Here is a 65,917-nt window from a genome sequence, read left to right as displayed (position 1 = left end):
GTCGTTCTGTATTTTTACTTATCAAGATTTTTTTCAATTGAATCTTCCCATCATCTTAGTAGCCAATGGAATGTCATTGCATTTATTCAACAATTTCACTTTCAATTCCTCCAAATTTAAAGGATCATCAGAAAACAAGTCTCCAATTTTCACCAATTCTTGTTAGAAAATGTTATAGGAAAAAAAATCTTCATTTTATGGTTTGTTTGTTATATGTTACATACTTATCAACTACATGTATATTTTTTGTCTAAGCATTCTTAACTATCATTTGATATATGAATTCAATTAAATAAAGATATAATTTATAGGTTTGTATGTATAAATATTGCACTTAATGTAGACAAAATACTATCAGTTTATATAATCAACAACCCTGCAACATACTTTAATAGTCATCAGTTTTATAATTTTCCAAAGTGATCGTTGAAGTTGATTATCGAAGATGCTTTTCGGTAGAGTTTATAGTCGAAAGTGGTTTTTGGAGCCTGAAGTTAGTCGCATTATAACGACCCGATCCCCTAGGACTTAAGTTAAGCCGTTATTAAATACATGCATGCATGGAACTCGAAACAATACTCTGTTATGGCGAAATAAATGCTAATTAAATAAAGTAAGTTCAAAAGACTTTCATTAAATTCAAATGTTAAAACAATAGTAGGGTACTCAGAAATCATAAAGGATAGTAAATAAGTTTAAAAAACGATTCTTAAAAGTAAGTTTTAAACATCAAAACTAAAAGTTAAGAGAAACATGAAAAGAACTCTAAATTTCATGATGCGGAAGCGTAAAAACTAGTCCCAATGGCTCGATCACGAATTCCGCTTGTTCATCACCGGTGCATCTCTACCCTTACATGAAACAACAACATAATAAAAAATGAGTATAAAACACTCAATAAGTAACCCCACTACTGGGGTCAGGCTAGGCATCTATGTCCTCTAGATACCCACTTCTAGTGAAACGGTGAAACATATAAACTGCTCTAATCCTCATAGGACACATATACACACGAAACAAAAAAAGAGACTGAGTTCTATCCTACAGTAGTTAAGTATGCTCACTACCTCTGGTGAATCCCGAATGAGACACAAACTGGTGAATCCCGAATGAGACACGAACTGGTGAATCCTGAAGGAGACACGAACTAGTGAATCTTGAAGGAAACACAAAATCTAATGGGAATCTAACTAATCAGTAAGGACACTTGCACAGTCTCAACATCATAATCATCACTGTAGAATCTATGACATATATATAAACCTCAACCTCATGGCCCTACAACATACACATATACCTCAATATCATGGTTCTACAACATACATGTATACTTCAACATCATCGGATTAAATACAACCATGTGGAATCACATACCATCTCATACTAGCATTCAAGTGTCTATGTGCACAACTAAATATTCTATATCTCGTACCAGAACATACTTTGGTCATATTATACTATCAGTCTATCATGCTGTCATTCTGCCATAACATTCATTTATCATGCTAGCATACATCTAATGTCTGACCCATTGGCAGTTCCATAGATTACTTACCTTGATATTAGGTCGAACAAAAAAGCAATTGAATATTTGTGAAATTCTTGAATCCTTAATCAATCCTAAACATAAAGCAAGTTTTAAAATTAATAGTTAAGGCCAAATTCCAAACACCAAAATATTATAAAATATTTCTAGATAACCTTATCTAAGGTGTGGTCCAATTCGAATTCACCTTCCAAACCTCCAATTTTAAGCCCAAATAATTAGCAAACCAAACTCTTCTTCATCTTGAATGAAATTCTTGAATCAACCCCCTAATCATAATTTAAAATTAGACTTATATGATTAAGGCTTGAATCAGATACATATTTCACTACCAATGTCTCAAATAAATTATCCATATGTAGTTTCGTAAAAAAAAATCACTTCCAAATGACTTTACCAAAATTTCTCAACAACCAAAAATAATCCATAAGAAGGTCATCAAAGCATAAAACTTACCAAAACTCGCTAAAACAAACTCCAACTTCACTGAACAACACCTCAATACCTTCACAAACTTGAATCCAAAGTTGAAACACAATGGATATCAACCAATTGATGCCAAAAGTAAATATTTCACGGGATGGATTTCATTAACATGTCTCGACCAGAAATGGTCTTCGCAAGCATACCGCTTTCTGTTCAAGAATCGGTAGCAGTTTTAAGGAAGACTACCGAGCTCCACGAAAAGATAAGCGCCTATCATCTTTATGTGAATTCTGACTTTAGCTTTTCGTCTTTGATTAGTATTAGCGAAAGCTCGCTCGACTTAATATAATAATAGTTGTCTTACTCGACTTGCTTACTAGCTGCCTTTCTAACTAATATCATAATTGGAATTGTGAATTTCGAGTTCTAAACTGAGTACACTAGGAGAACTCTTCCTCTTGTTTCCTTTTTATGAACATGGAATGATCAGCATTCCTTCTCTGGAAACCCATCGATCTTCATCATAACCAAACTTCATATCTCGAACCAAGCCCAAGGAGCTGAGGAGAGATATATATGAGACTATATATCGCCTTTTTTCACCTGAAAACTTTCCCTTCCTCCCCCTGAGCTCGAAACCCTGGTGGAGAGTATTCAAGAATCAACCGAAAACAAACCCAAACGGCATAAATCTTACCCAAATCGATAGATCCAGTTATGGCAAAAGCGAACGACGCTTGAGCAGTGGTGGACGGAGGTCATGAAGAAGAAACTGACGTGGCGGCGTCGGACGGGCTCACGTACGTGAGGAAGAAAAGAAGGGTAGGGTTTGACTTTTTATAAAAAAAAAAAACAACAATAATAATAAAACAAAAAAAGAAATAAATATAATTACATTTAATTCCTTTTCGTTTTATACTATTAAATTCCTTTCCGTTTCAAAATAAAATTAATTTCTGCCATTAATTTCCAATTTGAATAATTTCATGCCAACAATTAAATTCCCGCACTTACACTTGAAGTCCAAAATTCCGAAAATCCCCTCCAACTAATAGCAATTACTGAAATTCCAAATACTAAAGTTACTGAAATTACATTATTACTACAAAAATGTGCGGGGTGTTACATTCTTCCCTTCTCAAAGAACTTTCATCCTCGAAAGTTCATTCTTGAAAAAAAAAAAAAAAAAACTCTAGGGGTGTTACACGCATGAAGGTGGTATTGAAGTTGGTCGCGCGAAGTTGATCGTCGAAGATAATTTTCCACAAAGTTTTATAGTCGGGGGTGGCTATCGAAGCCTGAAGTTGGTCGCATGAAGGTGGTATTAGAGTAGGTTGTTGGAGTTTGTCGTCAGAGGTAGTTGTCGAAGCCCTAAGTTGGTCGTTGGAGTTGCACGCTCAAAGATGGTTTTCGTTGGAGTTTTGTAGTCAGAGGTGGTTGTTGAAGTCTGTCAACGTTGGTCATCGAAGTTTGTTGTCGGAGCCTAAAATTGGTCGTTAGAATTGGTCACACGAAGGTGGTCGTCGAAATTGGATCATTGGAGTTATCATCGGAGGTGGTTGCTTGGAGCTCGAAATTGGTCGTGCGAAGGTTGTCGGAGTCCAAAGTTGGTCGTTGGAGGTTTTTATCGGAGGTGGTTGTCAGAGCCCAGAGTTGGTCATTGGAGTTGTCATCGAAGGTGGTTGTTGAGCATGAAGTTGATTACTGGAGTGTGATGGCGATAATCACCGATAGTGGCCGATGGGTGAAGCTATTGAAAACATTTGAAGAATGGAGAGTCGGTAAAACACACCAACTCAACTCCACCAACATTTAAAGTTGATGGGCCAAATATTGAGTTTAGACAACTGTTGGTGAACTAAACACCCTCTTAAAGATATATTGTGTTTAGAAGTATTCATTTTCCCACAAAGATTCCAGTTTATGCAAAGAATGAGAGAGTGAGTAGAGGAAAAATTATTCGTGGGCAAGGATGAATATTGTATTCTTCGTCCCCACCTTATTTTATTATTTATTTTTTTTTTTATTTAAATTATGTTATTATACTTATTTTTTTTTATTTTATTTCGAATATGTTATTATAATAAATATTGTTACATTATTATTATTATATCATATCTAAATTTCTAAGTTTCGTTGTTTAATGGCCATTGGCTACTATATACTTTCAACCAATACGTTTGAATTGAATATTTCAATTTAGATATTATATATAAATAATTCAATGGATAACTATTTCATTCTACCATTAAATTTTAGGTTCTTTTCTAGGAAAAAAAATCAAAATTTTCATGTGAAATTAATCATATAAAATCGATTAGTGAGAAATTTAACTATTTAACAAAAACTTATTGATGTTAGTTATTTAAGTTAATTGACCTTTTTTTTTCTCATTTTTTCCTTAAGTTAACAAAATGGGCGTGCCACACTTCATAGACATCTTTAATTGTGTTGATCCGAAGCAAGGTTGAGGCCCACCAATACGCCAAGGGCACCCTAAGAGTTCACATGTCGCAAAATAGTAAGTCAAAACCTAATTATTGTGTCACCGGAAATGGGTAATAACTGACCTAACTTGTAACATCAGGGGGCTACACATGCACTAACACCACTGATATTGCATACGTCCCAAGCGAATGTCAAATAATTGACTCTATAAATAGTCTAACTTTACCACTTCAAGGAGTAAGTAGTATTACATGCGATTAGATGAATTGAACACTTCGCATACAAACTTAGACATCAAAATGTACCTAGCTCGATGTCACATTGGTGCGTTCTCTTGCAAGACCACTCAGACGAAGTCCTCTGACAAGAGGAACTATGCTTGAACATGGGAGCCCTTGACGAGATAAACGCGTGAAAAAATTGTTTTCTTAAGGTATTATAATAGGACTTGTCACGAGGGAGAATTCCGCTATGGAATTTTAGGATCCCGCAAACCTAAATTATATTTTCTAAAACTATTTGTATACATTCTGTCTAAATTTAAAATAAAAATAAAAATAAAAATAAAAGAGGGAAAAAAACAAAAAGAGAGACAGAAATAGTGTTGCGTCAAGCATGATAAAATAATTATGAAACCGCTCCAAAATTATTGGAAATTATCTTTATAAACAACGAGTGGTGATGGTGAACAGCGCCACTTGTTTCTTTAGTAATATAATAAAGTCTGTTGTGCTTGATGTGCATGAAGAAAGCAAAACATTCAAGGCCAAAAATATCAATTATTATTATTATTATTTTTAGTACAGCAATAATTAATTATTATGTTAAAAAAATTGCACATAACTTGTTGAAGGAATTTCACAATTGGTATCAGAGTTGAAGGGATTCACAATTTTTGTTAAGAGGATATTTATATTAAAAAAAGTTTCATAATAATACTCCAAAATAGGAAAAACAGTCTTATATATGAATTATAACAAGCATGATTCATCTTTATTTCCAAATAAAAATAAAACGTAAGTTAATTTAAATTATATTTTTCTTGCAACAAAAAAATAAAATACAAATAACAAACAACAGGAAATAAAAAAAAAGAACATATTTTCATCACATCCTATCACATTTCCACGATTTCAGGTTATTATTTGCGCTTTTCTGAATTCTCGTTCGATTCCATCGTTGCTTTGCTCCTCAAACCCTCCTTTCGATCCATCTCAACTTGTTCGAACCCATGCAGTTTCAGATTATACTTCTAGGGTTTCGTTGAAGCGACTCTGGATCATTGTTTTTTTGTGTGGTCTCGGTGGTTTTTGAGGATCCTCGGTAGGGAGGTTCGTCCAGGGGGTTCGATTTCTGGGTTTGCAGATCTGAGTTCTGCTTGGCAATCTTTTCCCTCAATTCACCATGTTTTGGCGCATGGCCGGATTGTCCACAGCGTCTCCTGTGAGTCTTTTTGTTTTATCATCCTCCATCTATTTTGTTTACTGTAGCATTTGCTGTACTGTGGATTCTGTACTGCGAATTGTTTCAATTTCATTTTCTTTCGAGGAAGAAGAATTTATCGACAATAATATAGATTTTACACGCGGTTCAATGAGGATCACAAGAAGGAAAATGAAATTTGAGAACATGGATTTGATTTAATAGCTCCACCCATCAAATTTGCAATGCGTGGTCTTCAACCTCTCTGTTTTCCTCCATGTACAATCTGATTATCGTCCACGTGATCCGGTCGTACCCTCTCCCGTCAGCTCATATCTTGTCATGCTCCCGGCTCCTTGGTGAGACGTGCAGGAGTGGTGTAACTTATTATCGTTTTTTTATTCGTGGAATTGATAATGGATGAAGTCAGAGGTAAACCCATTTTGCAAAACATTAAGGATGATTTGCATATTTCATAATTAATAGGAGTATAATTTGTTATCTTCCCTTCTTCTTCTTCTTCTTCTTTCTTTCTTTCTTCCTTCTATTTTTTTCCCTTTTAATGAATTGACGACGAAAAGAAAGTTTAATGCATCTGTAATTCCATTGGAAACCCTTGAAACCTATCCAATAAATTCCTCCAGAGAACCATACTCCACGGGGAGAGGGCGCCAAAGGAAAAATCAATTCACCTTTTCCTCGTTTCTTTTCACATGATTCAGCAGCTAAGAAAAAGACGGCCATCTGGGTTTTCTAGACTTGATTATTCAACCTTCCAGAAAGAAGCAACCACTTGAGAAGTGGAAAATCCAATCGAGTCATTGTTGAATAGGATTACAAACCAAAAAATATTATTCTTTCAAGATACTAATTTTGAGAAAAATTTATAGGCAAATTGTGAATAAAGAGGGGAGTTTAGCTTGATGGCTGGGAGAAAACATTCCAGGCATTCACGTTAGTCAATTAGACAAAGGGTAGGGTAGCACAATGATCTAACAGATATGGTGATTGACTTTGGGGTTTTGTAGCTTGGTTGATGCTAATCCTATTGAGCTTTTAGCCTCGGTACCTTGCTACATGATGCGAGAGACAACATGAGCAAATGCTCCATATCAAATGCTCTAGTTACATATGTAAATGCACGAGTGGGCCCCATAAGTGTGTTCGATATCACCCTTCAAATCCTACCCCTTGATAGACCATTGATTAGAATTGAGTACCTAACAAAGCACACACAAGTTCAAATCCAAGATCCCCATTTATGCCCAAAACCTTTTTTAGCTAGCACCTTATCTAGTAAGTTCCAGCCAGCATGGTCATACGAATTCAAAAAGTCGATCTTAAAGATAACCTCTTCTTTCTTACGAGATCTATAGTCTTGAATAGTCTCATCAACATTAAGGTCCTGATCGAAATTTTGATTGTGGCTTTAAACACGATTTGGGATGGTATTATACTGAAAAGTAGGGGTATTCATTGGTTGGCTGGAGTCGATTTTAGATGAAAACTGAGTCTGACACCGACACGTCGGTTTTAGTCGATCGGTGTAGATGATTTTAGAATGCTTCATCAAACCGTCGAATACATGGTCAATTAGTTGATCTTGTCGGTATTGGTGGTTTAGGGATGCTAAAGAGTGAAATTGAGGGAAAATGTTAAGGATAAAGAAGAAATTTGAAGAAGAAGGAGAGGAGAGAAAGGGAAAAAGAAGAAAGGGTGAACTTACGTAATTGAAGCTTTCAGTGAGGTGATAAGGACAAAAGAAAACGAGAAGGAGAGAGGAGAATGTCACCAATGTTGGTTTGGTCGGATCGGTTTTCAACCCTTTTGAACACCCCTACCGAAAAGAATGAAGTTTTTTATATGGTTTGTGACTTTAAACAATATCAATACCATGGATAAGGAGGTTCAACAAAGGTTCCCTAGCATGGTGATCTCTCTTAGTATGTGCATGATGCGTTGCAAAGATGAAGAATCAATTAATCATTTGATGCTCCATTGAGAGTTAACAAAAAAATGTGTGGAGTTTTTTTGAGACAAACCTTTGGTCAGCGAGGGTGTTGCCCTAGCTCTTTGAAGAAGTGTTTGCTTGAACTTGGGTGGTTTTTGAAGGATAAGGGGAGAGTGCTTTGGAAGATGTGTTTACTTGATTTTATTTTGTTTCCTTTTGTATTGGTAATTGTTTAGTAGGAGTACGCTGTCTGGGCACCTTGTGTTTTTCCCATTTGTATTTGGGAATTTTGTACATTGAAGCTTGGATTGTTTTGAGTTACCTTGGGATTTCATTGTCTTATTTTGTTCCATATGTCTGGATATGATGAGGGTGCTATGGGGGTGTCAGCATAGTTGAGATGTCTGGGTGCATCTCCTGATCCAAAAAATCCTATTGTTCTTTGTATCTATCATATGTACTTTGAGCAATAGTCTCATTTTATTATTTCAATGAAGAGACTTGTTTCCTTTTTTTATTTTATTTTATTTATTTTTATTATTATTTTTTATTTTTAGAAAAAATGGTTAGAGCTAGAGATGTCCAGGGTCGGGGAAGCCTTCCCCATCCCCTATTCCATCCCCTGTCCTCGCGAATTTCCCCGTGAGGAAAAATTCCTTGCCTTTATTTTTTTAACGTTTTTTAAAAATAATTTCAATAAGATATATTTTTTAACAATTCCTTAAACATTATGATGGTGGTTTTCATAAAAGTGAAGGAAAACCTTGTTGGTTTCTTGCCTACTACTGTTCATCTCCTTTCTTCATCCACAGAGGTGATTAACGTGAACATAGACCCTCTTTTTTGAAGCTTTTTTTCACGTTAGATATTGGGAAGAAAAACATGGAGCCTTACCTTCATCGGTGCATGAGATACAGAGCTTGGAGGACCCAGTTACACAATGGATAAAACCACTCTCTTCTACAGAGGAAAAGGCGGACATTGACATCCATCGAGAAACCACCCTTCCCTATTAATTGTCCTTTTACCCACCACCCCTATCTCTTTTACTAACTTAAATTTACGTGAGACAGAGCCATCAATCTTGCCTTCTAATACATATAAGCTCTTTTTGACCAATGAACTATCATCCTCTCTGCTCACTGTGGAAACTTCTAATATGTCCTCTATCCTACCTACTGCCACAGACCTTCCTCAACCCTCATTAGTTGCTGTCCCATCAGAACAAGTTGCCTCCTGTACGCAGGTTGTCTTTTCAGCTTCTACTAACCCTTTTTTGATAAACCAAGTCATTCCTTCTCCCTTAGACAACTCAACAACCCTCCCCCATCTTTCTTCCTCATCTTCACCTATTTTCCCTCCATCACCTCCCCTTCTTTCTTCCTCACCTCCGTAGACATCCAACCCATCCCTTCCCCACCAGCCCAAGAAAACCTTTAACCACCTTGCTCCATCCCCCACCAGCCCCCCACAACAGATGCCAAACCGAACCACTCCTAAAAAAATAACATCGATTTCAACCCCTTTTCCTTTCCCAAGCGCACCATTTTGCCCTGGCATCAAACATTCCATGATCATTGTAATGCTGCCATCAGATGTTGACTCGAATGCTTTTCTATCTAGCCTAATGCTTTTATCTCCTTCATACCACATAGGAGAAGCATGGTCTGATTATGACCCACAAAATCGTTTTGGATCTTCGACCCAACAACCCACTTGATGGCCTTGGCTCCTTGGTTTAATGAACTAGGCCTCTGTGTAAAGGCGATTCCTGCTAGAAGACAATCCAACTGGTTAACATCAAAGAGGAAAAAAGGGAATGAGAGAGCTTCGAAATCTAGAGAGTTCTCTCTCATATGACAAAAAAGCAAAAGCTCTGCTTAGAGAAGATTCTACTTCAGCTTGATTCTACATCTTTCGGCTATGGGGTTTCTTCAAAGACAGATCTTCTTTTTTTGGGCGTTTCATCTCTATGTTGCCCTTTCTTCTGCTTTTGTATTTGGAGTATCTTTTAAATCTTTGTTGACCTTTTTGTATGGATTCCCCCTCCTCTTATGTTTTGGATATTTCATTCATCAATAAATGTTTCTTATAAAAAAACAATTCCTTATATGTTTCCAATACAATTTTCATTTAAATAAATTATCATCAATCTTGCTAATAAAAACAATATTAACACATGCAATTTGACAAGATATAAGTAAAATGTTAAATTCTCATAATTTGTAAAAATAAAAATTCAACAATTAGAACATTCTATCTTAAATATTTCAACATCTAAGGAATTAAAGTAATAAAGTCGTAAACTTAAATAATTAAAACATCCATAATTATCCTAACAAAGTTTCCAATATTAATATAAATATATATGTGCGTGTGTATATATATATATATAGATATTATAAATTAGGTGTGTGTGTATATATATATAGATATATATTATAAATTTATAATTTATATACAAAAGTTGGGGCATGGTAGGCCCGGGGTTGGGGACCGGTGGTGTACTGAGAATAAATGTAAGGGAGTTGGAATAAAAGTCAGTCAGTGAATAGTTAGTTACTGGTTAGTAAGCTGTTATTCAGCCTTACTTGTAATCAATTTTCCTATAAATAAAACACCTCTCTCCCTCATTTGAGAGAGAACTGATATTGATTCGAAATTAGAGTTTTGGTTTACACCAAAAGTTTATCAAAGCAGCAACATCCTGGATGAAGGGCGGGAGGAAGACATGTGCATCATTCGAGAGAGGAGATGATGCTCCTGCGCTAGTTCAAGAGGTGGAAGACACCCACCCTCTCTCCAAGATCCACCACGCAACGCTTGTTGTTTGTGGAAAGCACCTTGGAGGGTATGCAAGAAACGTTGAACAATTTTCAAGAATTTGTGGCAATGATCATTGGCATCAACCCAAGTTGGAGAGGAAGCTTTGATTTTCAATCAAATTTGGGGAAGGAGAGGAAGAAGAGGCATTGGAGAACCAAAAAATTTCCAGTTTCCTCAAGAAAACTTTCAAGAACGGGGTCTAAAAGAATCCATAGTCCACTCCAAGAAGAACCAAGAAGATGTCCAATGGTGCGAGAAAGGCATCAAGAATTCCAAGATTGGAGTTCTTCGAGTGAGGATGATTTGGAAGAAGAATATTTCGATGCAAGAAGAGGCTGAAGAGGCAGAGGTAATGCTCGGGGAGATTTTTATGACTTTAAGATGAAGATAGACTTACCTTTTTACAGTGGTAAGCGTGATATAGAGACATTTCTTGATTGGATCAAGAACACGGAGTTCTTCGATTATATAAACACTCCAGAGCACAAGAAGGTACGATTAGTAGCTTTTAAATTGAAGGGGGTTGCATCCGCTTGGTGGGATCAGTTGGAGGGAAATCGTCAACGACAAGATAAGAGACCTATTTGAACGTAGGAGAAGATGAAGAAGTTGATGAAAGAGAGGTTTCTTCCTCCAAATTATGAGCAAACCTTATACAATCAATACCAAAATTGTAGACAAGGCTCTCAGTCAGTGGCTGATTTCGTGGAAGGGCAAGAACCAATTTGGCTGAAAATGAACAACACTGGATTGCAAGATTCATTGGAGGATTGCGTATGGACATCAAAGAAAAGGTGAAACTTCAGAAATTCAATAGGTTGGCTGATGTAATTGCTTTTGCTGGTACTATGGAGGAACTTAATGAAATGCGATCCAAGAAAATTTCAAGAAAGAACCCGTGGAGGCATCTTCAAGCAAGAAAGTAACTTCCTCATCCAAAATCACTAATCAACCATCTTCCATGTCCTCAGCCAAAGAAAAAGAAAAGGATGGCTTGGAGGGAGTGACAGAGAAGCTACAGAAACAATAACCAAGAAGAAAATCCAAAACCGATATAATCGGCCCTTTTTGGGTAAGTGCTTTCGATGTGGCCAAGTTGGTCACTTATCCAACGAGTGCCCACAAAGAAAGACGGTAGCTTACATGGAAGAAGGAGATGGAGAAACCCTGATCGAACACAGTGAAGACGAAGAAGAAACCGAGCTCATTGAACCGGATGATGGAGATAGGGTATCTTGTGTTCCCCAAAGGATGTTAATCACTCCCAAAGGAGTCTCAAACCCTCAAAGACATTGCCTCTACAAAACACGATGCACAATTAATGGCAAAGTGTGCAATGTCATTATTGACAGTGGAAGTAGCAAAAATTTTGTCTCCAAGAAGTTAGTGGCAGCCTTGAATCTTAAGGTGGAAGCTCATCCAAACCCCTATAAGATTGGTTGGGTGAAAAAAAGTGGTGAAGCACAAGTAAGTAAAATTTGTACTATCCCCTCTTTTAATTGGCAGTAGTTATGAAGACCAAATAGTATGTGACGTCCTTGAAATGGATGTTTGTCACATACTCTTTGGAAGACCATGGCAATATGATACTCGAGCTTACATAAGGGGAGAGAAAATACTTATGAATTCCTTTGGATGGGCAAGAAAGTAGATCTACTTCCATTGAGTAAGAAGAAGAATGAGGGAGTTAAACAGAAGAAAGAGAACAACAATTACCTTTTTACCACAATCAGTGGTAGAAGCTTGATGAAGGAAAGAGAGGCTGATGTCTTAGGATTTGTAGTTGCTGAAAAGTCCAAAGACACTAAAAAAAATGGTGAAGTCCCTCTAGAAATACAAAAACTTTTTGATGAATTTCCTCAATTGAAAGATGAACCCAAGGGACTACCACCCTTGAGGAACATCCAACACCACGTTGATTTAATTCTAGGAGCAACATTACCACTCATTCCTCATTATCGAATGAGCCCAAAGGAATATGAAATTTTACATCAACATATTAAAGAGCTCCTAAAGAGAGGCCACATCAAACCAAGTTTTAGCCCATGTGCAGTGCCCGCTCTTCTTACTCCAAAGAAAGATGAAAGTTGGAGAATGTGTGTAGACAGTCGACCAATCAACTGAATCACAGTGAAATATCATTTTCTAATTCCAAGAATAAGTGATCTACTTGATCAACTTGGAGGGGCAATGATTTTTTCAAAAGTTGATTTGAAGAGTGGCTATCATCAAATAAGAATAAGGCCGGGCGATGAGTGGAAGACCGCGTTCAAGACCAATGAAGGACTTTTTGAATGGCTTGTTATGCCATTCGGTCTTTCAAATGCCCCTAGCATATTCTTGAGACTCATGGACCAAGTATTACACCCTTTTCTTAATAAATTCATCGTCATATACTTTGACGATATCTTGGGTTATAGTAAGAACATTGAGGAGCATTTATAACATCTTCATAAATTGTTTCAAGTCTTGACAACAGAAAAATTATATATCAATCATAAGAAGTGACTTTCTTGTGAAAGAAATTTCTTTCCTTGGCTTCCTAATAGGCCACGGTCAAATCAAAGTCGATCCAAAGAAAATTGAAGCGGTCACTCAATGGCCTATCCCCAGTTTTGTGAAAGATTCAAGCATTCCTTGGCTTGGCTTCCTTTTATAGGAAATTTATCAAGAACTTCAGCTCTATGACAGCACCCTTGACTGATTGTCTAAAGAAAGGAAGCTTCACTTAGGGCTCAAAACAACAAAACAGCTTCGAAAACATCATGAACAAACTGAGTAGCAGCCCTGTTTTGAAACTACCAGATTTCTCCTTATCTTTTGAAGTGGCAGTAGATGATTGTACCTCCGGTATTGGAGCTGTCCTATCTCAACAAGGCCACCCACTTGAGTATTTTAGTGAAAAACTCAGTCCTTCAAGGCAGAAATGGAGTACATATGAGCAGGAATTATATGCTCTTGTTTGTGCTCTCAATCAATGGGAGCATTTTCTTTTATCCAAGGAGTTTCTCCTAATCACAGACCATTTTTCACTCAAATACTTACAATCTCAAAAGAATATTAGCCATATGCATGCGCGGTGGATTTCATTTATACAAAGATTTGAATTCGTGATCAAACATCAATTTGACAAGAAGAATAAGGTTGCTGATGCTCTTAGTAGAAAAGGGCTGATTCTAACTACATTAGTTACAAAAGTAACTACATTTTCACACCTAACAAAATTATACGAAAATGATCGAGACTTTGCTGATATTTGGTACAAGTGTACTAATCTCTTGAATGCTGAAGACTTCCATATTATGGATGGTTTCTTATTCGAAGGAGAGCAATTGTGCATTCCTTATACATCCCTTCGAGAAGCCTTCCTAAGAAGTTCACTCCGGAGGTTTAGCAGGGCACTTTGACCAAGTCAAAACGTTTGAAAATTGATTCTATTGGCCTCAGCATCCAAAAGATGTTAATAATTTTGTCAGAAGGTGCGTTATTTGTCAAAAATTCAAAGGAACTTCTACAAATGCCATTATATACTCCATTACCAATCCCCATAACCATTTGGGAAGACCTATCTGTTGATTTTATTCTTGATCTACCCAAAACACAAAGGGGACATGATGTAGTCATGGTGGTTATGGATCGTTTCAGCAAAATGGCCCATTTTCTAGCATGCAAAAAAACGAGTGATGCAGTCTATATTGCTAACCTCTTCTTCAGAGAGGTAGTTCGACTTCATGGAGTATTTAAATCAATCGTCTCAGATAGAGACGTGAAATTCTCGAGTCATTTTTGGTGTACTTTAGGGAAGAAGTTTGACACTAGTTTGAAATTCAGCACCACTTCACATCCACAAACTGACGGCCAGACTGAAGTAACCAATAGAACATCGGGAAATCTCATACGATGTTTAAGTGGTTCACGACCAAAACAATGGGATTTGTCCCTTGCTCAAGCGGAGTTTTCTTTCAATAACATGAGGAATAGATCAACGGGAAGATGCCCCTTTGAAGTAGTGTATACTCAACCTCTGAGACTCACATTTGATCTTGCCAATTTACCTTCTTATGTGGATATTAGTCTTGAAACTGAAAGTGTGATTGAAAGAATAGAAGAATTGTACAAAGAAGTTTATGACCATTTAGAGAAGACCACACAGTCCTACAAGAAAACTAAAGACAAATCAAGAAGAGAAGTCAATTTTAAAGAAGGAGACCTTGTAATGATCCATCTACATAAGACAAGGTTCCCAACAGGAACTTACAACAAGCTGAAAGATAGACAAATGAGGCCTTTTAAAATCCTACAAAGATATGGTTCGAATGCTTATTGCTTTGAGCTACCAGTTGACCTTTACATCAATCCAGTATTCAATGTAGCAGATTTAAAACCCTACTTTGCCCTTGATGAATTCCAGTTAGCTTCTTAATAAGCCTCGAGGTCGAGTATGAATTTTAGGGGGTGGAATATGGTATACTGAGAATAAATGTAAGGGAGTTGGAATAAAAGTTAGTTAGTGAATAGTTAGTTACCGGTTAGTTAGCTGTTATTCAGCCTTATTTGTAACCAATTTCCCTATAAATAAAACACCTTTCTCCCTCATTTGAGAGAGAATTGATATTGATTCAAAATTAGAGTTTTGGTTTTCACAACCGGGATGGCCCGAATTGTAAATGGGAAAAAAATTCCCCACTTCTCACCCATTCATCGTGTACTCGGGGATTCCCTACCTTGTCCCCGTTGCGTTGGCCCACGGGTTTTTTTGGACATCTCTAGTTAGAGCTATTTCATGGCTTCTTTGAAAGGAAAGAAATAGGATGGACCAGATGGTTTTCTCAGATAAGTGGTTCTCTTTTTCTTATTTTTTTGATCTTGTTCAGTTTATGGCCTCTAATTGCCGTGCTCAACACAGGTTGTTTGTAAGTACACCATACTCCGTAGACACCATTAACTTAGATTGGAAGGTCTTTTTGTAACCCTTCCTTTTGGAAAGGGGATGGCTTATCCCCTTGTCCTTTAGGTGTTTTGTCGAAGCTTTGGGTTGTTATGAATGATATCCTTTGTTTCTCATAAAAAAAAAAAAAAAAAGAATTGTTTGCCCTCGAGGAATGCACCTTAGGACTGGACAATAGAACTTTTCTCAACCTATTATCCCACACTTTCACAATAATTATTTTAAAGAAACATTTTATTGATAAAATGAAATAAGGGAGACCCCAAACACCAATAGGTGATTGCAATAAAGATTTCCAATTGGAAACTAATTAAGAAGATTAAAACTCTTAAAAAGGGTGCTTAGATTGCACCAGTACAATTCGCTAGATAGAACCAAATCCATGAAACTATCAAAACAAGTAGATTCTGGAAGAAAGGAATTCTAGGACTTTTAAAGGAAATGAAAGATCTCTCGTGGATGTTCTTGATTCATCCATCTTCAAGCCCTGTTTAGGTGTAAAGACATACAACCCCTCAATAGTTACAATTTAATTTCCTTGAATATAATTTGAGGAATCTTTTGTAATCCTGTGTGGGCCGCCCTTTTTGTACTCTTTGAAGATTTCATTCATCAATGAAATAGTTTCTTATCTAGGAAAATACATCCTTCTTCGCATCCTTGTGCTGAATTCTATTTTTAAGCTTAATTGGTGCTTTCCAATGAGTTGTCCTGGGCTATTGTTAAGTGCTGTGGCTTCTTGTGGCAAGGAAAAACTTCTTTAAGTCAACATGATTGATAGCTCTTCTATGGAGAAACCAAGCAAGATGTGTTTTGGGAGTTTGTTTGCTTCTGGTGTTTAATGTTTGATGAATTTTGGGAAGATTGGTGAGTGGGTGATAGATCTCTGTCTTCACATGTACCATCTTTCAGACAAAAGGTTGTTTTCTGTGGCCTTTTTCCTTCCCTCTTTAGATTCCCTGCCATTTTCTTTTATTTATTTGGGATTCAACCGCCCTTTGACTGATAGGGAAGCTTATGATGTTGTGATCCTGATCTTGTTGACTGGTGACTCTTTGGTAAGTCTGGGGAGAAGGAATATTGGCTTTTGGTCCCCCCAATCCTCGGGAGATTTCTATTCTGGTTCATTTTTCCACTTGTTACATGTGCCCCCTCCTCCCTCTGGAGCTTCTGCTTTCTCCTCTTTTTGGAAGGTAACGATTCCCAAACAAGGTCAAATTCTTTGGGTGACAGGTTTTTCATGAGAAAGCTAATGTTCTGGATCATGTTCAGAAGCATTCTTCCTTTGTGTTGGGCTTGCAATGGTGCCCTTTATCAAGCATCAGGAGATTTGTATCATATTTTGGGTTACTGAAGTGCCCTTTACCCGTTTGGGAATGTTGTTGGGACTCTTCAGGATCGTTGGGTTGTTCATTTGAATACCTCATCATAGGTTTCAGAGAATTTAGAATCTAGTCATGCAAGGACACTTTTATATTGCATTCTCCTAGTTCAGTGAATAGGAATATAACAATCGTCTGGATTTACTTGAGTTTTAATGTAAATGTGTTTTTCTTACTCATTTCATTTTCATTTTTTGCAGGTGGAGACAATTTTGGATAAGGAAAATTTTACTTTAGAGGAGCTTCTAGATGAGGATGAAATAATTCAGGAATGCAAAGCACTTAACAGTCGACTTATTAACTTGTAATATTTCTTCCGACTTTGATTTATCATCTTGCTTTTTCTTCTATGTTGCTGGTCCATAGGTCACATCTTTTCTTTTGGTTGATAGGTTGCTAACACATGCATAGAAATTAATTGATGGGATCATGTAACTCTGATTGTATTTGACTTTGATATTACTTGCTGTACTAGTCTTCCAGTAGTAATGTAATTTCCATCCATCCTACTTATTCTTATTTGCTGCTATATTGTTAGTCAGTCTTTTAAATTTGTACTACATTGGTTAAGCTAACTGCCTCACAGCAGCTAGCCCATATAATAAATACCAACCTTAGTGGTCAGGCAGATACAAAGTGGAATGGATAAATACGAGAACTTTGCCAAGTAGATTTCATCATATTTTGTTAATTAAAGATGGTTGTGCCTGCTTTCACGCCTTGCAGCTTGAGAGACAGAACACAGATTGAACAGCTCATCAGATATATTGTTGAAGAAACTCCTGAAGAGGCTGAGAAGAAACGAAGTTTTAAGTAATTTTTGTTTGCACATTCCAGATGTCATTTCTCGTGGCTTCTCTCTCTAATGTTAATTTTGGCCATTCTCACATATTCTTGCCCAGGTTTCCTTTCATTGCTTGTGAGATTTTTACTTGTGAAGTTGATATAATTCTCAAAGCATTGGTGGAGGATGAAGAGGTGAACTTGCTTTCTTTCTCCTATCAAATTATTATCGATGAAAATAGATTAATTACTGATTTTGCTGATGTGGTTGTTTGCAGTTGATGAACTTCTTGTTTTCCTTCCTAGAACCGAAGCCTTCTCATAGCACGCTATTGGCTGGCTACTTCAGCAAGGTATCGCTTTCATAATATTTTCGTTCTGAATTATCTTTTCCATATTAGGTCATTCTTTCACTTGTTTCAACTTTCAACCACTGTTGATGTCTTACACGGGAAAGATTTTTGGAACATCCGTGATGTAAAAATTCCTTGCCAGGTTGTCATATGCTTATTGTTGCGGAAGACAGTTCCATTTATGCAATATGTTCAAGTAAGTTTATATGTCATTTTCACTTAAATTTTCTTAACCTGTTTTTAAAGAGTTTGGTCAATCGAGACATTCTCAATTTCACTTTACCTTCTGCATTTTATACATGACCAAAGTACGGTGTGAAACAACATGGTTTGCCAGGTAAAGCTGTGTTTGACCTGTTTGATATCACGTAGTCTATAGATAATAGAAGGAAGCAGGGTTTAAATGGGCAATGCTGTTGTTTTCTAAGTTAAGCCTGAGGGTATTGATGATAATGAGCTAGGTTCTAGTTCAATTTTGTATGTTTAGAAAGTCTCTTATCAAAGAGTTAGCCGACGAGTCGTATACCGTTTAGTCTAATTAACTTTTTACTTTTTGTACATCTGCAAATCGTTTATTGCATTTTTTTTTCCTGAAGTTGTCGCTATTCCATTTTTTATTCCTTTTTTTAGAGAACCCATTTTTAATCATTCAGTTCTCTATACCTTTTCCAATAACATTTTACTGTTTTCCAATGTAATGACATTAACTCTTAGGGTGGTTTCATTAGAGAAAAATTAATGCAAACATGTTATAGAAGCGAGGAACACACTTGACCAATGTATGGCCTTTCAATGGAATTCTCTGTAAATTTTGTGTGTTTGTATCCCTGGAACAAATTGTTTTTCTTCCATTTTTTTAGAGTGTGTTTGTCTGTCTCCGTCTTTTGAACTCATGTGAAAAGCTTCCATTTTTTATTTTATTCAGTTCAAGCAATAAATCTTTTCTATTTTAGTTCTTATCGAATCATTTCTTATCCAAAAAAGATTAAGCTACATATACAACCGTTTTAATGCTGATGATCTACTTCTCACTTGGATTTCCAGGCACATCAAGCAATTGTAAAGAAGCTAGTTGATCTGATAGGAATTACTTCCATCATGGAGGTTGGTTGTTGGTCACCTTTCTTTGTTGCATCTGGTATTTTAACTCTTTCATTACAATAATGGTTTATGCTAGTTGCAATAGGGTATCCGAATTAGTGTTTTTGCTTTGTAGTGGTTACTTCTACTCTTTAACTTTTTTCATTCTTATTTTTAAATTATTATTATTATTATTATTTTAAATTACATGGATAGAGCAACATCTTTGGGGCATTAGTTTCTATGTGCATTTTATTTCCTCTTTAATTCTTATGGTCTGCATAGTCTATGTGCATTTTATTTCCTCTTTAATTCTTATGGTCTGCATAGTTATTTGAGTATTATGGATCATGATTTCAGACTATGGCCATCCCTCTTCTCTATATGAAAATCGTTGGGCTTTGACATCTTTACCGACTGTACATTGTCAAGCTCATAGGAATGGTTCTCTCTCAACAGGTTTTGATAAGGCTTCTTGGTGCTGATGAACATCTGTATTCAAGCTATGCAGAGTCGATGAAGTGGATTGAAGAGACTGATGTGCTGGAGATGATAGTGGACAAGTTCAGTTCTTCAGTAAGTAGCTTCTTGACGAAGTTATTCATCCCATAAGAGTGTTTACTTGCCTTTTCATTTAGTGAGGACTTCTTTATCTTAGTGAATTCACTTAACCTTTCAGCTTTCGCTAGCCAATTTTTCCTGGGACCTTATTGAAGCTTTTAGGAAAGAATAACATTCCCAAGATTGTCACATTTTTTCCTTTGGACCCTTGCTTTTGGTGGTATCAATACTCCTGATAAGAGCCCAATGGCAAACTTCTCATATTTTCAAATAATGATTAAAAGGGTATATTAGTAAAATCCTTTTTTTCTCTCCAAAAAAGTTTGATTTTTTTACTTCATTCGGAACGAGAAAGATTTGAAATGAATGTATTTAAAAATTTGTATGTGAATGGTAACTAGAAAAAAAAAGAAAGTCAACGTTTACTAATATGGGCTTTTAATTATGATTTGTTAACTGGAAATCAAAATTGACAGTTAAATAAGTAATTTACCTCTCAATTTCATGAAATCCCGCAAAATCCAACCATTTTAGTTAGATTTTTTTAATAGTAAAAGTATAATTTGAAATCACAATAGATTTCATATTGTTCTCTTTCTTGTGGTAGCAAATAATGGAATTCAATTATAATTCGTTATGATTTAAAATCCCTTAGTGAGCTAAACAGAGCATTAGCATCCAAATAAAGAATTTAAACCACATGCATCTCAAATCTCTCTCATGTCATATAAGTATGAAATTTAATGAGAAATTCTAGTATTTCCAATCAAATCATTTTAAATAATTTATAATAATTTCTTGATTCTAAATGGAAGGTTAGAAATTATGTTCTCATGCAGAAAGAACTTCACATTGCAAATCACCTACTATACTTCTTTTGTTTTGCTCCGTTGTCAAATATGTGGAGCTTATTCAAAATAAGATAAGGTTTTTGCCTTTTGCCTTTGCACATGACAAATATAGAACAGAAGGAACCTCTTCATTGTGGAGCTCTTTTGTTTGTTTTGTTTTTGTTTTTGTTTTTGTTTTTTTTGTTTTTTAACAAGAAACGACCTAAAGATATATTCCAACAAAGAAAAAGAACAGCCTAAGGGCAGGGTAGATGGGTGCCCCCCAGCAAAGCTACAATGAGCACTTTCGAATCGTCATGGGCGAATCTTTAATGGGGTCATTCTTTCAGGATTGTTCAGAAGTTCATTCTAATGCAGCAGAAACACTTTGTGCTATCACTCGATTTGCTCCTCCTGGTCTTTTGGCTAAAATTTCCAGCCCAAGGTAGTGTTTTCCAATTCTCAAGTCTTTAATATACCTGCATTTTGTCATTGGTCAACTGATATTGGTTCTCTTATTCAAATCAGTTTTGTAGGAAGATTGTTTTGCCATGCCTTGGAAGATTCACGGCCAACGTCTGTTTTAATAAATTCGTTATCAGTGTGCATATCCTTGTTAGATCCTAGGAGACTAACTGCTGGAACAGCTTATTCATACAACCGCCAAATAGCACATGGATCTACTGTTTCAGCAACTATGGAAACTGTAGAAGGCATGTTGGAGAGTTTAGGTATCATATTGGCCATTGGATCTTGTCAAGTCAATGATTTCTTACTTTTTAAGCCCTATTAATCATAGGTATTAATAGTCATCATATGAATCATCCAATTTGATAACCTTTTTTTGGGAAGTGCAATTATGACAAGAACTTAGAAGTGGAAGGGAAAAAAACATGACAACCACCGTGACAGTTGATCTAACAAGTTAGACTGGCAACACGAACAAATTCATGCTGATTAACAAATTAAAAACGTCACATTTGGAAAGTCCAATTTGATAACTTGTACTTGCCTGGTTTTCATAGTCAAATAATTTCTTACTTTATTAATTATGATATTTGAAGATATTTTATTTTCCTGGAAAAATAGATTTCATTCAAGTAAGAAATGTACAAAATAGGTTGAAGACAGAATATGTGATCTTGCTTGCCTGTGTTATTTGACCTTTTACGGAAGATGTTGAATACTATGCTGGTCTCTATTCGTTCAGGTAGGTTGCTCAAGCTTCTGGATGTTTCTTCATCAGATAAAGTTTTGGTTACTACATACGGAAAGTTACAGCCACCTCTTGGGAAACATCGTCTGAAGGTATCTTTCATTTGGTTTTAGTGAATATAGGCTACTATAAACTTGATACTTAAACATTTATTTATTTTTTAAAATGTCACTGATGAAAAGAAATATGGTTAAAAGAGAAACGGAACCCTTTAAGGTGGGTTGTTGACATCTTTTCACCTCTCTTTTTTAAGCCTTTTCACCTCAATGAAACCATAGCGTTTCTATATGAAAGAAAGAAAGAATTCAAGTGTACATGATGGAGAAAAGACAAATAAATTGGCTCTTGCCTCTTGGTAAAGTTGCGTTGTTTTGTTCCCCACGTATTTTGAAGGTTATTGAATAAATACTAAATAATAATTCACGATATTGATTGTCTTCCATTAAGTAGAGTAACCTTTAGGAGATGAACTGAAATTGAAATTAAAACTATACATTGCACTTAGCTGAGGCTGTAGAACCTGAAGTTCTAAGGGGAATAGCCACAATGGAAGATGTTGGGAAGTATCCTTTCAGCCAAAGTTGTTGTTGGGATCATATGAATTGTTATGGCTCTACGCTTTAAACATAAGGCTAAGTGTTGTGTTCATGACTAAATACTTTTGAAGTTTTTTTTTTCAAATTGACGGGCTGTTAGAAATGTTGGAGAGAATTGGGATACTTTGGTTTTTATTGTCTTCTTGGAGTTCTTTTTCCTTCTTGATTTGCAAGTATTCTCTTTTTACCATTTGGCCAATTGGTCAGGACTTTTGTAGCTCCGTGATTCTCTGGGTCCCTTCTATATTTTATTCTTCAATAAAATGTTTTATTTCTTATTTAGAAAAGTTTCCCTGATTGTTCCTTGAGATGTTTTCTCAGATTGTAGAGTTTATATCGGTGTTACTCACGGTGGGTAGCAAGGCTGCAGAGGAGTTGATTAACCTTGGAGCAATCAAACGTATTTGGGATTTGTTCTTTGAGTAAGTTTCTGCATTCTACTATAACTTGAATGTTGATGAGATCCACAATGACAATTGCTTCTCTATGACAATGTCACAATAGGTACCCGTACAATAACTTTCTGCATCACCATGTAGAGAATATTGTAGTGTCATGTTTAGAGAGCAAGAATTCTTCACTTGTAGAGCACCTTCTTCATGAGTGTAATCTTGTGGGGAAGATACTGAACGCAGAAAAGCATTTCACTTTGTCAGTTGATGCGAACAAGGTAAATGTCTAGTTTCCAGTGATGTTTGGCAGTTAGAAGTTATGTATGATCTATATGAAAAATTATGATCTCGAGAAAAACAAAGGGATTGCCAAAGACCCACTGTAGATTAATAGTTACTTTTCTTTAATTTTTGCTCCTGAAAGTCATTCTGTTTTCTCATTTTTCCAACTTCTTTCAGCCAACAGTTTCTGCAGAAGGCAGATCGCCACCTAGGATAGGGAACATTGGCCACTTAACACACATATCTAACAAACTTGTTCAACTGGCAAACAACAGTAGTGAGATTCAATCTCATTTGCAGGTCAGTTCTATTTTTTGAATTCTCGGTGACATCATTTCAGTGCTTAAATTTTCCCATGCTTCCCTGAAACAGGAAAACACTGAATGGAATGACTGGCAAACAAATGTCCTTTTGAAGCGTAATGCTTTGGAAAATGTCTACCAGTGGGCGTGTGGGTATGTCTTTCCTTCACTATTTTTCACTTCCTTTCATTACAAGCACCAGCAGTCAGCACAACATCTAGATCACAACTGTTTCCATCTTAAGGCTACCCAGCCAAAAAAAAAAAAAAATCTGCACATAGATAGGAGAAGCAGATTTTTAGTTTTCCATGATGTTGTGGTTACGCTATATAAGTATTATGGGCCTTTTTTCTTTTGAAAATGATACCACACAAAAGAGACAAATGCTCCAAAAGTCACACAACAAGACAATTCTAAAGGATAATGGCACAAAAAGTACAAAAGAACAATTAGTGAACATAGAGAGAAAAATAACTTGTGAAGAACTATAAAGCTCTTCCAACACTTGTTCAAAACAATTAATTACTATGTTCTTGTCTGACATTAATTGAAATGTGCTTGAATAGATATATTGAGCTATTGGAATTCATGGAATCGTTGTGGTGTGAGCTGACCAAATCAGCTATAATATGTGATCAAACATTATTTTAACTGATTTTTGTATTGTTATTTTATTTGCCTGAGAAAACTAGAACAGGGACGTTAATACATTCAGACACTTGGAAAGACCATGCTTTTGTTTAGGAACTTGGTGTTGACGATAACCTTGTCCGACTCTTTAAGAAGTTTTTCATTTACATTTATTGGTTATGATGGTCAGGCCTTGAAGAGAGAAGTTTCTAAAAATGGCCAGTAGGTCGTGTACTTTTCATCATGTTATGTAGTATTAGCTCTCCAATTTACAGAAGGGTTTTGATAAGCCCTTGATAACCAAAGTTTACCAAAGAAGAAAGAAAAAGAAGGAAAATGAGTAAATATCAAAGTAAATAAAGGATAGGGAATATTGTTAGTTAGAGAGGGGTCAAAACAGAAAAGAGAGAGAAAAGGAGGGGGCCATAGGTAGAGGAGGTTATTTGTAAGAGGAAGTGAGACCATGAGGGGGTATTGAGGATTTTGTAATCAAATCTCATATTTTGAGACGGATGGGAGAGAAGGGAAGCTCTCTAATTCTTTCCTACTGTTAATAAAATAAGGAGAGAGGTCCATTCTTATCAACTGGTATCAGAGCACTCACCTGGGCATGGTGGGGAAGATGGAAGCTCGATTAATTACAATGGAAGAAAAACAACTGGAGATGGAGGAAAGGATGGCAGTACAAGCGAAAGAGGTTAAAGATTGGATGGGTAGCATGTCGGCTCAGATGGCCTTAGTGTTGTCAAAAATTGAAACAATGGGCAATCCAGAGAGGCAATCGCCATCATTGGAAAGAACTCCAATAGATAAAGGAAAGCAAGTAACGGAGGGTTCATCATCCAAAACAGAAAATCAAGAGGGAATACACGCACCTGCGAATAAAGAGATCCCGTTGTTTGATATGCGGCTGAGGAAATTGGAGGTACCTATCTTCAAAGGGGAAGAGGACGAGAATCCGGACGGATGGTTACACCGGGTGGAGAGGTATTTCGTTGTGACAGGCTATCGGAGAAAGACAAGTTGGACGCGGCGGTTCTATGTTTGGAGGGGGAAGCACTCAACTGGTATCAATAGGAGGACGATTGGTCGCCGGTGAGCAGTTGGTTGCAGTTCAGAGAATTGTTTTTAACAAGATTCCGGCCGGCGAGTGAAGCGGATCGTTATGCCCGAGTGATGCAGCTGCAGCAGGAGACATTAGTAAGGGACTACCGGAGGAAGTTTGAGAGATACTCTGCTGGGCTGAAGGAGTTGGGCGATAAGGCTTTGGAGAGTAAATTCGTTTGTGGGCTTAAAGAAGAAATCCAAAGTGAGATGAGGAAGTTGAGCCCGAAGGGTTGAAGGCAAATGGGCCAGTTGATTGAGGAAGACCAAATATTGCAATGGCATCTGGGCAAGGGGGCTGGGTCGGAGGGGATCCATAACCCGAACGCGAAGACGGGGGGGAACACGGGTGGATCGAACAGCCGTGGGTCAAGTAATTCGATTAATCGAACCATCACAATCAACCCGAACTGGGGAAGGTCAACTGAGATGAGGAAGAAATCCAAAGTGAGATGAGGAAGTTGAGCCCGAAGGGTTGAAGGCAAATGGGCCAGTTGATTGAGGAAGACCAAATATTGCAATGGCATCTGGGCAAGGGGGCTGGGTCGGAGGGGATCCATAACTCGAACGCGAAGACGGGGGGGAACACGGGTGGATCGAACAGCCGTGGGTCAAGTAATTCGATTAATCGAACCATCACAATCAACCCGAACTGGGGAAGGTCAACTGGGTCGTCTACCACGATTGTCGCGCGAGGAGAAACAGGAACAAAAGGGATCGCCGGTGGCTCGTTTCAGAGACTTTCTGATGCGGAGATGAAGGAGAAACGGGATAAGGGTTTGTGTTTTAGGTGCAACGAGAAGTTCAGTTTTGGCCACCGTTGTAAGAAAAAAGAACTGCAATTCATGTTTGTTCAAGAGGGGGAAGATTTAGCAAAGGAAAGGGAAGAACCGGATATAGTTGAATACAAACCAGATAGAACATCACCGGAGGATGTGAAGGAGATCGCGAATCTGTCTCTAAATTCATTAGCCAGACTGAGTTCACCAAAAACGATCAAGGTGAGGGGAATCATTGGTGAAAGGGAGGTGGTTGTATTGATCGACGGGGGAGCAACTCACAACTTCATTACTTCAGAATTAGTCACAGAACTACAGCTGCCCATATCACCCTTTGAAGGTTACGATGTAGTGCTGGGCTCGGGGGGATCAGTTCAAGCCGCGGGAGTGTGCAAAGGTGTGTATATTACCATCTCTGATCTATCCATTATTCAAGATTTCCTTCCTCTATCGTTGGGTAGTGCGGATGTTATCCTGGGAGTAGTGTGGCTGGAAACTCTTGGGCAAATCATTTTTGACTACATCGAAAGGATGGTGAAAGAGATGCTAATGGTAGGAGTCATTCAGCCAAGTCGAAGTGCTTTTTCTAGCCCAGTCTTGTTGGTTAAAAAGAAGGATGGGAGTTGGCGTTTCTGCGTAGACTACCGTGCCATGAATAGTGCAACCATTCCAGATAAACACCCTATTCCTATTGTAGATGAGTTATTAGATGAGTTATATGGTGCCACAATCTTCTCAAAGATTGATTTAAAATCAGGTTATCATCAAATTCGAGTCCACCCAAAAGACATCCACAAAACGGCTTTTAGAACACATGAGGGCCACTATGAGTTCTTGGTGATGCCATTCGGGTTGAGGAATGCTCCATCTACTTTCCAAGCAATTATAAATGAAATCCTTAAACCATATCTCCGTCGGTTCGCGTTGGTCTTCTTTGATGACATTTTGATTTATAGTAGGACATTGGAGGAACACATGGGTCATCTAGCAACTATATTGGAGGTATTGATTGATAACCAACTGGTAGCCAATTGGAAGAAGTGTCAGTTTGGGGCAACGGGTATTGAGTATTTGGGACATATTATTTCTGCCAAGGGAGTATCGGCCGATCCATCTAAGTTAGAAGCTATGAGTAGCTGGCCTACGCCACGTAATGTGAAGGAGTTGAGGGGTTTCCTCGGCCTCACCGGATACTACAGAAAGTTTGTGGCCAACTATGGCACCATACTTTGCCATTGACTCAGTTACTGAGGAAGGGAAACTTCCAATGGAGTGAGGAAGCGGAGGACGCATTCCAACGTCTCAAATCAGCCATAGGTTCTGTACCAGTGTTGGGATTACCCAACTTTAACGAGCCGTTTGTGGTAGAGATGGATGCATCAGGTGTAGGAGTCGGGGCTGTATTAATGCAAAACAGAAGGCCACTAGCGTATTTCAGCCAAGCGCTGCCTCCCACTCATCGCTTTAAGGCAGTGTATGAAAGAGAACTAATGGCTATGGTGTTTCCCATTCAAAAGTGGAGACCTTACCTTCTAGGGAGACACTTCATAGTCAGGACGGACCAAAAAAGCTTGAAGTTCCTTCTAGAACAAAGGGTAATTGCCGGAGAGTATCAAAGATGGATTGCCAAACTCATGGGATATGATTTCAGCATTGAATATAAGAAGGGAACTGAAAATTCTGCAGCAGATGCCCTCTCCCGACTACCTACTTCACTGGAACGAGATGCTAAGTGTAATAAAGGGGCTGAATACAGCGGTGTTTGTTGAGCAGGTGGGTGCGGATGAGGAACTGAATGGGATACGACAAGCTTTACTAACTGCTCAGCCAGCCTCTGCCGAATATAGTCTGAAAGGTAAAGTGCTTTACTACAAAGGGAGGATTGTCCTACCGACCACTTCTCCTACAATACCCCTATTGTTACATGAGTTCCATAACAGTCCCATAGGAGGACATCAAGGGAGCTTGAAGACTTATCAAAGAATGTCCAAGGAAGTCTATTGGAAGGGGATGAAGAAGGCTGTCCAGCAGTATGTGGCAAATTGTGGGATTTGTCAGTAGGCCAAATACTTATCCCTGGCACCAGCGGGTCTCCTACAAGCATTACTGGTCCTGGACAGAGTATGGGTGGATATCTCCATGGACTTCATTGAAGGACTGCCCAAGTTTGAAGGATTCAATACCATCATGGTGGTAGTAGACCGTTTGTCCAATTATGCCCATTTCATCACCTTAAAGCATCCATTTTCTGCTCGATCTGTGGCTGAGGTATTTGTTAAAGAAATTGTGCGACTACATGGTTATCCTCGAAGCATCATATCCGACTGTGACAAGATCTTTACTAGCTTGTTTTGGGAAGAACTCTTCCGTGTGATGGGAACTCAATTGTGTAGAAGTACAGCTTACCATCCCCAGACGGATGGGCAAACAGAGGTGGTTAATCGAGGTATTGAAACGTATCTGAGATGTTTTACTATGAGTAATCCTAAACAATGGGCCAAGTGGATACCTTGGCCTGAGTTTTGTTATAATACTTCATTTCACACATCTGCCTAAGCCACTCCCTTCGAGGTTTTGTATGGCTGCCCCCCACCACTAGTACTCGGGTACATAAATGATTCAAGTTTAGTCAGTGAAGTTGACATCCAGCTGCGGGATAGGGATATGATGATGGCCAAATTGAAGAACTCCCTACACAAAGCTCAACAATGGATGACGAAATCGGCTAATGCCAAGAGGAGGAATGTGGAGTTTGGCATAGGTGACTGGGTCTACCTCAAACTCAAACCCTATAGGCAGTCATCTATAGCTAAGCATAAACATCCAAAGCTGGCACCACAGTTTGTAGGACCATTTCAGGTGATCGACCACATCGGGAAGATAGCATACAAGCTTGCACTACCAGCTGGAACCGGTATACATCTTGTATTCCATGTCTTAGTCCTTTGAAAAGCAGTTGGTTGTAATTTACCACAGATACCGATTCCCCCTAATATGACTGAAGAGTTGAGCTTTATAACACAACGTGCTGAATTGTTAGGCATCATAACATCACCTTCCGGAGATCAACAAACAGAAGTACTGATTCGTTGGGAGAATGGAGACCATACCGAGGCAACATGGGAGCTTCCAGATGTAATCAAGGATCAATTTCCTGATTTCCACCTTGAGGACAAGGTGGCTCTTTGGGGGGCAAGCATTGATAAGCCCTTGATAACCAAAGTTTACCAAAGAAAGAAAAAGAAGGAAAATGAGTAAATATCAAAGTAAATAAAGGATAGGGAATATTGTTAGTTAGAAAGGGGTCAAAACAAAAAAGAGAGAGAAAAGGGGGGGACCATGGGGAGAGGAGGTTATTTGTAAGAGGGAGTGAGACCATGAGGGGTATTGAGGATTTTGTAATCAAAGCTCATATTTTGAGACTGATGGGAGAGTAGGGAAGCTCTCTAATTTTTCCCTACTGTTAATAAAATAAGGAGAGAGATCCATTCTTATCAGGTTTCTATTGCCTATGCTTTCTCAACTTCTTTGGGTTTTCATGGTCTAAGCTTGATTTCATTATTTTGATTTGAAAAGCAGTTATTTGTTTGTTTGGCTTGTTTTCTGTTTTATTTTGTACTTGGTCTAAGCTTGTTTACATTATTTTGATTTGAAAAGCAGTTATTTGTTTGTTTGGCTTGTTTTCTGTTTTATTTTGGTACTTCATTCTTTTCCTTTTTTCCATTCCTCTTGGAGTTTGTTTCTTTGAGCATTCTCTTTTCATTGCCGTTTACTCTTAACAAGAAAAAATAAAACACAAGAAACTTTCATTAAAATATTCCTTTGTTATTGTTCTAAATTATTTATAAAAATATTTTGTTTTAATCAATCAACACAAGAAGTGGCAGTATGACATGGTTCATCGTTATTATTATCTTTTATATATTTTCACCAAATCTTATGCTGCCTGAGTTTTTTTTTCATCTGGCCATCGTCCAATTTACATTTGTGCACTTGAATTCTTCTACTAACTGAGCTACTGTCATCATGACGTCGGGTTATTTTTTAGCACTTAAAATTGAACTTTCTAACATATCTTCTGAATGTGAAATGATTATTTCCTATAGACGCCCAACAGCACTGCAGGATCGAACTAGGGATAGTGATGATGATGATTACCAAGACAGAGACTATGATGTTGCAGCTCTAGCTAATAATCTGAGCCAGGCTTTTCGATATGGCATTTACAGCAATGATGATATGGACGAGGTACTGAAGGATTTTGTATTACCCTTGTTTGTCCCTCTAAAATGATAGTTCATTGTACAAGGAACTGATATGGAGAGGATCTATATGAAAGTGTATTCTGATTTTTCATCCGGAGCAAAACTGATTAGTTAAAATGCAATGAACATTGAAAGTTATAATAATAAAATATCATAAGAAAAATTTGAGGATGATGAATAAATGCTCTGTTTCAGATATTTTATATTTTTCCTGTAAAGTATGGGAGAAATATTAATATGTGATTCCTTGGGAGAAGTTAGTTGTTTGCTCTCATGAGGATGTTCTCCATCTTCTAATGAAAAAGATTTATACTTGTACTTGAACCCTACAAAATTCTTGATTACATGGGCATTATATATTCTTGATTATATCTCTTGTTCATCAATTATTTTCTTACTTTTCAGGCTCATGGCTCACTTGAACGTGATGATGAGGTATGATGACAGTAATTCACCTTTACTTTTTGAATGGGGAAGCTAAATCTTCTGAATGAACTTGCATCAGTGAGTTTTAAACCGTATTTATCCTTAAAAAATGTGTTTATTTTTCTTTCCTCCCAATCAGAACTTATTTCACTCCCTTCTTCTGCTTGGTATATAGCTCATGGATTTTTTAAATCAACATCATGAATGACTACTGGGTTGTTTGTTTAAGATGACCATGAAATGGGCCTGACTATTATGTTCTTGTCATGTCATGATAAGCTGGTGGAAGGCTTTGTGATGTAGCCTAGGAGATGAAAGAAGAGAAATCTCCAATAATAAAATCAAAGTCTTTATTATGAATTGAAAGTTGCCAATATAAGAAGACAATCACTCTATTTATGGAGAATTGGAAAACAAATTAATCCTAATTCTAATTAATTAAAGAAACTAATCCTAATCCTCATAAACCAAGGAAACTTATCTTAATTCTAATCAATCATGAAAACTAATCCCAATCCTAATCAATTAAGGATTTGACCATAATACCCTGACTTATCCTAATCCTACTACATCATTCTATCTACCCCAAAAAAAAAAAAAACTCGTCATTGAGTTTTAAAACAAAAATGAAGATAAAAATAAAAAAGTAAGCCACTCAAACGGACACATCTCTGAACACCGGGCACCTATAACAACCAATTTTCACGAGCCACGCTAATATATCGAATATTTGATTTGTGAAAGGGAAAATGATTTCCATCAATACTATCATCAATGAACCCAAGAATTAAGTTGTTCAAAAAAATCCTTTGTTGTTAAAATATATGCAAACTCTTCAAGGAATGGAGAAAAAGGATTTTCAATTTTCTTCGAATTAGGTTGCCCATGAGTATTTTTTTCTTCTACACTTAAAGAATTCACATCCTCCTAGTATTTGATCTTGGTTTTTCTGGAATGATTCTTGATAAATCTTGGACATCTTTTGCATACCATAGGTGGTGTTGATTCTCTTGTTGTCTTTCTTGGTGGTCAAGACTAATTTCTGCTTTATTCTTTTGCGGTGGAGGTAATTGTGGTTGGTTGTGTGGCTCAATTAATTGATCTGACCAAATGGACACATTCTTTGCAGTGGCTTCATCTTCTTCAACACCTTCTTCGTTGATTTTCTCGATTAATAGTTTCTCATATCTGGTCCGAATTGAGCAACCTTCGTTTAGTCCCATCGTTTTTTCTTCTTCCAACACAAGCTCCTCTTCGATCTTTCTACCTTTCTTATTCAACCCATCTTCAATTGATTTTTTCTTTTCTTCTACTTCGTTCATTTTTTACGCAATTTCACAACCCATTTGGATGAGTTCTTGATCTTCTTGAGTGACTAAATATGATTCTGGATGGTTTCTTGAAAAATCTTGAAGATTATAATTATGCCTTGAATTTTTCCAAAAGAACCTGAATTTCATCCATTCTCTTTCGAAAGTCCTCTTGATAGATGTATTTATTTGAATATTTATATTTTCTTGAAAATGTTTCGACCTCAAAATTTGTGTTGGAATAATTCATGGGCGTTCTTTAATGTTGGTGATAATAATTTCTTTCACACTCTGAATCATTTTTTGAATCATCTAACTCCCAATTCTTACGTCGATTTCTTGAGAAACCAGTTTGATTGGATCGTCGGGCTCTTTGTTGATAATGTTGTCTTGTTATTCAGTTCCAGATTGCATTAAAATCTTCATCAGAATTGCTAGAATCACTCTAATTAAATTTCAAATGTGGATAATGATAGTTTTTTTAAGAAAGTTGAGCATGGGCGAAATTATTCTGTTGGAATTCTTCTTCTGAATCACTTGAATCAGAATTCCAACATTGCTTTTAGGAGGAAATTTGACTTTCTTGCCTATACCAACTGCTATATTTTTTATTTGTCGTCTTCCTTGATTTGAAATAGTCCATTCTTGCAAAATCTTGGAAAACAAAAGTCTCAGTATCTTTTTTCTTTTCTAAAATTTAAAGGGTTCCCCCTATATAGATGTGGACTGTTCAACAATAAGCACAACTCATGAAGCTCCCTTTTGTGATTGGCGTCGTCAAGAGTTTCCTGGTTTTCTACCGGTGGCAGTCAACATTGGCTCGGACGGCTGCGCTGATACCAAATTGATGTAGCCTAGGAGATAAAAGAAGAGAAATCTCAAATAATAAAATCAAAGTCTTTATTATGAATCGAAAGTTGCCAATACAAGAGGACAGAATTGAAAAGCAAATTAATCCTAATTCTAATTAATTAAAGAAACTAATCCTAATCTTAATTAGTCAAAGAAACTAATCCTAATCCTAATAAACCAAGGAAACTAATATTAATTCTAATCAATCATGGAAACTAATCCCATTCCTAATCAATTAAGGATTTGACCATAATACCCTAACTTATCCTAATCCTACTACATCACTTTGATATAAGCTGTATGTACTAGGTGATAGGCATGGTTTTGGGTGTCACTCAATCTATGACCATCTTAAGGTCCAGTATCTGTAAGTAAAATATCAATTGCTTATTGTGTATGTGTGTCGACGTACGAAGTGGATGTCATATTTCAATGTCCTCTTAGACTTTGAGGTGGTTTATACTTCACGAAGCAAGGGATTAGATATTACGAGACATTTCCTTTGGATTGGCTAATGTTCATATTTTGCTTTTGGGATGATCTTGTAGGAAATTGTCTTTTGAATGTAGAAGTGTCTCCTGATGTAGAGCTTTTGCAGGATGTTTATTTTGATGATGAATCTGCAGAAGTTGTTATATCCTCTCTGCGTCTAGGTGATGACCAGGAAAGGTAGGTAAATTCGGTTTCCTTATGATATTTCTTTTATAACAAATGGTTGCCATATGTAATTTGGTTTTTTTCCCCCCCCCCCAAAAAAAAAAAGAAAAAAAAGAAAAGGTAATGTGATAGTAACCAAATTCTTTTACGGATGCATTTATTAAAAATGAGCAAGGGGTTGATATTTGTACTAGGGAAAAATAAACAATAAAAAATAAAAGGTGAAACCAGGAGATGAAATGAAACCAAAGAAGAGTGAGACGGTAGATGGTTGGTTTAGTGATGAAGAGAAGGGAAGGGTTGGAGAACGAAGGGACTTTATTTGTGGAAATGGGAAAAACGACTAGTATGTGAGAACACATAGGGGTTGATATCTGGTGGGTGATTGAGGTTAGCGCAAGAATGTCTGTTTATTAGGATTTTATCCTCGTTTTAATATTGTCTCCAAAATAATATCTCGACCCATTTTATTTATATATTTTGTTTCTAAATTAGTACATCTTGTCTCTCTTTTTGTTTCTCTTAGCACTGATATTCTAGGCATTTGGTATTTTTTTTAGTTGAAGTTGGTCAATATAATAAAATTTAGCAGAGCTTATTCTTTTTCCAGCAGTGGCATATGTCCATGCCCTAAAAATTTCTCCCAATTTCTAATCAGACAATTAATTAAAATGTTTTTCTGTTTCATACAGTGGCTCTCTCTTTACAAATTCGAATTGGTTTGCTTTTGAGAATGATTTAATTTCAAATGATCGTACAACTGGTTTGCTTGCTTCTCCTTCTCCTGGTGTTAAAGAGACTGGAGTCGTGGATGATGGTGGTGATGATGTTATTGTTGGTGAAGATGATGATTTGGAGGACACTGCAACATCCTCTCCAGAATCACAAAGGACATCAGAAAACTCACGCAATGTATCAAGCAATTCAAAAGAAATAGTAGCCAACGAGACTGATAAGCCGCCTGAGTGGGTCGAATGGAGGGAGACCTCAAATGATGAAGAAGGTTCGTCTTTAATACTTCCAAATGGGGAAGCTACAGTCGTTTCAGAGGCTACTGAACCAGATGCCACAGAACCCTCTTCATCCGCAGATGCATTGATTAGTAAAGAAGCTGCTGTTGGACAAGTTCCCGCACCAACCAATGATCATGATAAACTGGATTCTTCAGATCTGTCGAAATCTGAGGAAAATATCAATATAAAATCAAAATCTACCACTAGTGAGGAGACACTCAATGATGCAGAAGCCAATGAGGTAACAATGGACAACAAGAGCCCAAAGGAAGCTGGTAACTAGTTCAAAAGATACAGTGACTGATATGTTCAACATTGATCCCGTGGGTAGATGAACCCTTAGGCTTGTTTTGGTGGCTAGGGAATTGTATTCTTAGATCCTTGTGTACATCAATCAATGGGGCAAGGTGAAGGTATAATAGGTTGATTATTCTTTCTCACCCTTTGTAGAAAAGTTGAGGTCTTATGTTTGTCTGTCACCCTCATGGTATCTCTATGAAAGAGAAGGCTCTGATGTCAGATATTTTTTTCGCGGGTAATTGAATAGTATTTAGTTATTACTGGGTGCCGACAAGGTTTATCTTTATTCTCGTGTTTGGAAACTTTACCTCTGTTTATGGAACTATTGTGTAGAGTATTGATGATTGTGAGATCAAATTCCGAGTACGTGCTGAACAAAGTACAGTACAGCACAAGGCCCAGCAGGTGCGGTTGAGACTGGGTATTAATCATCTTTTGTCTATGATGAGATGACTAACATATCATCCAATACAAAAGTTTATCATGATTTTCTCTCCCATATATGGTATTTTCTTTTATTTTTTTATTCCGAATTTAATTTGTGAGGAAGATTTAAATTTTTGACCTTTTAGTTGAAGATGCATATATTAATTAGTTGAGTAATGTTAGTTGGCATAATATTTATTAATTTATTTTTATATCTTGGATAATTGTTGCCTTTATTTTATCAATACAAATCTCAAGGTTTATTATGAATGCAATCTTTAAAATATTACGTAAATTTGTGTTGTTGAGTATTAGGTCAGCTGCATTATGTGAAAGCGAAATACTATCAACTTCTTTTCCAAAACAACTTACGTAAGTTGTACTTCATATTTGGTAGGACGTATTATTCACCAAAGTCTCCTTTACTGGCGTGATTTAATTTTGTGCACATTATGATTGGAAAAAAAGAAAGGAAGACTCTACTTGGCCAGTAAAGAAGAGCTCCTCCTCCCTTTTATTTTATTATATATATATATATATATATATAGTTTGGTTCTATTGGCTGGAAGTTATCGCCGAGATTTGTTATTTACTATTAAATGTAAGGTAAATAGGCTAATTGAATTGGATGATATCTGAATAATATGGATGACACTCATTGGCGAAGGGTAATGCTAAGCATGAATGAAAATTACTCAGTTGGAGGGCCACGATTGGATACATATGGCTTAATACTGATTTGTGGCTTCCTCATCGGGGTTTTTTGAGTAACAATCCTTTTGTAGGGGTCCAAATGAAGATTAGTCCAAGATTTGAAAATTAATGAATTTTGGCCTTTTGTGTCACTCTTTCCCAGATTAATCTCTTAACCCAAAAGAGAAAGTGACGGCGGCAGTTACCAACCCTTTTGTGGCACATATTGCCTAACCTGTTTAACTTAGGAAACCCTGGAATAACATTTTAAAATTCAAGAGTTAGCGGAACTTAAAACATTTGAAACAATTTCAGGGTTCCATACATAGCACATTCATAACATATATATAGAAACAAGGTTTAGTGGATCCCACCCTCAAAACTAGTCCCTAATATGCAATACATGTGTATAGTTAATTGCAAGGTAAACACCTAGACTTTTCTTCAACCATGTCTTTAAGTGGTAGAGCAACAGTGCAAATCCTCCGGGGAGATGACTACTACCTGGGAGAAGGAAAACATTTAAATAAGTGAGCTACTAACCCAGTGCGTGACTAATAAAACATAAACAATATGCTTTAAAACTAAAGTTTGCTAAGCAAACTCATACTTCAAACTTTCATCATAGCATAGCTTAAAACATAACTTGAGAGAGAACCCTTTTGCTCAATCCCTCAACATTAAACCTTAGTTGGTGTGGATTTCAACATAACCAATGCCGAATGTACTTACATGCATGTGGTTATTACTAAGTACCATCATATCTTAGGTACTACTGCCCAGATACCTTCATATCGTCCTTTAATATTGGGTTCTAACATTTATCATAAAATTCATACTTTGAAGTAAATCATACTTTGAAAGCATAGCATCGTAAGTCATGTGCTTCAACATTTTTGCTAATAAGTATCATTTCTAATGCATGCTCTTTGAACTAATAAGTAATGAAATACTTAAGTCATTCTCATAAACTTCTTTAAGACCTAGCATGCGTTAATGGCTTTCATGAAACAAGCATAAGTCTAAACATTTCTTAAGCATGTGTTACTAAAACATTTGAAAAACATCAATTTTGTCACTCACAGCCTTTGAGCCTTCCTCCTAGGGTTGATAAGCCTTTCTTATTGGTGTTAACTCTGTGAACATGAGCAACATGCTTAGTTCCTAGCACTAGCCTCTATATGAGGTTAACTTCCATAAATGAACTCACATTCAGCCTACCATAAGATGCTTTCATAATAACGCATACCTTGCTATGCATTTAACACTTAGAAAATTCCTTGAAGTTTAAGCCTTTGCTATGTGGCCAACACACATCATCATCACACACACCCATGCGGTAACCGCAGTTCCTAGGCGCTCTTTCAGTCACACATCAATGCACACACTACCCCTCATGCATCCAAGCCTTCAGCACACACCCACACAACCCAACACATAGCTTAACGCATGATGGCGCTCAACCTTGCCCATGCACGCACGTCAGCCTAGTGAGCTACCTGTTTGTTCAGCCCAAGCAACTGTCTGTTTATTCAAAATTTCCAGATTCAATTTTAAGCTCGAATAACTTACTATCCAGGCCTTATCTCAGAAAATTTTCTTCTACAAACTTGTTTACTAGCTTACCTTAAGATTTGAGCTCAAAATTTTTCGTGGTTTGACCGGAATATTTCAATTTCCACCTCTGGCCCATATTCACTCAAAAGCTTGGCCTTCTTGCAAAATCTTCAGTTTTCAGCTCGGTTCCTATAGAGATTTCTTTTGGCAGCCTTAAGACATCAACTAGGCTCACCAAGCTTTCAAATGACTATGGAATCACCTCATTAGCATAAGTAAAGAGCTTAAACTGAGCCTTTTAACTGAAGCTCTCATTTTATACCAATCTTTGCATGTTTTCAAGCATTTTTAAGCTGCCAAATCATCCTTAAGTGGGATTAATTCCCTTAAGCTTGATAGCTAGTCCATTATAACTTGTGACTGAGCTGCTAACCACCGTTTGATCAACGCATAGCTTTACCCTTGCTTGGCACAATCAACGCATGACCCTTGGCCTACGCATGGCTTCAACTCAACTAGCCCCTTACTTGGTCAAATGCCAACGCCTTCTTTCCTTTGTTGTGGTCTTTATTTGAACAATGCATAGACTTAACTAACACAAGGCTCAACCTCATCGCATAGCTCCCTTGCTAGCGTCATCGCGTAGCCTAAGTACAATCGCATACCTCTTTTGGCTGCATGCCCCTCTCGGCCATCGCATGCCTCTTCTGGCTGCATGCCCCTTTCGACCATCATATGCCTTGGCATGCCTTGCGCCCAATGCCTAGCCTAAAGCCTTCCTTGCTCGCAACTCATGCTTGGCCAATGCCTAATCTCATAGCCACACCCATCTTCATGGCATGATCCACACCTGCTACAACTCTAAATAACCTCTACAAGCCTTGGCTGGCGCACACCCTAAGCTTCATGGGCCAATGCCTCAAAATTTCCAACGCATGGCCATTCTTGACTTCCATACTTAGCCAATTTTTTTTTCAGCCGTTGCCCTTTGAATTACCGCCTAAGAGCTAGATATTTCAACACTTGGAACTTTTTTTTCCTTTCTTCCTTAATCATTTTCATGCCCTTCCCTACAACATAACATTAACTCATGCTTAACATACTTAACATGTTAATGAATATACTTATGTAGGGAAAATAGGCTCGGGGTTTACATTTACCTCCCCCTTATGAAATTTTGTCCTCAAATTTGCTGCAAGTCCATCAACTAAATAACTGAGAGTATTTACTCCTCATTTTCTCCTCAGTTTCCCAGGTGGCTTCTTCAATTCCATGATTTCTCCATAGTGCCTTCACCTATCCTACTCTATTGTTGCATAGCAATAGAAGCTTGCTTATGCTGCTTCGGCGGCGCTTTTTCACCTTCTCTTTGCAAGGGTGTTGTCTTGTTTCTTAACACTTGCTCTTTCTTGTCAAAAATTTCTACTGGTTCTTCTTCATAAGTCAGATTTTCCTTTAACTACACTGGTTGCTCTAACAACACATGAGTAGGATCTAGAACGTATTTTCTCAACATCAATACATGGAAAACATCTTGTATGCGAGATAGTTTTGGAGGTAAATTTAACTTGTAAGCTGCTGGCCCAACTCTCTCCACTATCTGATAAGGTCCAATATACCTTGGACTTAATTTTCCTTTCTTGCCAAATCTAAGAATTCATTTCCCCGGAGATATCTTAAGAAATACCTAATCACCGACCTCGAATTCTGATTCTCTTTTTCGCTTGTCAACATAACTCTTTTGTCTGTCTCAGGCTATCTTAAGATTTTCTCTGATAAGCTTAACACTATTTGACTTCTGCCGAACAAGTTCCAGGCCTATTAGTTTCCTTTCTCCGACCTCATTCCAACACACAGGTGTTCTACAAGGTCTTCCATATAAAGCCTCATATGGAGCCATTCCAATACTGGAATGATAACTGTTATTATACATAAATGATGCATTCGTAACATGCGATGAAATGAGTAAGATCTATGAGGTTATAACGCTTTGTTTTATCTGGTAGAACCTAAGTGCAAATTCAACCAGAGTCCTGATAAGTCCAGGGTCAAACTCAGAGATTGCTTGTAAATGTGCAATGAAACTAAAAATACGATCTTACTATAAATCGAAATGTTCAAACAAGGGGTTGATTAGAAGTGCTATTCTAATTCTAAATTCTATGCAATGAAAATTAGGCTCAAGTGAAACAACGTAGATTATGGTTGTTGGTGATAGATATGCGATAATAGGGTTGAGAAGAATTTTCACTATTTCTTAAACAACTCAATGGACTATGCGTTCAAGCAATACACTCAATGTTACGATCATCACTTTTCAGTGTATCTGGCCACATTATCTTATCTCTAAGATGCATACGATGAGTGCAATGTGCAAGAGGTATACTTATTTCTAAAGAACATCTCCTCTTGTTTTATGAGTTCCAAATCTAAATTCTTTCAAACTCAGATTAAATTTACTTAGAACAATCCTTCAATTTATCCAAGTAGCAGATATGAGCATACATAAAATAAGTTGATCGCATGTTTCTCTTGTTGCTTAGCAGTGCTAACTACATACTTCTCAAACCATTAGACAATTTAGCTACGCATGATAGTGATGGATAAAATAACTAAAGGATAGAATGAATATGTATTCATATTGTAACGTTTGAATTTCTTTTCTCCTAGTCATGATTGTGCTGATGGGATGCATTAAATTCCATACTCTGACACGTTGCCTACAACGCATCAGAAGTTCATTGAATCTTCAACGAAGTCCTCTTGTCAGCCACTAACTCAATATGTGATTTGACTCCTACCGCCCATGTCATGCTTTATCACCATAGCTGGTTATGCGATCATATGTTTGTATCTGATAGCTCTTGCTTGATCGCATTAGTGGGTGCTTGGTTCATGTGATCATGTGTTCGCCTGGTTGCGTTAGCAAGTTTTTTGTATAAAGATAGCAATATCAGCCCTTAATTCAGTTATGTCAGATGTTGAAATTGTATGATCGCATAATTTGATTTTTGTATGAATTCTTTGGTACAAGTGTCATAATTTCATACATTTTCTTTATTCTTTTAAATGAAAGAGATACAATAACTTGTATTTCTACAAGTTATTGACAAATTCGATCAACGAAAAGTGCGTATCCCAACTTCCCTCGAACTGCAATACACATGTCCTCAGTGTCTGGATCGTCCGCTCTGTTTGACTATCTGTTTGTGGATGAAAAGCTATACTGAAATGCAACTTAATACCCAAAGCTTTCTATAAACTAAGCCAGAACTGCAAAGTAAACCTCAGATCTCGATCTGACACTATCGTCACTGGAGCTCCAAACTAACTCACAATCTTGTCTACATACAACTTAGCCAGTCTGTCTAGAGTAAAAGTGATCTTAACTTGAACAAACTTAGCCGTCTTGGTCAACCTATCAATAATTACCCATATTCCATCATAACCTGATGGTGTTCTAGGCAAATAAAATAAGAAATCCATTTTGATATGCTCCCACTTCTACTCTGGCACTAGGAGTGGATTACGTAATCTTGTCGGCCTTTGCCGCTTAGGTTTAACCTACTGAAAAATTAGACACTTATCAACAAACTCTGTTATCTCTATTTTCATACCAGGCCACCAGTACGTCTTTCTTAATGTTTTATACATCTTCATACTACCTAGATGCATAGCATAAGTTGAGTTGTGTGTCTCTTCTAGAATAGCCTGTTTAAGTGCTAAGGCATTAGGTACATATACCCTGCCTTCCTTGAGTAAAACTTCATCTACTCTTAGCTGATAATCAATCCTCAGGCCTTTACCTACCTCTTTAGCTATCTTTTGGAGATCAGAATCTCCTAACTGTTCACGTAAAATGTCATGAACTAAGGTAGTTCGTATCTAAAATGAAGCTAACAAACCTCATGTCTAGCCAACTGCTAGAATAACCTTGGCATTTCTTAACTCATGTAATAGCAACCCTTGCATTGAACATATAATAACTTTAACTGTTTCCGATTTCCTGCTTAGAGCATCAGTCACCATATTTGCTTTCCGTGGATGGTACTCAATAGTACAATCGTAATTCTTGATTAACCTTAACAATTTTCTTTGTCTCATGTTCAACTTTTTCTAATCAAAGATATACTTTAAACTCTTATGATTAGTGAAAATGTGGCAACGCTCACCAAACAAGTAATGTCTCCATAGCTTAAGAGCTAGAACTACAACTGCTAACTTCAAATCATGCGTAGGGTAATTACACTCATGCTTCTTTAACTAACGGGAAGCATAGGCTACTACCTTTCCTTCTTGCATCAGCACACAACCTAATCCCTGTTGGGATGCATCACAGTAAATCTCAAACTCTTTACCTAGAGTAGGTAAAGTAAGCACTGGTGTTGATATTAATGTCTACTTCAACTCCTGAAAACTTTGCTCACATTCCAACGACCACACAAGCTTCACGTCTTTCCTAGTCAGGTTAGTTAAGGGAAAAGCTATCTTGGAGAAGCCCCCCACGAATCTTCTGTAATAACCCGCCAAACCCAGAAAACTACGTACCTCAGATATAGTAGTGGGTCACTCCCATTTAACTATCACTTCTGTTTTCTGGGGATCCAGGCTGACTCCTACTACTTAAACTACATGGCCCAGAAATACAACTTGAGCTAACTAGAAATAACACTTGCTAAACTTAGTATATAACGTCTTTTCTCGTAACATTTGCAACACTGTCCTCAGATGTTCCACATGCTCTTCTCTACTACTGGAATAAACCAGAATATCATCAATAAAGACTATCACAAACTGATCTAGATAGGGATGGAATATCCTGTTCATAAGGTCCATGAATATCGCAAAGGCATTTTTCAAACTAAATGGCATTACTAAAAACTCATAATGTCCATACTGATGGAACGAACACATGCATAACGAAAAAAAAAACAGATCTAAAGTACTTTAATTAGGTTAGTTACAAAGATAAGCATGCAATTGAAACAAATAAAAGGGGGAAAAGAATACAACCTTTGTAGACTTTGAATCTTCTCCAAATTAGCTCCAATCTCCTCAAGAATGGTTCATAGACCACCACTAGAGTCTTCCCGACTATTCTTCGACATTAGAACTGAAGGAAATCAGACACGAAGATTTCCATGAGCAGCGGAAGAATCGTTCCAAATTTCATTCGAAACTGAACATACACAATTACAGTCACAAAACGGAAACTAACTGGTCATGCAACAACTAGAATTACAACATGCTAACAAGATAAGATCAAGGGAAAGAGTATACATACCTTTGAAGAACCATTCTTCAATCTCCCTTGATCACTCTCTAAGCGTCCAAGACAACAATACACGAATGCTCGAACACAACGATCGGTGCAACAACACGATCAACAGCAAACACCACACGAACAACACGAACAACCAAAAGTCGCGAACCCAACGAACGACCTCTAAAACCTCGTACTCAATCGAGTTGAGTGAGGACACCACCACAATGGTTACCTTGGTATTCTCGGTGTGAGAATCCAGGAGTTGTGGGCTCTGTATGGACTTGGTTAGAGGAAGAGATTGGAGGAACAATAATCGTGTAGACGATTGAGCAAGTGGGAGATGACATAGTCTATCGTATAGACGTGTGCTCAATCGTGTAGAAGATGGCAGCCTATCATATAGACAATGCCTTCCGATCATTTAGCTACGACCAGCTGAGTGAACTATCGTATAGTAACACTCGACATTCGTTTAGTCTCTCTAATAGCTATCATTTAGTGAAACACTTTCACTTGATAGCAATGCCATAAGTTTCTTTTTCGAATTGAGTAACTACTAATTTTAGGAAAACATTTTTCCTTTTATCTCACGGTTACCATAAAACCACTAATAACCTCCCACTCAATTGGTTATTAGAGAGAAAGAAATAATTATCAAATAATTAATATTATTATAAATAAATATGATAACCAACTTACCATATTATATTTATAACCTATAGTTTTAATATTTCATCTCATGAAACATATAAACCATACTTCTTTTTCTATTTTAAGGTACTTAATGTAAATCATATTTACATTAATCCTCCACTTGATGTATCTCATACATCACACCAATTATATCATATATAATTGAATTTCCTCTAGTCAATTTGAACATTTCAAATCAACCCCAAGAACTGATTCTCAACTTGAATCCATTGAGCTATCAAGGGGTCCTTATGGACCTGTAGCTTGAAGCTCCAATGATACGTGAATAACTGACTAAACTCTTTAGTAACGGGATCCAGCATCCGTTAAATGCCGGACATTCTACTAAAGATCGACAACTGCACTCTTCTTACTATAGATATATTTTGTGTCCATATCAACCAATAAAAAATGCGATAACCCTTCACAGGTAAGTACAACTGGGCCAATTTACGTTATGCCCCTGTAATTACATCTAACTCCTTAAGTACCACTGATCCCTCTAATGAACATAAGTCATAGTCCTACTATGACTGAGTTCTCTCTTCCAAAGTGAGGCTATGGTCACTATGTTAAAGACACGGAATCAGCGCTTAAGGGGGCAATCTATCTACTTACCCTTACTTTGGGAAAAGAGTGAATTTCCTCTTGTGTAACCGAGTTCCCAGCTCCCAAATTAGACAAATCCCCAAAAAGGTGGGCTTGTTGAGTTGGCAATCTGGCCACTCTCACCCATACTAATCAAAGAACCGCCGTCAATTGTAGGAGTTCTCAAAACACTCAGGATTAAGGTCATGTCACCTATGGTCGTTTAGGTGAGATATAAGTCTCAAGTATCAATGACATTATATAAAGAGACTATTCATCTCATGGTCCGGTCTTATACAAACTCTTTGTATGGGACACCCCCGCTCGCATGTCTCCACATGAATGGTCAGGATCAACCATCTGTAGTAGTTCAAAACACTTGTAATCCTCTACAAAGCGGGCCGTATCCATAGTGTCACAAGGATCATGTATCCCTCCTTAATCCTTATACTACAGACCTTTTTAGGTTATCACTTAAGGTATGATTCACTTATATAGTGTCACAAGGATCATGTATCCCTCTTTAATCCTTATACTACAGACCTTTTTAGGTTATCACTTAAGGCATGATTCACTTATATATCTCATATACATGCTTAAGTTTACAGACAATAACCATGGAGCTTTGTTTATTGGATATGAGTAAATGCAAAATAAAATAAATCTTATTTTATTCATAACAATGTGTACAATGTTTACAAACTACGAGACTGCGGGAGAATTAGGACACCAATTCCAACAAGAACGAGATGATAGGATCCGGTAAGTGACTAATTTGGAGAGGATAAGGTTAAGTCTTTGAGGGAAAACAACTCATGAGATTATCAATAACCTCATCAATTTCCACTTGGCCAAGAAGAGTTAAAATTCATTAAACACTCTTTTTAAAAGACCATTATATGCAAAACATGCAACTTTGAGTTTAATGAGAATTTGAAACTAAAAAATCCACTAACTAAAAGTGGGATTTAGTGGGTCTAGTGTCTTCAAATGAAGACAACACTTAGCTATGCAAAAGTTGGTATTTTCCACTCACAAATGTTGGATCTTTCCACTAACTTGGTCAAAGTTTGACTTTCAAAGTCCAAAGTCAACAAATTTGACTTTTATTGCAATTCTAGCTTAGTCAACAAATTGACTTTTAATGCAATTTTGACTAATTCCATTTAATTTCAAAATTAATTCTAATAATCAATTTTAAAATTAAATTAATATTAAATAATTAATTAAATTTAATATTAAATTCAATACTAATCCCAATTTATATGAATCCCTATTCATAATCTTGGTATTTAAATCTTATTTAAATATCTCTTATTTTCTCTTTCTTTATGTGTAATTCACAATTAAACATTAGGGTAAATATATCGTATAGATTTAATGCTTTGCTCCAAAAACCAAATTTGAACACTTAAAATTCGTTCGTCACATCGTTCTAAGGTTTAGTCCGATATGAGCTAGTAGGGGACCTCATGGACCTACAGATCATGGACTCAAACGATTCGTGATTAACTGGCTAAACTCTTTAACCTAATTAACCACCATTCGTTAACTATCGAGTCACTTCACTAAAGCCCAGTAGTGGCATCCCCCTCACTGTAGATATATTATATCCACTCGAGATAACCATGATTAATAAGTTAACCCTTCACAAGTTGTTCGTAATAACGACTGAGTCAAAAGCTGTTTACCCCCAAGATTACATCTTGCTTCTTAAACCCCACTGATCGTCTAATGAATAATTGGTTTGTGATCCAATCACTAGACCGAGTCCTTCTCAGGCCTATGAGAGGGTGGAGCCGCTTGTTCAAGACCCGAAGTTAGCACCTAAGGAACAACCTCTCTACGATCCTTAAAAGTGGGTATGAGTGAATTCCGTCTTGCACCCTAATTCCTTAGTTTTCTACCCGATCTTACCTTGAAATAGGAGGCTTATTGAGCCGGTGCTGTTGAGCCAACCCTCACTTATGCAAATCTAAGGATAATTCTAAATAAATAGAAGTTCATAGTTAGTTCACGATTAAGGTCAAGTAACCTTGGTCATCGCTTTGAAATAGTCAGTCTTAAATAGTAAACAACGTTATAAAGTAAGAATGACTTAATTCTTGGTTCGATCTTATGCAAACTCATTGCATAGGACACCTTCATTCCTTATGTCAATACATGAACGAGTTAGGATCACTTCGTTTGTAGCACTTTAGAACAAATTGTAACAACTACAGAGTGGGCTGCATCCGATAGTGTTACAAGAATAAGGTGCCCAACCTTATTCGTATACTATATACTATTTTGGCTATTACTGAACTTGATCCACTCTTATGTCTCCACATAAAGTTCATGTATTCAAATAATAGCCATGAATCTTTAGTTTATTGGATTTAGTCTTTATAAGTGCAATTCACATATTCAATAATAGTTTTATTGAATAAACGTCAATAACATCTTTATTGATAATAGAATATGTTTAACTTACAAACTGTGAGTTTTAGGATATACAACCCAACACATACCTGGTCCTGAAAGTAGTCTTTGGAACATCTGCTTCTTTTACCTTCAACTGATTGTATCCCGGTCTCAAGTCTATCTTAGAGAACACCGTAGCTCCCTTTAACTGATCAAAGAGATCATTTATACGAGGTAAAGGATATTTATTCCCGATCATCACTTTATTTAACTATCTATAATCTATACACAACCTGAGGGTACCATCTTTCTTCTTTACAAATAAGACCAACGCTCCCTAGGGTGAAACACTGGGTCTAACATACCCCTTATCAACTAATTCCTGTAACTGTACCTTCAGCTCTTTCAACTCAGCTGGTGCCTTCTTGTATGATGCCTATGAAATAGGTGCTGTACCTGGAATTAGGTTGATAGTAAACTCGACTTCCCTGTTAGGTGGCGATCCTAACAACTCTTCAGGGAATACATCAAGGAACTCCTGCACTACTGGTATGTCTTCAGGTTTCAACCTGTTATCCTGTAGAACAATCACATGTGCCAAATAGGCAACACACCCTTTGCTCAACAGTTTCCTAGCTTTCACTGCTGATATCAAACTATTAGGGAGATGTTTTTTTTACTTCCTACAAACTGAATGAACTCTTATCGAAGAGCATCCATGAGCATGTTCGGATATTTTTGATTTCATCGTGACCGAAATATACACATACATTCTAACAGATAGTTATGAAAATTAACACTAATTAACGACATGTTTCGAAAAATAAAACACAAGGGAAATAGTTCTCATACCAGTTAAAGACTCTTTTCAAACATCGAAATCAGAAGCAGCGAAAAAACCTCTACGTGAATTCTATCGCGCTTGGTATTCTCGGAGTGAGAATCCAAAGTGTGGCCTTTGGTGAATTTGGTAGAGGTAGGAGAAAAGACAGATCGTGTAGACGATAAGCAAATGGGAGAGAAAGAGCTATCGTATAGGAAAGGTGCTTATCGTTTAGATGAAGCTACACGATCATGTAAGTTTTACTAAACGATCCTTTAATAAAAGGTAGACGATCATTCGATCGTTTAGGAAAGCTAAGCGATTGTTTAGGAAACGTCGTGCGATCGTTTAGACGATGAGCAACTTTCGTATAGGCTCTCAAACTAGGCGATCGTTTACGTTTTCACACTGATTGCGGATTTTCCAAACCTTTTGCCAAATGAAAATAATTTTCATTTTATTCATCGGTTACCATAACCAAATGCGGCTGCTCCCAATAATGCACGATTGAAGAGAATAAAACGGCCAATTATCTCATAATTAACCAATTTAATAATTAATGAATATAATCATATTATATTCTTACCCTATAGTTTGATATCACATACCTACTATAGTAATTTCTCCTCTACTTGATATAAATCATATTTATATCTAATTTTCTCTATAATTAATATATCTTATACATTTAGTCAATTATATCATATATAATTGAACTCCCTCTTGTCAATTTGAACATTTCAAATTGACCGAAACACTGATTATTGACTTTATCCAAGCTACCCAGGGGACCTAATGGACCTGTGGCTCGAAACTCCAATGGTACGTGAATAGCTGACTAAACTCTTGAGCCATGAGATCCACTATCCGTTAACTGTCAGGCATTCCACTAAAGATCAACAGCTGAACTCTTCTTACCACAGATATATTTATGTGTTCATCGGATATAACCATTCATGAGTACGATGACCCTTCATAGATGGTCGTAAGTACAACCGGTCACCTTTACCATTTTTTCCCTGTAGTTACATCTCATTCCTTAAGTACCACCGATTCTTCTAATGAACAATACAACATAGTCCAACTATGTGTGAACACCTCTCAGACCAAGAGAAGGTATGTGGCGCCACATCGTTCAAGCCCTGGAATCAGCCCTTAAGGGAGCTATCTATCTACTTACCCATGCTTCGGGGAAGGAGTGAATTCCTTCTTATGTAGCTGAGTTTCCAGCTCCCAAATCAGATGAATCTCCAAAATGGTAGGTTTGAATTGATAACCTGACCACTCGCACCCATATAAGTCAAAGGACCGCCCTCAATGGCAGAAGTTCCCAACTCACTCAGGATTGAAGTCATGTTACCTATGGTCATCCTAGTGAAATGAAGTCTCTGTCATGAACGGTGTTATATCACAAGACCATTTTAGCGGGCCGCATCCGTAGCGTTACCAGGATAAGGTTTCCCTCTTATATCCATATACTACAGACCGTTTTGGTTATCACTCAAGACATGATCCACTTGTATGTCACCATATTTATGCTTAAGTTACATATAGATAACCAGGGATTTTATGTTTATTGGTTTGTGTTAAAGCACAAAAAACATACAACTGAGCAAAAACAAGATGTGAAGTAAATATCATATATTATACAACACAAGCGTTCGTACAAACAGTTTACAAACTACAGAACATGAGACTTTTAGGGCATCAACCCTACACAAACAATAATTTTTGCTCTCATGGCCTATTAAGTACTACTTCTCTCTTAAAGAAATCTAAAGAGGCATGATACTTACTCAGGAAATCCATGACTAAAATAACATCAAACTCAAGTAACTCTAATGGAATCAGATCGATCCATAAACTCTGACTCCTAATGACTATCTCATAGTTCTTATAGTACTCATGCACTATTAGAACATCTCCAACAGGCGTAGAAATAAATAAATCCTCAAGCATGCTTTCATGTAATCTATCTATATGTAATGCAAACATGCTTGATACAAATGAATGCGTAGCACTAAGATCTAATAACACATAAGCAAACTGGTTACATAAAGTTACTTTACCAATCACAACATATGGCGCCTCCTCCACTTCTTTGTGAGTCACCGCATAAACTCTACCCTATTGCTGGGGCCATCCTGCTACCCCTTTCTGCTTAGCTTCACTGGAACCCTCACCTCTGGCTCTAGTTGCCTTTGACTGATATACTGTTTGAGAATTCATCCTTTGCTCTACCTGAGTTCACAAACTAACTGTAGACATTCCCTTTTAAAATGATCAGTATGTTCGCACTAGAAACAGACATTTTTCCCACTGTAATATGTCCCTCGATGACGCTTACCACAGTTCACACATAAGGGTTTCTTACCTGTACTAGCTACTGGCTCGCTAGCATGTCCAAACCCTGAACTATTAACTAGACCAGCTGTAGGTCTCGATCTTTTCTCGCTCACTCTCTACTGGCTCATAACTTTCTGTCTTTTCATAGTTGATCTTCTAAAGAATGGAGGCCCAAAACTCTTACCTCTCGATTCTGCTGAAACCCTCTGTTGTTCTTTTTTTCTTCGTTGCCTTTGATCAACATCTACTAGGCTATTTTCAAATGTCGTCGCACCTAAGGCTTTGAGCCTCTCAATGTTATACTTTTTTTTTGGGTCTGCCTGCACGGACCCCACATTTGCCGCCATCCTCTGGACGATCATGTCAAACACTCTTTTCTCTAACCGAGGATCTGCTGCCGTCTGCAGTGTAATCGACTCACATTTTGAAGTCGTTTCCTGAATTACTGGATCTTTACCTTTCCTTCTACTCAAATTTGGATCCCTTCTATTGTTAGGATTTCTAACGGTAGGGTCAGGATCCCCATCTGCCATCTGCTTGCTCCGCCTGCCACTTCTTCTTGGCATTCTTCCCTAGTTATGAAGTACACATGTTATGGACTCACAATAAGGACTTATACTAATGCATGAACTCTCTTTCCTTGCCCCAAAACCTTGTGCTCTGATACCAACTTGTCATACCCCTTTTTAGATTAAACTCTTAACCCAGAGGAGAAAGTGATAGCAACAGTTACCAAACCTTTTATGGCACATACTACCTAACTAACCTATTTAACCTACTTAGGAAACCCTGGAATAATATTTAAACTTTCAAGAGCTAGTGGAACTTAAAACATTTGAAACAACCTCAGGGCTCCATACACAGCATACTCATAATATATATATGGAAACAAGGTTTAGTGGATCCCACCCTCAAAACTAGTCCTTAATATGCAACACACGTGTACAGTTAATTGCAAGGAAAACACCTAGACTTTTCTTTAACTATGTATTTAAGTGGTAGAGCAGTAGTACAATTATCCTCTGGGGAGATGACCACTACCTGTGAGAGGAAAAACATTTAAACGAGTGAGCTATTAGCCTAGTGAGTGACTAATAAAACATAAACAACATGCTTTAAAACTAAAGTTTACCAAGAAAACTCATACTTAAAACTTTCATCATAACATAACTTAAAACATAGCTTGCCATAGTTTTTAAGTTGAGAGAGAACCTTTTTGCTCAATCCCTTAACATTAAACCTTAGTTGGTGTGGAGTGCTCTCAACACAACCAACGTCGAATCTACCTACATGCATGTGGTTATTACTAAGTACCGTCATACCTTAGGTACTACTGCTTAGATACCTTCACATTGTCCTTCAATATCGGGTTCTAACATTTATCATAAAACTCATACTTTGAAAGCATAACATCATAAATCATGTGCTTCAACATTTTTGCTAATAAGTATCATTTCTAACGCATGCTCTTTGAACTAATAAGTAATGAAATACTTAAGTCTGATGGAGTAATATAATATGCAACGGAAGACTTCAGAATCAATAAGCACTTAAACTACACTTAATTTGAGTTTTAAACATGTTATTCATATGAACTTCATAAGAAGGTTTGAAACATATATTACCTTTGAAGATCTCTTCCACAAATTCAATAGAATTTCACCAAGATTGAGCTTGAATCTTTAAGAAGACCACCACCAAGATCTTTTCCATTATGCTCAAATAGGAATGTGTGGTGGAAACACTTAGATCAAGCTAAATTGAGGATAAACTAGTGAGGGTTGAGTAGGGTTTTCCGTTTTTTTCACTTCAATAAGTAAACTCAGATTAATCCCTAATATTTCTGCATGGAGCTTCTATATATATACATAAAAATCATGCAAACCAATAGGGTTGTATGGATGGTACCACCTACTTGGTGATTATTGCAAAATTCTATTGGATTTTGGTGAAAAACCATTAAAATGAAGTTAATGGATTTTTCCCATATTTTACTTTTAAATTAGTTTTATATAATTAATTAAAAAATAATTAAGTTAAATAAACTAATTTTAATTTTTAATTAAACTTTTTAATTAAAAGAATATTAATTAATATCTTAATATTAAATTAATAAAACACCAATTTCACCAATATAGATCAATTTCATATTTAAATCATAATTTAAATATTAATTGATTTTTCAATTTCGTTTAATTTCAATTAAATTAAACGTTTTTAATCGTATAATATACAATCAATTGAAAACCCTAAAATTGAATTTGAACATTTCAAAATAATAACCCTAATTTCATACATCAATACTCAAGTTATTATTCCAATTTAAGAGGTAGTAGAGGGACCTAATGGACCTACAGATCATGAGCTCCAATGATTGTAATTTATTCGTTAAACTTTTTAATCGAATTAATTAATATTCGTTAACTATCAAGGCACACCACTATAGCTCGATAGTTGCTCTCTCCTCACTGTAGATATATTTCTGTCCATGTAAACCATAATTAGTAAGTCGATCCTTTATAGGTCGTTCGTAATTATAGCTGGATCAAAATTACCATTTTACCCCTATAAATTCGTCTTGTTCCTTAAGTTCCCGTTGACCCTCTAATGAACAATTGATTCATAATACTACTTATGAATCATGTCCTTCTCTATTATGAGAAGGTAGGGCCCCGATTGTTCAAGACTTGGCATCAGGACTTAAGAGAACAATCTATCTGCTAACCCCAAAATGGGTAGGAGCGAATTCCATCTTGCAGGATTCAAAGTCTTGATTCAAGTCCAGATTGCCAACTTAACAAGCCTACCATTTTGGGGATTCGTCTGACTAGGGAGCAGAGAGCTTAGCTACACAAGACGGAATTCACTCATTCCCCGATGTAGGAGCAAGTACATAAATTTTTCCCTTAAAGGCTGATTCAGGGTCTTAAACATAGTGGCCATACCCTCTCCTGGTCCGAGAGGACTTGGTCATAGTGAGATTATGACTTATTGTTCATTAGAGGAATCAGTGGTACTTAAGGAGTTAGATGTAACTACAGGGAGAAAACGGTGTTTTGGCCCAGCTATACTTAAGAGTAATTTGTGAAGGGTCATCACACTGTTGATTGGTTATATCTAAAGGACACAAAAATTTATCTATAGTGCGAAGAGTGCAGCTGTCGGTCTTTAGTGGAGTGACCGACATCTAACGGATGTTGGGTAATTTAATTAAAGAGTTTAATTATTTATCTGAGTTCCGTTGGAGCTTCAATATATAGGTTCATAAGGTCCCCGCTGTAGCTCAACAGGGATTTAATCTTTGGATTAATTTGAAGTGTTCAAATTAATTGAGGGATTTAATTATATATGATATAATTAATTAAATGTATTCGATAAAATTGAGATAAATTTGAATATGATTCAAATACCAATTATATGAATGAGATTCATGTAATTGAATATAAATATGATATATATTGAGAGGAACTAAAATATTTGGATATGATCCAAATATCATTTATATGGTTAAGATTTATATGGATGAGATTCATATAAATGGGTTTAATATAAATGTGATTTATATTAAAAACCATGTATAGCTAAGAGAGAATAAAATCTATAATTTATGTTGTATTTGATGCAATATAAAACTATAGGCTATATGTTATATTTGATATGACATATAGTATATATGTAATAAAGTAGTTATTATATATTTTATTTTATTAATTTATTTGAAATTAATAAAAGGGAAGGAGTTATAACTCCCTCCCCATATTCTCTCAATAACTAACGTGAGTTTCAAGTGGGTTGCAGAGAATCATCTTCTTCCAACAATTCACACAGGGAAAAGTTCTCTGAGAAATCTTCCCTTTCATCCTTTCCTTCTTCTTCCCTCTTCCAAGGATTTAAGAAAAGCACACAATTCCTACTTGAATCTCTTAATCCCAAAAGAGAATACAGAGGGTTCTCAACATTTAGTGTTCGTGCTTGAAGAAGGAGATCCACGAAGAAGGAGTTCTGTTTGTGGCTAGTATGAGGAATTACTTGAAGAAAGATTCTTCGAAGGTGAGGGTTTTTTGAAACCTAGTTCCTTTGTAAAAACATGATGTAATTTAACCTTGAATGCATATCTATTTGTATGTTTATTGTAAATTTTATATTCAATAATTATTGGAATTTTGACGATATTCTTCCGCTCAAGGATCTCCTATTGTCGAGTTTTCTTCAATTGGTATCAGAGTCAGGTTGTTGGTTTCTGATTCCAAATTCCATTCTTGTATTGAATTCATTTACAGTACTGGTGGGTTTTATAATCTGCATTGGGTTTATGTGATAAATGTTTGTGGATGAATTATTGATGGATGTTTCGGGATAGAATTCTCATTTTATGGCTTTCTGTTTAATTTACAAAATTGTATTGTAAGGGCCCCTGCGTTTTTGGGCAATAATTTGCATTCAAGTTTGTATTTGTTTAAGTTTCGAGTCGCTTGTGAGGCTTCAAGGTGAAGGAACTCTAAAACTAGAGAACCATTGAGCAAAAGCGGATCATTCCAAACCCCATTGTGAAAGAACACATACATTTACAATCAAACAGAAACAATTATGCATTAAGAATAAATTACAACATGCTTCTTAACCAAAATACAAAGGATCGAGTACAATACTTTTGAAGAACCCTTTCTTCACGTATTTCCCTCTATCGATCACCAACCAGCAAACAGCACGAACTGGAAAATCCTCGTTCACCAACGAGTACAACTCGATCCTCGATCCTTAAATAGAATTGGACACCACCACTTGATTACCTTGGTATTCTCGGTGTGAGAATCTAGGAGTTGTGGGCTTTGTATGAATTTGGATAGATGGATGGAGGATGTAGACAATCGAGTTGAGAATGAAGGAAGAATTCCATCGTATAGACTTGATACTCGATCGTATAGTAAACGAGTAACTATCGTATAGTAAACTCGATGACTTATCGTTTACTCTCTCAATAAGTAATCAGAACACTTTTTTTGTGAAGCATGAAATGAATAATGAAAAACTATTTTTCTTCTTTATCCATCAGTTGCCATAAACCATCTAAAACCACCTACTAAGGTCAGTTATTGGAGAAAACGAATATTACTTATCTCATAATTAATAATTTATAAAGAAATACAATAACTAACTTATCATATTATATTTATAACCTATAGTTTTAATATTGCATCATATGCAACATATAAACCATAATTATTTTTCTCTTTTATGGCATTTAATATAAATCAAATTTATATTAATTCCTCTAATCAAATAATGTATCAAATACATCAATTAAATTATATCATATATAACTGAACTAATTTAATTATATCATATATAATCAAATTCCCTCTAGTTAATTTGAACACTTCAAACTAACCCCAAAACTGATTCTCAACATGAATCCATTGAGCTACCAAGGGGACCTTATGAACCTGTAACTTGAAGCTCCAACGGTACGTGAATAATTAACTAAACTATTTAATCACGATATCCACCATCCGTTAACTGTCGGACACTCCACTAAAGACCAACAGTTGCACTATTTGCACTACAGACATATTTCTGTGTCCATTGGATATAACCAATCAATAGTACGACGACCCTTCACAAATCATTTATAAGTACAACTGGGCCAATTTATCGTTTTTCCCTTGTAGTTACATCTAACTCCTTAAGTATCACTGATCCCTTTAATGAACAATATATCATAGTCCCGCTATGACTAAACCCTTCTGGGGCCAAGAGAAGGTGTGGCCTCACATTATTCAAGCCTCGAAATCAGCTTTTAAGGGAGCAATTTATCTACTTACCCCTGCTTCGGGGAAGGAGTGAATTCCATCTTGTGTAGCTGACTCCCAGCTCCCCAATTAGACAAATCCCCAAAGTGGTAGGTTTGAGTTAGTGATTTGGCCACTCGCACCCATGCAAATTAAAGAACCACCCTCATAGGCAGGAGTTCAAAACTCACTTAGGATTAAGGTCATGTTACCTATGGTCATCCTATTGAAATGAAAGTCATATTTATGAATGGCGTTATATAATGAGACTAAACATTCTGTGTTCCGATCTTATACAAACTCCTTTGTATAGAGTATCCCTACTCACATGTCTAATACACGAATGATCAGGATCAGATCATTTGTAGTACTTTACAACATTTATAACACCTACAAAGCGAGTCACACTCGTAGTGTCACCAGGATAAGGTATCCCTTCTTTATCCATATACTACAGACCATTTAGGTTATCACTTAAAGCACGATCCACTTGTATGTCTCCACATACATGCTTAAGTTACAACGATAACCACAGACTTTAATCCTAAGTGAGTTTTGAACTCCTGCCTATAAGGGTGGTTCTTTAATTTGCATGGGTGTGAGTGGCCAGATCGCTGACTCAAACCTACCTTTTTGGGGATTTTTCTAATTGGGGAGCTGGGAATCAGCTACACAAGATGGAATTCACTCATTCCCCAAAGCAGGGGTAAGTAGATAAATTGCTCCCATTAAGGGCTGATTCCAGGGCTTGAACAATGTGAGGCCACATCTTCTCTTGGCTCCAGAAGGGTTTAGTCATAGTAGGACTATGACTTATTGTTCATTAGAGGAATCAGTGGTACTTAAGGAGTTAGATGTAACTACAAGGGAAAAATGATAAATTGGCCTAGTTGTACTTACGATCAGTTTGTGAAGGGTCATCGCACTATCAACTGGTTATATCTAATGGACACAAAAATATGTCTATAGTGCGAAGAGTGCAACTATCGGTCTTTAATGAAGTGAACAATAGTTAACAGATGGTGGATCTCATGATTAAAGAGTTAGTCAGTTATTCACGTACCGTTAGAGCTTCAAGCTAAAGGTCCATAAGGTCCCCTTGATAGCTCAATGGGTTCAATTTGAGAATTAGATTTTGGGTTAGTTCGAAATGTTCAAATTAACATGAGGAAATTTAAATATATGTGATAATTAAATTAATTCAATTATATGTGATATAATTGATATGATGTATTAGATACATTAATAGGAGGAATTAATATAAATATGATTCATATTAAATACCATAACATAGAAAAAGAACTATGGTCTATATATTTCTTTTGATGAAATATTAAAACTATAGGTTATAAATATAATATGATAAGTTGGTTATCATATTTATTTATAATATATTAATTATATGATAATTGTCCTTTTTCTTTAAAAATCGAATTGAGTGGGAGGTTTTTAAAATGGTTACGGTAATTGTGAGATAAAAGAAATTTGGTTTTCCAAAAATCAAGTTGAGTATTCATCGGATTGATCTCACAGAAAAGGCTATCGAGTAAAATAGTTTTACTAAACGATAGCATAGAGAGCATACACGATCGAGTATTGAGTTTACTATACGATAGTTACTTGTTTACTCATTGCTAAACGATCGAGTAGCAAGTCTATAAGATAGGTTTCTTCTTACTAAGCGATCGAGTATCTAGTCTATACGATAGACTTCATCCATCTTTGACTTACTCGGTCGTCTACCTCCTCCTTTCCTCTATCCAAAGTCACACAAAGCCCATTACTCCTGGATTTTCACACCGAAAATACCAAGGTAACTTTTGTGGTGGTTTTCTAGTTTCGTTCGAGGTTCGAGGATTGAGGATTCTTCAGTTTGTGTTGTTGGCTGTACTGATCGTCGCGTTCGAGTACATTTGTGGACGCATTGAAGATTGATCGAGGGATACTTGAAGAAAGAGTTTTTCAAAGGTTTGAATCCCTTGTTCATCATTTATAAGAAGCATAATGTAATTTATAGTATATGCATAATCGTTTCCATTTAGATTGTAATTGTTGTGTTCTTTCTCAATGAGATTTGGAATGATCCGCTTCCGTTCATTGGATCTCTATGTTCAGATTTCCTTCATGTCATATAGCTTTAAAACCCGCCATAGGTTATGCATTTATTTTCATGCATCAATTTATATTATAAGTGTTATAATATACTAATATGCATGATTTAAATTACATAAAACATGCTCATGCATCATATAATATAAGAGTCATAATACATGTATGCATGCAGTTGGTCAATATCAAGGCGAACTCCAGAAATAGATAGGATCGCATTAGTTTTTGCCCCAACCGGTTTTTTCCTTCGATTGGCTCATTGGGGCGGAACTCTAGGATCTAAAATGAAGGGTCACACTTATGGAAATTATTAATCAAGTTAATGATTTCTTGACCAAATAAATGATGACTGATCATTATAGGAATAAGAGTTATTCTGGTGTAATGATTAGTTGAGAGTTTCTCAATTCAGTGAAGATAGAAATTGACTACTCTTCGGTAGCTTTTGTCCTAAATCACTGAAGCATCATTTTAAAATTAGATGTTAAATGGGGTTCATTTAGATTTTGCTAAATCTGATTGGATATTTTTAAAGAATTATGCTAAAATCTAATGTAGATCAATATGTTTGTTTTTTCAGCAAAATGTCAAATAGTGATTTTCCATTAGTTGCCTTTTCTAGTTTGACCGATTTTAATTACATGACGTGGAAAGAATCTGTTAAAACATTTTTCGTGGTAAACAACCTCGAAGTTGTCATGAATGATGATTTTCCTCAAGTCTCAACTCCTGATGAACCACGAAATGTTTGTAATGCATATGAGGTGTGGATGAAGGCTAATTCAAGGGCTCGAATTCACATATTGGCAAGCATACTGATGCATTAGCCAAAAGGTTTGATAACATGGCCAATGTACATAAGGTCATAGAATCAATGTAAGAATTGTTTGAACAAAAGTTCTCACTATTCAAGCAAAACGGGATTGATGACAATGAAACCAATAGTGTCAGTTCCCAAGATAATCTCCAGTCCACATTGAATGTCAAGGGACTAACAGAGAAAGTAATTGTTGCCAACTCTGATGAAGTTCATCGACGAGGATTATCCTCTAAAATGAAACTTGGAGTTTATGATATGGGTTCTGGTACTGATCCCACTACCCTCCAAAAAAGGAAGAACTCCAAAGACAATAAAAATGATTTATTTGTCTTGGAGACGTGCTTAGTAGATAATGATGATTCTGCTTGGATAATTGATTCAGGGGCTACTAACCACGTGTGTTCTTCCCATCAAAGATTTAGTTCCTAGAAATAGTTGGAAACTGGAGAGATGACTCTTAGAGTCGGTACTGGTGAGGCCGTTTCAACTTTTGCTGTAGGCAGACTTTAAGTTATTTTTGGACAAGAAACTATATCTGTTACTAGATAACGTATATGTAGTTCCTCATATCAAGAGGAACCTAATTTTCGTTTCATGTCTGATTAAACAAAATATTCCATATCATTCTCTAAGAATAAAGTGTTTATTTTTAAGAATGGAATGGAGTTTGATTTTGGTTCAATGGAAAATAACTACTAAGGTCGTTAGTCATAAAAGCTGTGCTCAAAACTAAAATGTTCAAAACAACAATAATTATAAAAAGACCAAGAATTTCTGCTAAAGAAAATGCCCATCTTTGGCATCTAAGGTTAGGTCACATCAATCTCAATAGGATTGAGAAGTTGGTGAAAAGTGGACTTCTAAATGGCTTAGAAGAAAACTCTTTACCAATATGTGAATCATGCCTTGAAGGCAAAATGACCAATTGACCTTTTATTGGAAAAGATTATAGAGTCAAAGAAACCTTAGAGCATATACATTCTAAGCTCTGTGGTCCGATGAATGTAAGAGCACGAAGTGAGTATGAATATTTCATCTCTTTCATCGATGATTATTCTAGATTTGGGTATCTATACCTAATGCAACATAAGTCTGAAGCTCTTGAAAAATTCAAGGAGTACAAGACTGAAGTTAAAAACTTATTAGGTAAGAAGATAAAAATACTACGATCTGATCGTGGTGGAGAATATATAGACTTAAGATTCCAAAGCTATATGATAGAACATAGAATCACGTCCCAACTCTCAGCTCTAGGTACACCTCAATAGAATGGTGTATCAGAAAGGAGAAATAGAATCATGTTGAACATAGTTCAGTCTATGATGAGTTATGCTTATCTTCCAGACTCGTTTTAGGGATATGCAGTAGAGACTGCAATTTATATTTTGAACAACGTTCTCTGAAAGAGTGTATTTGAAACACCTTGGGAGTTATGGAGAGGTCGTAAAGGTAGTTTACACCATTTCAGGATTTGGGGATGTCCAACCCATGTGCTTATAGAAAACCCCAAAAAGTTGGAACCTCGTTAAAAAATGTGCGTATTTGTAGGTTACCCTAAGGAAACGAGAGGTGGATACTTCTATGATCTAAGTGAGAATAAATTGTTTGTATTGACAAACACTACTTTCTCGGAAGAAGACGACATGAGGGATCATAAACCACGAAGTAAACTTGTTTTAAATGAGATTTCTAATGGGATTACTTAGACTTCAACAAGAGTTGTTGAACAGGCTTATAGATTAACAAGGGTTGTTGATGTCAGTTCATCTAGGCATCCATCTCAAGAGTTGAGATTTCTTCGATGCAGTAGAAGGGTTATGAACCTAACTGTACGGTACATGGGTTTAAGAGAAGTCCAAAACCATCATATCGGATGATGGTGTTGAGGATCCATTGTCTTATAAACAAACAATGGAAGATGTTGACAAAGATGAATGGATTAAAGCCATGAATCAAGAAATGGAGTCCATGTACTTCAATTCTATTTGGAAGCTTGTAGATCAACCTAATGGGGTAAAACCTATAGGTTGCAAAAGAATTTACAAGAAGAAAAAAGGTGTAGATGGAAAGGTACAGACCTTTAAAGCTAGACTTATGGCAAAGGGTTATACCCAGGTTGAGGGAGTGGACTATGAAGAAAATTTCTCACATGTTGTCATGTTAAAGTCTATCAAGATTCTCTTATCTATAGCCACATATTATGACTATGAGATATGGCAAATGGGCGTCAAGACTGCCGTTTTGAATGGTAATCTTGAGGAGACCATCTACATGATTCAACCGGAAGGATTCATTAAACAAGATCAAGAGAAAAAGATTTGCAAGCTTACTCGGTTCATTTATGAACTAAAACAAGCATCTCGATCTTAGAATATAAGATTTGATACTGTGATCAAATCTTATGGCTTTGATCAGAATGTTCAAGAAAATCTTCAACAACTCAGTAGCTTTCCTTGTGTTGTATGTGGATGATATTTTATTCATTGGGAATGATATAGGTTTTCTAACTAACGTTAAGAAATGCCTAGCCGCCCAATTCCAAATGAAAGATTTGTGAGAGGCACAATTTATTCTAGGGATCCAGATTATAAGGGATCGTAAACATAAATGGTTGGCCTTGTCTTAGGCATAGTATATTGACAAGATGCTTGTCAAATATTCGATGCATAATTCCAAGAAGGGTTTATTACCTTTCAGGTATGGAATTATTTTGTCTAAGGAACAGTGTCCTAAGACTCCTCAAGAGATTGAGGAAATGAAATGGATTCCCTATGCATCGGTTATTGGTTGCCTTATGTATGCAATGTTATGTACTAGACCTAACATTTGCTACGCAATAGAGATTGTCAGTCGATATCGGTCCAATCCAGGATTAGATCAATAGACGGCAGCCAAAACGATCCTCAAGTATCTTCAGAGAACGAGAGACTATATGCTCGTGTATGGAGATAAGGATTTGATCCTTATAGGATACATAGACTCTAACTTTCAGACTGTTCAGAATTCTAAAAAATCCACATCAAGGTCAATGTTAACTCTGAATGGAGGAGCTATAGTATGACGAAGCATCAAGCAAAGATGCATTACGAACTTCACTATGGAAGCGGAATACGTAGCTGCTTGCGAAGCTGCTAAAGAGGTTGTTTGGCTTAAGAAGTTCCTTATTGATTTGGAAGTTGTTCCAAATATGTCTTTGCATATCACAGTTTATTGTGATAACAGTGGTGTTGTGGAAAATTCTAAGAAACCTAGGAGTCACCGAAGTGGCAAACACATAGAACAGAAATATCATTTGATTCGGGAGATTGTGCATCGCGGTGATGTGATTGTCACAAAGATTGCGTCAGAGCACAATATTGTTGATCTGTTTACAAAGGCTCTCATGGCTAAAGTGTTCGAGGGTCATCTAGAAAGTCTGAATCTACGGGATATACGACATATTGTCTAGGGCAAGTGGGAGATTTTATTGGGGTATAGTGTATGTCCTAGTTTATTGTATTTTATACTTTATTTGTATTATACATTAGTCTCCCTAAGCTTTAGGACGAGTGAGAGATTGTTGGGAATGATGTCCTAAATTTCCTTGTAATCTCGTAGTTTGTAAGCTCTGTATAACATATTGTTGTTAATAAAATAAATATTATTTTATAAGCATATACTCCATCCAATAAACTAAGATCCGAGGTTATTTCATGTAATTTAAATAAGTATGTAGAGACATACAAATGGATCTTGTTTAAATGATAACCTAAATGGTTTGTAGTAGATGGATAAGGCTGGGTACCTTATCCCCGTGACACAACGGATACAACCCACTTTGTAGGTATTACAAGTGTTGTAAACTGCTACAAATGATATGATCTTGATCATTCATGTGGAGACATGTGAGTGGGGGTATCCTATACAAATAATTTGTATAAGACCGGACCACGAAATGATTAGTCTCTTTATATAACGCCGTTAATAATAGAGACTTACATTTCACTAGGATGACCATAGGTGACATGATCTGAATCTTGAGTGAGTTGTGAACTCCTGCTCATGAAGGCGATCCTTTGATTTGTATGGATGAGCGTGGCCAGATTACCAACTCAACAAGCCTTCCATTTTGGGGATTCGTTTGACTGGGGAGCTGAGAGCTCAACTACACAAGACGAAATTCACTCATTCTCCGATGTAGGGGCAAGTAGATAAATTTCTTCCTTAAGGGCTGATTCCAGGACTTGATCATAGTGGGACTATGACTTATTGTTCATTAAAGGAATTAGTGGTAGTTAAGGAGTTAGATCTAACTATAGAGGCAAAATAGTATTTTGGCCCAGCTGTACTTGCGAGCAATTTTGTGAAGGGTCATCGCATTGTTGATTGATTATATCCAATGGACACAGAAATTTATCTGTAGTGCAAAGAGTGCAGCTGTTCGTCTTTAGTGGAGTGACTGACAGTTAACGGATGTTGGGTAATTTAATTAAAGAGTTTAATTATTTATCCGAGTACTATTGGAGCTTCAATCTACAAGTCCATAAGGTCCCCACTGTAATTCAACAAGGATTTAATCTTTGGATTAATTTGAAGTGTTCAAATTAATTGAGGGGATTAATTATATATGATATAATTAATTATAATATATTTGATACATTATGAGAGAAATTTGAATATGATTCAAATACTAATTATATGAATGAGATTCATGATATTAGATATAAATATGGTTTATATTGAGGGGAATTAAAATATGGGTTGTTATCAAATATAGAAAAATGAACCAAAGTATTTACAAAATATGTAAAATTTTAGAACTATCAATGATAGACACTGATAAACTTCTATCAGAGTCTATCAATTGATAGACTCTGATAGAAGTTTATCAGTGTCTATCATTGATAGTTCTAAAATTTTACTATATCTTGTAAATATTTTCAACAGTTTTACCATTTGGAATAATTTCCCTTAAAATATTTGGATATGATCCAAATATCATTTATATGGATGAGATTCATATAAATGGGTTTAATATAAGTGTGATTTATATTAAATGCCATGTATAGCTAAGAGAGAATAAAATCTATAATTTATGTTGTATTTGATGCAATAAAAAACTATAGGCTATATGTGATATTTGATATAACATATAGTATATATATAATAAAGTAGTTATTATATATTTTATTTTATTAACTTATTTGAAATTAATAAAAGGGAATGAGTTATAACTCCCTCTCCATATTCTCTCAATAACTAACATGGGTTTCAAGTGGGTTGTAGAGAATCATCTTCTTCCAACAATTCACACAGAGAAAAGTTCTCTGAGAAATCTTCTCTCTCATCCTCTCTTTCTCTTTCCCTCTTCTAAGGATTCAAGCAAAGCCCACAACTCCTACTTGAATCCTTTAATCCCAAAAAAGAATACATAGGGTTCTCGAATGGTACTGTCCATGCATGAAGAAGGAGATTCACGAAGTAGGAGTTCTGTTCGTGGCTAGTACGAGGGATTACATGAAGAAAGATTCTTCAATGGTGAGGTTTCTTGAAACTTGGTTTCTTTGTAAAAGCATGATGTAATTTAACCTTGAATATTTATCTATTTGTATGTTTACTGTAAATTTTATATTCAATAATTAATGAAATTTGGACGACCCGCTTCCGCTCAAGGATCTCTTAATATCAAGTTTCCTTTAGTCCAAGCCTTCATCACACACCTACACAGCTCAACGCATGTTGGTGCTCAACCTTGTCCTTGCACGCACGTCAACCTAGTGAGCTGCCTGCTTGTTCAATCCAAGCAACTGCTTGTTTTTTCAAAATTTCAGGATTCAATTTTATGCTCGAATAACTTATTATCCAGGCCTTATCTCAGAAAATTTCCTTCTACAAACTTGTTTAAAATTGTCTTAATAGCTTACCTTAAGATTTGAGCTCATAATTTCTCATAGTTTGGCCGGAATCTTTCAATTTTCTCCTCTGACCCAGATTCACCTGAGAGCCTGGCCTTCTTGCAAGATCTTCAGTTTTCAGCTCAGTTCCTATAGAGATTTCTTTCGGCAGCTTTAGGACATCAACTAGGCTCACCAAGCTTTCAAATGGCTATAAAATCACCTCATTAGCACAAGTAAAGTGTTTAAACTGAGCCTTTGAACTGAAGCTCCCCTTTTATACCAAGCTCTGCATGTCTTTAAGCATTCTTAAGCTGCCAAATCATACTCTAAGTGGGATTAATTCCCTTAAGCTCAACAATTGGTCCTTTATAACCGGTGACTGGGCTACTAACCATCATTTGATTAATGCATGGCTTCACACTTGCTTGGCACAATCAACGCATGTCCCTTGGCCCATGCATGGCTTCAATGCAACTAGCCCCTTACTTGGTCTAGTGCCAATGCCTTCTTTCCTTTGTCGTGGCCTTTATTTGAACAACACATAGACTTAACAAATGCATGGCTCAACCTCATCTCATATCTCCCTTGCTAGTTTCATCGTGTAGCCTAAATGCCATCACATACCTCTTTTGGCTCCATGCCCCTCTTGACCATCGCATGCCTCTTTTTGCTACATGCCCGGCATGCCTTGTGCCCAACGCTTGGCCTAAGGCCTTCCTTGATCGCAACTCATGCTTAGCCAATGCCTCATTATGCCCATCGCCTATCACACTTGTCTTGCACAACATTACCCAACTAACCTCGCGTGAGCTTGATCAATGCATTGCCTATGCTAACACATGACAACCTCATGGCCACACTCATCTTCATGGCATGATCTCGTGCTCACCACAGCTCCAAATAACCTCTACAAGCCTTGGCTGCCGCACACCCCAAGCTCCATGCGCCAATGCCTCAAAATTTCCAATGCATGGTCATTCTTGGCTTCCATACTTACCTAATTTTTTTTCATCGTTGCCCTTTGAATTACCATCCAAGAGCCATATATTTCGACACTTAGAACTTTCTTCCTTTCTTCCTTAATCATCTTCATGCCCTTCCCTACAAACATAACATTAACACATGCTTAACATACTTAACATATTAATGAATATACCTATGTAGGGAAAATAGGGTTTGGGGTTTATATTTTACTTACATCAATGCCATGTGAAACTACTATTTTGACCCTATATATAACGCACGCGATTGAAGAAGAAGGAATTAATTAAAGGAGAAAATTGATTGAAGAATAATTGAAGAATCGAATAATTTAAAAGAACTGTAGATTAGATTAAATTTCTTAAATCTCAAACTGAGGGCTAATTTTCTATGCAAATTTCTCCTCATCCTCAATCTCAATTTCTCCACTTACAGATTGGTTCTCCTTTCTGTTACTTGTTCATATAATGTCAAAATTTGGCATTGAAATTTGAAACCCAGCTCTATGAATCACGATGATGAGATATGAATATGGTGGTCGCCCATTGCAGGCTCCCTAAAAGCTCAAAGTCGATGCCTATAACCCATACTGACATGATTTTTTTCGGTCAAAGCCACAACAACGTGATGGGATGTAATTAGTCTACCAAATAAGAATAATTAGCTCCGTTTCGTGTCAGTTTTATATAGTCATTCACGGTAATCTTACTCTTTTGCAATTTCATTGAATCGATGAAATTGCTACCAATTTTTCTCATAAAAAAATTATCTATTTTGATAATCATTTGTTTTTTTTTTTTTAAAATTAAGTCTATAAACACCATTACCTTTTGGAGTATTTTCAAAATAAAAACTAAAATTTGAAAA

The 65,917-nt window shown here is 36.5% G+C and overlaps 1 protein-coding gene across 2 annotated transcripts; it reads left to right on the top strand.

The window, feature by feature from the left end:
- Positions 1–5,549: 5,549 nt before the first annotated feature.
- On the top strand, positions 5,550–34,937 carry LOC120073245 (uncharacterized). 2 transcript variants are annotated; one of them, XR_016528743.1, is made up of 19 exons: positions 5,550–5,863; positions 17,150–17,253; positions 17,676–17,762; positions 17,852–17,927; positions 18,011–18,085; positions 18,228–18,281; positions 19,130–19,189; positions 19,625–19,741; positions 20,907–21,001; positions 21,085–21,287; positions 21,767–21,864; positions 22,690–22,790; positions 22,873–23,038; positions 23,220–23,342; positions 23,415–23,497; positions 29,964–30,105; positions 30,528–30,557; positions 33,259–33,379; positions 34,060–34,937. XR_016528743.1 is itself a non-coding variant. In XM_039025971.2 (19 exons), exons 1-19 carry the CDS (start codon positions 5,825–5,827, stop codon positions 34,661–34,663), a joined length of 2,328 nt encoding a protein of 775 aa, XP_038881899.1. In that variant the 5' UTR covers positions 5,550–5,824; the 3' UTR covers positions 34,664–34,937. The 2 variants fall into 2 exon arrangements, 1 of the variants encoding a protein (XP_038881899.1); XM_039025971.2 differs by having other exon boundaries at positions 33,309–33,379.
- Positions 34,938–65,917: the final 30,980 nt, after the last annotated feature.

Source organism: Benincasa hispida, chromosome 3 (genome assembly GCF_027475165.1).
Source record: "Benincasa hispida cultivar pf3 chromosome 3, pf3_genome.v1.1, whole genome shotgun sequence".
NCBI classification, from domain to species: Eukaryota; Viridiplantae; Streptophyta; class Magnoliopsida; order Cucurbitales; family Cucurbitaceae; genus Benincasa; species Benincasa hispida.
This window is presented reverse-complemented; position numbering and strand designations above follow the sequence as displayed.

Coding starts and splice junctions, on each gene's coding strand:
- LOC120073245 (XM_039025971.2), top strand. CDS start 5,825: ATGTTTTGGCGCATGGCCGGATTGTCCACAGCGTCTCCT. Junction 17,254..17,675: donor AACAGTCGACTTATTAACTT/GTAATATTTCTT, acceptor CACGCCTTGCAG/CTTGAGAGACAGAACACAGA. Junction 19,742..20,906: donor TGGACAAGTTCAGTTCTTCA/GTAAGTAGCTTC, acceptor TCATTCTTTCAG/GATTGTTCAGAAGTTCATTC.